This window comes from Dipodomys merriami, unplaced genomic scaffold (assembly GCF_024711535.1).
Source record: "Dipodomys merriami isolate MVZ:Mamm:240054 unplaced genomic scaffold, mDipMer1.0.p SCAF_311, whole genome shotgun sequence".
In the NCBI taxonomy this organism is placed as follows: Eukaryota; Metazoa; Chordata; class Mammalia; order Rodentia; family Heteromyidae; genus Dipodomys; species Dipodomys merriami.
In genome coordinates, this window is record NW_027204616.1 from 945,142 (window position 1) to 1,017,230 (window position 72,089).

Genomic DNA, 72,089 nt, shown 5'->3' on the forward strand with positions numbered 1-72,089 from the left:
TAGACACATGAAGAATTCCCCACCTCCCTAGCCATAAAAGAAATGCAAATCAAAACAACATTAAGATACCACCTAACACCAGTTAGAATGGCTAAAATCAGGAACTCTAATAACAACAGATCCTGGAGGGGAGGTGGACAGAAGGGAGCCTTACTACATTGTTGGTGGTAATGTAAACTTGTTCAACCACTTTGGAAAGTAGTGTGAAAGTTCCTGAAAAGACTCCACATAGATCTCCCCTATGTCCCTGCAATCCCACTTTTGGGCATTTACCCAAATAATCACAAACAAGACCACACTAAAGCTACCAGCACAACTATGTTTATTTCAGCATTATTTACTATAACTAAGATCTGGAACCAACCCAGATGCCCCTCAGTAGATAAATGGTAAAGAAAATGTGGTATATATACACAATGGAATTCTATGCCTCCATCAGAAAGAATGACATTGTCCCATTCGTTAGGAAATGGAAAGACTTGGAAAAAATATATTAAGTGAAGTAAACCAGGCCCAAAAATACATATGTCCCATGGTTTTCTTATTTACAACAACTAGTATATGTATGAGACAAACAGAAAAGGTCAGATAAGTTGTTGTTAAGTGAAATGACCCCAAAATAAGGATGCACATGTTTTTTTTTCTTTCTATTGTTTCTAACTTATTTATATGTTGATTTCTTTGTTGGTTTGTATGTCTTTCCCCCACGTTATAATCCTTGCTTTCACTGAATTTGATGTTGTTATAATTTGTGAAGGGGAAGGGAAAAACAAATTGTTTAAATTGGGATATGGGTGGACCCATTGCAACAATGAGATATACAAGTCATGTGGGATAATGAACTTTACAACTTTGGCGAGGGGGGCATGAGATGGGCGGGGGGTGTGAGATGGGAAGTGATGGGAAGTGGAAACAAAGGATGAGGCAACAATGCTTGATAAAAAATGTACTCACTACCTTTCCCATATAATTGTAACCCCTCTGTACAGTATTTTCACAATAAAACCAAAAAAGAAAGCAGAAATACTCACAAGGAGGTGGGGGGGAAGGTACCCTACACAATATTGGCAAATAAGTGAAACAGTGTAGCCCCAAAAGAAATCAGTGTGGAAGTTCCACACAAGAAATCCTACATATACTCCTGAAGAAATGTAAATCATCCCTACAGTAGAGCTATCTGCACACACATTTTTTTCAGCAGGATTCAAAATAATCACATTCCAGAATTGGCCACCACAGGCAGAATAGTGTGTAAAACTATTATCGCCAATTAACAATAAAAAAAATCTGGGACTATACCTGTGCACCAAGTGGCAGAGTACCAGACTTGATGAAAAAAAGCCAATCAAGTGATTAAGGCCCTAGGTTCAATTCTCAGAACTGGCAAATACACACACACACACACACACACACACACACACACACAAACACACACACAAAATCAATGCTTACTATATTTTTTAGCCAAGCTTCTTATTCACCTTATATCCATGTACCTATGACAGAGCTAAATATAATGGGAAAGCAATATTTATAATGATAAATTCTATTGAAGAACACCATTTCTTTTTCTTGTTTTGTTTTATTTATATGGTCACTGGGTTTGAACTCACAGCCTGAGTGCTGTCCCTGATCTTTTTAGCTCAAGGTTCGTGCTCTACAACTTAGCTACAGTGCCACTTCCAGTTTTGTGGTAGTTCATTGGAGATAAAGAATCTCAAGGAATCAGAAATCTACACACTGATTTCTAACTGCAATTCTCAGATTTCAACTTCCTGAATTGGTAGAATTAGAGGCCCAATCCACCAATGCCGGGCTAGAATCTGATTATTTTCACCACTGCTCATTGGAAAAGTTCAATTCTTTTTACTCCAGAACACTTGCCAAGCACAATTCTCTCTGGATGGCAATCGAGCAAATAGAGAGGCGCCAGTAGCTCACACCTGTAAATCCTAGCTATTGAAAAGTCTGAGACCTGAGGGTAGTGGTTCAAAGCCAGTCAGGGCAGGAAAATCTGGGGGACTTTTAGTCCCAATTAACACAAAAAATCCATATGTTCAGCTGTGATGCAAGCAGTAGAGCTCTACCTTGATCAAATAACTCAGGGATAGACCTCGGGCGCTTTCAAGCACAAGGATGTAGCAAACCCTGGGTCCCTCCAGATCAGGCAGGTAGCCAACCATGGCATGGGGTCCACATCATTTTCATCTCCAACTTGTTGGTCAGACTCCTGTGAGTCCCTTGTCCAAGGTGCTGGCTGTAGGATCTGGTCCCTGAGAGGCTTCCATTGAACTTCTCTATAGTTCATGGTCCACTTTACATAATGAAGACTGCTGCCAAATTGGTGTGTGTGTGTGTGTGTGTGTGTGTGTGTGTGTGTGTGTTTGTGTGTGTGTGTGAACAGCACATTATAATTAACATTATGTCATAATATTCTTATGAGAATTGTGTGCTTAACCCATGTGAAAAAAACTAACTAGTACCAAAATACCCAAAAAGGACCAGCTGATATTAGTACCAGTTATGGGTTAGTATTAACACTAGCATTAGTATAAATCAGAGCACATAGAAGGACCCATCTGATCTACCAGTTGAAAATTCAAGAATCATTTCCTCCTCTGCTGCATCTCAGGCAGTCAAAGACAAATCTTTTCAACAGACTTGGGGAAGAAGTAGTTAACTCCATCTGTAAGGCCCAAAAGAATCCCCATGCTGATATATGAGTACTATCACACACACACACACACACACACACACACACACACACACACACACACACACTTGTAGGTCCAGCAGTATTCCCAAGCATCTCCCCTGATCTGTGTACTCTATACAGCAAAGGCTAGAATTCGGTGGAAATAGGAGCAAAGCACCTTGTACACACTTCACCAGCTGTTAGACTGGTCTTCCACTGCCCAGTAATAGATGGATGTAATCTTTGTTGCTCTGCTCTGAACTGCAGGAAAAGTGTCTTGCCTTGGGAGGACAGTGAAGGGATTAGTGTATCTACACAGGTAATATGAGGAGTCCTGCATCAGGAAAATACCTCTTTTAAGTGCTAGTTTATTAGAAAGCTTTGAGCACACTTGGCCAGTACTAACATATATTCATGTATTCTCCTTATTTTATTTAAATAAAAATCAATATTTATGAACTCTCATTTCTCCTTGGTTCTTCTGGTATATTCCTGTCATGTCTAATGCTTCACTTTAAAGCTTCATTCCCCCTTCTCTCTGGTGAACTTTCGTGAGAGTTATCAAGTAATTTTCTTATTTAATGCAACCAAGACGATGCTGAGGAAGAAAACAGTGTTACCTTCAGGTTAGCTCAAATATCTGCTTTGATAAAGGAAGATAAGGGTCTTACAACCTTCATGCCAAAGGTACTGCCTCTGGAGATAGGGAATTGCATTTCCTCTGCCTTCCTAGCATCCAGGGTAACCTCTGGTCTCCCAGTAAAGGAATTCCTTTCTAAGAAAAAAAAAACATTCCAACAAATTGCAGAAGGCCAGCAATCCACATTATTTCTGCTTAAGAACACTTCTCCTACCATATACTGATGATTCACACCCATATCCCTAGCCATTCAAGAGTCTGAGAGCAGAGGATCTCGGTTCAAAGATTTCTGGGGCAAGAACAGTCCGTGAAACTTTTATCTCATTCACCACAAAGAGCCAGTAGGAGAGTGATGGGCCAAGCGGTACAGGACCACCCTTGAACAAGAGCTCATGGACAGTGCCCAGTCCTGGAGTTCAAGCATAATGCACACACAAACACACAAAGACACAGACACAGACACAGACACAGACACAGACACAGACACACAGACACACACACAGACACACACACACACACACACACACACACACACACACAAAAGCTCGAAGTGGAGATGAGGCTCAATACTATAAGTTTAGTCTCTTTTTTTGTATTTTTTATTTTAAAAATCCTTGTTAGAGGGGTTGGTTACAGTTACATGAGCAAGGAACTGATTACATTTCCTATTGAGCATTGTTGCCTCCTCCTTTGTTTTCCACCTACCATCCCTTCCCTCCCACATCCACAAATACCCTCCCCACCCCCCACCCCCACCAAACTTGTAAAGTTCATTTTCAACTAAGTGTTTTGAACATCTTATTGTTACACTGGGTCAACCCACATCTGCAAAAACACAAAGTTAATCTTACGTGAAATTTTTTACTAAGGGAAAATGTCAATGCCCAGATTTCAAGCCAGAATATCAATACACATTTTTTAAAAAGACTACTTTTGATAAGCTTACCAGACATAACTGATTCTCTTCTTTTTATGATACTGAGGTTTGAACTCAGGGCCTCATGTTTTCTAGATACACACTCTAATATTGAGCCACAGCTGTAATTTTTGCACTGTTTTTTAGACAGGGTCGCATTTCCTGCTCAGGTATTCAATTGGATTTCAGTCATCTTACTTTCCTCTGCAACTATTGCTGGGATGAGAGGTGCACACCAGTATGCACAGCTTCTTCTGTTCAGATAAGGTCTCACAGAATTCTGCCTGGGTTGACCTGAAAACATAATTTTTGCAGTCTCAGACTCCCAAAAAGCTAAGATTATAAGTGCAGATCACTAAGCTCACATTATTGAAGCCCTAGATTCAATCACCAATACAAAAATTGAAAATAAAAATAAATTCAAATGGAAAGACAGTATAGTAAGAGCAGGGAAAAGGGATGGAGTAATGATCCTGGGCAGCTCCTGACGTTCAATCTGATGGCTTTATTTACCAACATTGGAAAAGAAAATGAAACGATGTAACAAGAGAACCCTACATGCTTTTCCTTAGCAACCAGACAGTCCTGCCTGTCTTTTCTCATTTATGCCAGAGCCAAAGGGCTCAGTAGACCACGAGTAAGGAAGGAAGTTAGAGATGTGTAAGATGAAAAAGAACAAGCCCTGGACATGTTGGAAATCAAGACAGCCTCTGGAACCTTAGAACTGTTAAGTATTTCAGACACTAGTATCCCAAAGAAACCAAATGTTCAGAGAGAAGGCCAAGATATGCTCTGAGGTGTATAGATTTCCTTATTCAAAGAACACACAGACCTCCCAATGACACAATCCTCCCTGCCAACAGTAGTCTTTCACAGTGAGTCTCAGGGGGTAAACCAACTGCTCTTTTCTACCCACCAGACACCAGCCCACATCCTGAGAGCACTGACAGCAGGGAGAGAAGGTTCATCCCTATAGCAACCCAAGAATGAAGCTCAGAGGACCACACCTAATTACATAATGTACTCAGACCTCATAAAGTTCCAACAGCTGCCCGAAGGTGTCTTTAGCTCTTCAAAAGGATCATGCTGTGATGCCTAGCTTTACAGCCCAAACTTCCCACCCAGTATTAGCCCTGTTGAATGGCATACAAGCCAATTAGGGCTCTCTGATAAATTTCCTAAAATAATCAGGCTCAATGCCAGCATCCAGTCACTTGTTCTCTGGTGACAAAGCCTCAAGACCATTCAAGACAGAAGCAGCCATCACCTCAACTCCACCTGCCATGGGCAGTTCAGAAATCCTTACTCTGTTGCTCCCACAGGCTAGGTTTAATTTTGGGATAATCTCACCAACACTGTCTCCTAATATCACTGTCCCCAAGGGCTGACACCCCTATCCAAGCAAATAGTCAAACAAGCTGGAGGTGTCCTCTTTTGGGAGGACAGACCAGCCATTCATGAGCCCATTTCCAGGGGCTTCCCATCCCCCAGAAGCCTTGGATGGGTCATCTGCTCCCTCCAGCAGCAAGCCTACCACTCTTCCCAGACCCAAACTGACCACAGTATTCCTTTAATAAGCTGGAAACTCATCTCCAAGTTTGGAAAGCTGCTGTCCCCAAACTCTTTGGCTGAGATGGTAGGCAGCTTCTTGTGCATTCAGGTGGCCCAAGTTGAACCTGCAAAGCCATCCAGCAAGGTTTATCCTACCAGCCTCATCCCTTGTTCCCTTGCCAACCTGGACATCCCTGCTTCTTCCAGCTCCATTGCCCACCCTGTCTTTAGGGTGCCTCTGAGCGTAGTTTCTGCTTCCTGAACTTGCCCACATATTCTGAAAAGTGCACAGAGAAGCCTTAGGCATCTCTTGGGCTCCAGAAGTCAGATCACAGGGAGACTTCTGCATCTCCAAGTCTTGCTCCTAGCACAGTCACCAATGGAGCAGTGCCCCCATGATCCAATGCAGACCTCTTACTTGGGTAAAAAAAGACCCTGTGCTTGTATCGCCCACAGTCAGCAGTCAGCAGTCCTGGCACATGGGCATCTACTGAGGCCACCCCAGTAGCTATGGGGGCTCTGACATCAAGACAGAGGCAGGCACACCCAAGCAGGCTGACGTTGGAGCAGCTCCTCTTCCTGGTGCAGGCATGGTGGCCTTTGAAGAAGAACATGACAGTTCACACACTAGAAGATCACAGTACACACTCTAAAAACTTGGTAAGCAATGGCCCTGTGCTCAGAGACCTGACAGAGGCAGGAAATCAGAGAGAGATAGAGAGGGAGACAGACAGAGAGACAGAGAGACAGAGAGACAGAGAGACAGAGAGAGAGAGAGAGAGAGAGAGAGAGAGAGAGAGAGAGAGAGAGAGAGAGAGAGAGAGAGAGAGAGAGAGAGAGAGAGAGAGAGAGAGAGAGAGACTCTAGGCTATCTCTGATTTGGGTTTCAAAATCCTTGCCGAGAAATGCATATTTTCACCATGAAATAAAAAGGAAAACTGCTAACTCTAACTCTGACGGAGTAGCTGGGATCAATCTAGACTTCCTAACATAAACAATCACAGAAGTGGAAGTTATGTGAAAAATAAATATATGTATATATAAAATAAATATGTAGACATATATGTATATTCACATATATAATGTGAATATGTAATGTATGTATAATTTATTATGTATATATGTATAACGTACAGGGAGAAAAAAAGAAATACATAGTGTTTGACAGAATAATGACCAAAACGTTCCCAAATTTGATTGAAAGAATGAACCCTTCTATGCAGGAATCTAGCAGCTTAAAGAAGTCAATTAATGTAAGTACACAGGTCCACACTAAGCCATTCTAATTAAACAGTCAAAGACAGAATACCTCCCAAAGCACAGACACACAACTCATCACACACAAGTGATCTTCAACAATATTATGACAATTTCTTATCAGAAACTGGATTAACTATTAGCAAGGGCAACAAATTTAAGGTGCTAAGAGGACATATCTAATAGCCACCTTTCTTATTTTATTTTATTTTTTTAGTGTGAAAATACTGTACAGAGTGGTTCCAATTACATGGGCAAGATGAGTACATTTCTTATCAAGCATTGTAGCCTCCTCCTTTGTTTCCCCTTCCCATCCCTTCCCATCCTCCCCCTGCCCCCCACCCAATTCTCCCTGCTTACCCCCCACCCCGCACCAAAGTTTTAAAGTTCATTTTTGACATAATGACTTGTATATCTCATTGTTGCAATGGTTCCACCTATATCCCTATTAATCTTTCTAACAAATATATATCCTTTCTCCAAATGTGAGAGATGAGCTAAGTACCTAATGATGGTTCAGGAATATAATCTTAGCTACTCAGGAAGGTGAAGATTGTGGCTCAAAGCCAGCCTGGACCTTGTCCCCTCAAGAGCAAGTTGTAGGAAAGCTACCCTTGAGTTGGATGGAGTCCTTTTTGCTTTGTCATTGCTGGAACAAGATATAAGATAAGGTGACCATCAAGAATGGAGGCTATTGTCTAGTGTCTCCACGGATGCAATTTATGAGACTCAGGAGTTTTCCAGAAGGTCAGAGGATTTTGACCACTGATGTAGTGGTTTCAGGAATGGCATAATAGTGACCAGAGCAACCACAAGCCCACATGGAGTCTTAGCAACAGTCTTTGAAGACTATAAGCTAGAGTATCAATGCTGGCAAGCTATGATTGGTCCACTTTTTCTCTGACCTCACTGGCTCAGACTTTGATTGGTCCATTTCCTCTATGATGTCACTATGCCTGGCTGTGATAGCTCCATTTTGAGATGTCATGCAAGGTATATATGAAGCCAATGTGCTCCAACCTATGTCTTTTAACACCTCTAGGAGCTCTTGATTGGTGACCCGCTGGACTGACTCAAAGCTAAATTCGTGATTTTTTTAGTTGGGGAGGTGAGTTGTCGTTTGGATTTTGGTGTTTCTTTTTATTTTTTTCTGAGGTTTCCATTATTTTATTTAGTTAATTTTAGATAGACTTGCTACCTGCCATCATAGCAGAAGGATGGAAGAATACAAAGAATCCTCCTCCAGATCCTTGAAGAAGGATATCATCAAACAATAAAAGATGAAAGAGCTCATCAACCATGGTACCAATGGACAAGTGAGGCTATCCCATCCTTGCCTCACACACATGAAAGTGGCAGTTAAAATATTCCTGAAGGGAGAGTCCTCCAGTCATCAGTTAAAGAATGAGGTGGTCATTTTTAAGACGGTATGGCACAAACACATCAACAGGTTGTACCAGGTGATGGAGAAGGAAGAGTATGTGTATTTCATCATGGAATTGGCCAGTAGGGGATACCTCCTGGGGTGGATCTGAAGATCCTGCCACCTATATGAGGATGAAACCAAGAGGCTCTTCACACAAATTGAAAGTGCTGTTCACTGCCCATACCAGAACAGAATCACAAACTGAAACATTAAGTACAACAACATCCTGTTGGATACCAAAGGCAATATGAAGGTCAGTGGTTTGATCTGAGCATCTGGTTCACCCTGGGGCAGTTGCTATCGAATGTATTTGCTGCTGAGCTATTCTACCACTTAAATTTTCCTGGAAGAAAGAAATGATTGCTGGGTGTCGCTGGCTTACACTTGTAAGCCTAACTATTCAGGAGTCTGAGATCTGAGGATCATGGTTCAAAGCCAGCCGTGGCTGGCTTTACCCTCTGATCAAACTCATACTGATACCAAAGACTAATTTGAGGAGGAGATGGCAGTGGATAGAGGTGGCTAGCAAAATAGTTACCACTCTTGTCAGAACAAGCTGCTGAATGTGGACCCAGGAACAGAGCAGTTCAAGACAAAGGGGAGGAGAGGGCTGAGAGATATCAAAGATAACTTCACTTGAAAGCCAGAAAGCCTCTTATTGAGATGGGAGAGATTTGTAGGTGGTCTACTAAAAGAAAGAGTTGTAAATGGGATCCACAAATGGAAATGAAAACCCTATTTGCCCAGAAAACCCCAAGAAGACAGGTAAATCAACTGCCTTAGGTTTCCTCAGGAGGGATTCCAGCCAAGGGACATCTTGTACTGCAGTGTAAACTGAATGTTGTAGTTATCAAAGCATGTAATTTTTGTGGATTGTATCAATTCCTTCCATATACAAAACTACTTGAATTACTCTTGAACTACACCCTAGTCTTTAAAAATATAGTTTGTTGAATTTTATTCCGTTATTCTTTAAGATGCAGTCTCATCATGTAGCCAAGTCAACTTCATAATTCTGCTGCCTAGTCTCCCAAGTTTAGGGTTAACAGCTGTGTACCTCTATGTCATGCATCATCCTATTGTCTGTACATTTCCTTAAGTTTTAATACTTTATTTTATCCCTTGGCAGGACTACAGTTTTGATTGAGAGGCTGGTGCTGGGCAAGCAAGTGCTCTACCCCTTGACCCCTGCCCCCAGCCCTTGCTCTTCATTTTACTTTAAATAAGCTCTTATTGTACTATTTTGCTTGGGTCAGCATCAGACTGTGATTGTAAGATTTTTCCTGCTGGGAACCTTTTTTTGTGCTTTCATATATTTTGTAAATATAATTTTTCAGCCGAGGGCCAGTGGCTCACACCTATAATCCTAGCTAGTCAGGAGGCTGAGATCTGAGGATTGTGGTTCAAAGCCAGCCCACGGAGGAACATTCGTGAGACTCTTATCTCCAATAAACCACTAGAAAACAGGAAGTAGCACTGTGGCTCAAGCAGTATAGCACTCGCCTTGAGATGAAGAGCACAGGGACAGCGCACAAGCCCAGAGTTCAAGCCCCACGACCAACAAAAAATAAAATAAAATCAAAAATAACTTTTTATCTTATTAAAATGAAGCTACACATAGGTGTTACCTTTATATAAGTCATTTTAAAATTCAAAGCCTTATTTTAAAAGAGTAAAAATGCATAAAATCACTAAAAGTTATCTCTAGAAAAAAATGACTACCAGATTAAATGTTTTTGGAGGCTGGGTCAGTAGCATTTGGTATTGTTCTCACTTCAGCTCTAGACAATGCTACATAGTTCCAGGGCTGCATGGCCTAAATAAAAACAAGTAAAAAGTAAAAAAGAAAAATGATCCTTTAGGGCACAGTTGTGGAAGATTTGAAATACTTTTGTACATTTTATTGACCATTTGTACATTTCTGTGCTGATGAAAAGTGATGTAGAAATTTTGGTAGAATTTGACACATTCTTCTAACGTAACATAGAATTCCACATTACACAGCAATTCCATTTCTCATTGCATAACCAAAACAACAAAAGAAAAAAAAACTAATAGCTCATATACCAATGATAACAGCAAAGTTCAGAATAGTCAGAAGTTGGAAATACCTGGCATGTCTATAAGATGAACAAGTTTATAAAATATTAGGTATACATAAATGGATTATGACTTATCCACAAAAAGGCTGCAATTAATATATATCTGTCACAGATGGATACAAAAATAATCTACTATTTATGTGAAACATATTGATTAAACTATTTCATAAGAGAAAATGTAAGATTAAAATTTCTGGGACAGGACATTGGAATTATCATTACTCTATGATTGTGTGGATTCCATCAGTATCTAAAAGACAGTTCACAAATAGAGGTAATTGTTACAATGCAGTGTGGATATAATTAATCTCACTGAATTTTATACTTACCTATCAAGTATGAGGCCCTGTGTTCAACCTCCAACACATCCAAAAAATGCTAAATCTTCCTTCTGTTACCTACCTTCAGTGGTAGGTCCTTTTCTACTGTTTTGATTATATTCCTCTGAGGATCTCTCGTGGATCTCTGATGTTTAGTTATTCTTTACAGGAAATCCATTATTTGAATATTAATTTTGAGTTTTAAAGGAAACCTCGTATATTAAAATGAGGGAAATGCCTGCAGTTCTAACTCAAGAGGCTAAAGCAGGAAGATCCTTACACAGTCAAGGATGCATAGGTAGGTCATGTCTAAATCCCCATGGTAGATGCTGAAAGTGCAGGGACAATTATTTGTAAGCAATTACAAGTGAGAGATAAGTTTCTGATCACATTATAATATGGTCATGTCAGCTTGTAATTAATATTTACATGAACTTTAAAATTTTTCCTATTTCCTTTACTCAGTATGTCATTTTGAAACTTCGTACTTTCTCATTTGCCACATTTACAAAGAAACATAATTTTCCTTAGCATCATATTAAACATGGTTTTTGATTTTTTTTCTATATTACACCTACTACTATTTATTTTTAAAAGTTTTCTTTTTCTGCCTGTAAGGACTGGCCACTGTCTCAGAGGTTTTGCTTAGTTCTGCCAATTGAGCCACAGCTCAACTTCCAGCTTCATTCATTTGAAAAGTCTCATGCAATGCTCAGCACAACTAAGGAGGCTGAAATCTGAGGATCCTGGTTTGAAGCCAGTCTGAGCAACAAAGTCTGAGATTCTTATCTCCAATTAATCACCAAAAAACTGTGGGTAGTAGAACTATAGCCTTGAGTAAAACAGGGCAATTCAAGCTCTAGTACTGCTAATTACATGAACAAGTCTCATGGACTTTTTTCCTTGGGCTGGCTTTGCACTTCAGCCCTTAGATTTCAGTCTCCTGGGTAGTTAGGATTTACAGACACGAGCAACCAACCACTGACTTATTTTAATATTGCTGTTTTTGTTTTTCTTTTTGTTGTTCCTGGGGCTTAAGCTCTGGGCTTTGGGTGCTGTCCCTGTGCTCTTCAGCTCAAAGCAAGCACTCTACCACTGGAGCCACAGAACCACTTCCAGTTTTCTGGTGGTTTACTGGAGATAAGAGTCTCATGAACTTTCCTACTCCGGTTGACTTTGAACAATGATCTTCATATCTCAGCTTCCTGAGTAGCTAGGATTACAGGCTAGTGCCACCAGTGCCCTTCTGTTTCTTAGCTTTTTGACCCAAGGATGATGTTATACAACTTCAACCACAGCTCCACTTCTAGCTTAGTTTTGCTTATTGGACATAAACTTCTAATATATATTTCTGGGTAGAATGGCTTCAAACCATGATCCTCAAATTTCAGCTTTCTGAGGTGCTCCAATTATACACATTAACCACAAACCCATCGGTATTTGAAAATATTAATATGTTTTCCCCCTTTTGTCTTTTTAAATTTTTTCTTGTTTTTAATTTTTGTATATGTGCTAGCCCTGGGGCTACAAATCAGGGCCTGGATACAATGCAAGAGCTTTCTCTTCAAGACTAGTGGCTTACCACATGAGCCAAAGTGTACCATGTGGCTATACTTGTTTTGTCTTAGTGCTTGAACTAAAGCTCTGGGTGCTGTCCTAGAAAGTGATTTTCCAGTTTGCATTCGGGTCACAGCTCAATTCCAGGTTTTCTTCAATTCTTGATAGTTAATAGATGAGTCTTATGTAAAGCCCAGCACGAATTATTTGGCTAAAATCTGAGGGTCATGGTTCAAACCTACTAGGGCAGAAAAGCTCATGAGACTCTTAGCTCCAATCAATCACTGAAAAGCTGAGAGTAGTAGAGCTCTATCCTCGAACCAAACAGAATAAGTTCAAGCCTCAGGATGGTACACAGATGTGAAAACAAAGCCTCATGGACTTTCTTGCATGGGCTAGCGTTGAACAATGATTCTCATATTTCAATATCTCTTCATCCTCTTTCTGAAAATTTTATTGGTTCTGTGGTTTGACCTCTGATTCTGGGGCCTATATCTTACATTTTACACTCAAGGGTGGTGCTTTACCATCTCTGCAACAGCTCAAGGCTTTGTGCTGTGTAGCTGGAGATAAGAATCTCAAGCACATTCTTTCCCAGGCTGACTTGACACTGCAATCCTCAATTGTCAGCCTCTTGTGTAGTGAGGATTACACATATGACCAGCAACATTTGGGTCATTTTAAATCTTTAATATGTGCTTGCTTCCACCTTCTTTTCTTATTATTTTTTCATTTTTGCTTGTCCGGGGAGTAGAAATTGAAGCTCAGATTCTGTCTCACGACATACATGGGACCAACCATAACATTTTGCTTTTGGGGGGAGGTTAAATGGAGAGAAGAGAATCATGTAGAGCTAGGCCAGATTCAGGAGGCTGAAAATTGAGGAGAGTCCATGACACTCTTTTCTCCAATTAACCACTACAATCTGAGAGTAGTCTATAATGGAGCAAAATAGTGCAAGTTCAAGCACCAGGACTGGCACACACACACACACACACACACACACACACACACACACACACACACACACACACACACACACACATATCTTATGAACACCTATACCTGAACTGAGCTTTAAACAGTATCCTTAAATTTCAGCCTGAGTATGTACAATGAAAGATATGAGCCACCAATGATTGGCTGATTGACACCTCTGTTACTTGTTCTTTCTTCTCTTCTTCTATCCTTCTTTTCATTTATTTCATTATTTTTGTGTTTATTGGTCTTGGAGATCGAACTCATGCAAGGCCTGGCCTGATTCAGGAGGCTGAAATCTGGCCATCATGGTTTGAAAGCAGCCTGCACAGGAAAATCCATGAAACTCTTATTTCCAATCAACCAACAAAAACCTATACCCAGTATGGCGCCACACACAAAACAGTCTCCTGAAATTTCATGATTAGGTTTGCCTTTACACAGGATCTTAAATTTTAGCAACTTGCATTTCTAGAATTACAGACATGAGCCGACAGTCTTAAGTTCTCTACTTCCAACCAGTTAATTTTTTATTGTGATCCTGAGGCTTGATCTGTGATCCAGGGCACTGTTTCACAGGTTTTTCTCAAGGCTGGTGCTTTATAACTACAACCACAGCTTCATTTCTGCTGTTTGTTGCTGGCTATTTGGAGACTTAGGCACTTCCCTGTCCAGGCTGGCTGTAAACAACCACCTTCCTTCAGATTTCAGGCTTGTGAGTAACTAAGATTACACATATTGAGCAAAAACTCATGCATGGCTCATTTTGAAATTTTAATTGGATTTTCTCACACTGTTTTTTTCCTAGTCCTAGCCCAGGCCTTGGGCACTGTCCCTGAACTTCTGTTACTCCAGGTGAGAATTGTACTACTTGAGCCACAGTGCCACTTCCAGTCTTTTCTATTTATGAGGTACTGAGGAAACAAAGCCAGGTATTTAAGCATGCTAGGCAAGCACTGTATCACTAAGCCACATTCCCAGCAATTCTTACAACTTTTTATTTGTATTTTTGTTTCTATGTATGCTGGTCCTGGGTCTACAAATCAGCCCAGGTGCAGCCCCAGAGGTTTTAATTGAAGACTAGCACACCAAGACATGAGCTACAGCACAACTTGTGGCTATTTTGTTTTGTTTTGTTATAAGTAGCTACTTAGATTTGATTCCAGGAATTCTCCTACCTGGGCTGGCTTTCAAATGTGATCCTCAGATTTGAGTCTCCCAAGTGGATACCATCAAAGGTGTTTGCCACCTATGCTTAGCTCATTTTAAACTCTGAAATTGGCTCTTTCTTCTCCTATATTCTCTACATTTATTTATTTTATTCTTTGTGTGTGTGGGTCCTGAAGTTAATATCAAGGTCTGGGTGATATCCCATAAATTATTTTCTCATTTCTGCCATTGGAGCTACAGCTCAATCACCAGGTTATATTTTTCTTCCTTTTGATGGTTAATTGGAGATAAGAATCTCATGTAAAGCCCAGAAAGACATAGAAGGCTGAAACCTGAGGATTGAAGTTGAAGCCATCCTGGGCAGGAAAGTCCATGAGACTCTTTTCATCAACTACCAAGATGCTGGGAGTGGTAGAACTCCTACATGAATTCAAGCCACAGGTTGGCACACAAAGAAAAAAAGCCCCATGAACTTTCCTGATTGGGCTGGCCTTTAAGTGGTATCTTCAGACTTCAGCCTCTTGAATAGCTAAAATGATAAGCAGGAACCATCAGACCCAAGCTTATATTTAAATCTCAAATGGTCATTTCTGCTCTTCTTTCAGTTTTGTTTTTGGCCAACTTTGGGCTGAATTATATACCTGGGTACTGTTTCCCAGGTTTTTCATGGAATTTCAATAATTTACAACTACTATCACACCTTCATTTCCAGCTTTTGCTGGGTAGTTGGAGAAAAGAATTTCAGCATGTTCCTCCCCAAGCTGGCTTTGAGCTGTGATCCTCATTTTTCAACTTTCTGAGTAGCTAGGAATACACAAATAAACCAACAACCGTGGCTCATTTTGAAATTATTTTCACTTTCTCCCATCTTTTATAATTTGTGCTCTTTTTTTCTTTCTTTTTGTAGGTGTCTATGCTAGGGCTTCAGCACCAGGGCATGTGTGTTGTCCCAGAGCTTTCTGTTTAAGACTAGCATTCTACCACATGTGCCAGAGCACAGCTTGTGGCATATTTTTGGTGGCAAATGAGACATAAGAATATCATGGATTCTTCTACCTGGGCTGATCTTCAACTGTCCTAAGATTTCATCCTCCTGAGTAGCTGATAGAACATCAGTGTGCTACCAATGCTTGATTTATTTAAACCTCTGTCATTTGATCTTCCTTCTGCACTTCTACCCTCCTATTGTTTAATTATTCTGTGATTGTCCCGGGGCTTGAATTCATGACCTGGTTGCTATCCCAGAATGTGATTTCCCAATTCTGCCACTTGAGCCATAACTCAATTCCAAGGTTTTTTTCTTTTCTTTTTGACAATTAATTGGACATAATAGTCTGAGTCAAAGCCTATCATGAATCAAGCCAGCCTTGGAAAGAAAGTCCATGAGATTATGACCTCCAATTAACCACTGAAAAGCTGGGAGTGGTAGAGCTCTAGCCTTGACCAAACCAGCACAAGTTCAAGGATGGCACATACAAGCCACCGGATGGCACAGAGATGCACAAACACAGAGAATATCTTATGGATTTTCTTACTTGTGTTAGCTTTGTACTGTGATCCTCAGATTTCAGTCTCTCTTTTTCCACTCTCCTTTTTATTTATTGTGTTTTATTTGTAAATTTTAGTGGTCCTGCAGCTTGACCTCTGGCACTGGAGAATGTTTCTGAGCTTTTTAACTAAAGGCTGCTGCTTTACCACCTTGAGTCCAGCTCAGGGCTTTGTGCTAGATAGCTGGAATAAGCATCTCAAGCATGTTCATGCCCAGGCTTACTTGATACCACAATCCTCAGAGGACCAACAAACCTTGTGTCATTTTAAAATTTTAATATTTGCTTGCCTCTACCTGCTTTGCTTTATTCTTTTTTTTTGCATGTGTGTGCTGTTCCTGGTCTACAAATTGGGCTCTTATTCTGTCCCAGAAGTTTTTATTCAATGCTATCCTCTATTACATGAGTCACACCATAATTTTTGGCCCTTTTTTGGGAGGTGATTAATTACACACAATAGTTTCATGGACTCTCCTGCCTGGGCTGGCCTGAACCATCATCCTCAGAGTTCAGCCTCTTGAATAGCTAATAGAACATGTATGAACCACCAATGCTTGACCCATTTAAGCCTTTGTCACTCGCTCTTCCTTGGTTACTTCTACTCTTCTTTTTTCTTCTGTGCATGTTCTGGTGCTTGAATTCAGGATCTAGGTGCCGTCCCAGAAAATATTTCCCCAGTTCTGCAACTTAAGCCATAGCTCAACTTCCAGCTAAATCAGGTGGCTAAAATCTGAGGCCCATGTTTCAAAGCCAGCATGGGCAGGAAAGTCCATGACACTTTCATCTCCAAGTCAACACCCAAAATCTGGGAATGCTAGGGCATTAGGCAAAGGATTGTACAGAAACACACACATCACACATACAAACACACATACACACACACACACACACACACACACACACACACAAATATACACACCTATACACAAGCTTGCCGGGACTTTGCTTCTTGGCTGACCTTGAAACTTGATCCTCAGATTTCTGCCTCTTGAGAAGGAGTACAGCCATTATCACCAAGCACCAGGCTTATGTTTAAATATACAGTTGCCCTTTCTTCTCCTACAAATTTTTTAGCACTAGAAATTGATCTCTGGGACAACATACAGGTTAATTTTTAGCTTTTTCACCAAATACAATGCTTTACAACTACAATCATATCTACACTGGGTAGTTGGGAATGAGTTTCATGTACTTTTTTGGCCAGTCTTTCTTTGAACCTTGAATATCTAGGAATAAACATATGAACCAAAATGCATGCTCATCTTGAAACTTTACATTTCTCTTTACCCATCATTTTTAGTTTGTGCTTTTTTGTTTTTTTGAAATGTGTGTATAGGATTTCAACTTAGGGATTAGATACTGTTCCAAGCTTTCTGTTTTAAACTACCACTCAACTGCACGAGCCAAAGTACAAATTGTAGCTTATTTTTGGTGCAAATTAGATCTATGAGTCTCATGAACTCTCCTACGTGGGCTGGTCATGAAGCGTGATCCTTAGATTTCATGCTCCTGAGTACCTCTTATACCATGTGTGAGCAAACAATTTTAGATTCATTTCAACCACTGTCACTGACTTTTTTTTTGTACTTGTATCCTCCTTTTCTTTTATTTCTTCTCTGTTTGTCCTGCAGCTAGAACTCAGGGTCTGGGTGTTTTTTCCCAGTTCTGCCAGTTGAACTACAAGTAAATTCCAGGTTTTTATTTTTTTGTTTTTGTTTTTCATTAGAAATGAGTATCATGTAGAGCCAGAACAGATTCATGAGGCTACAAACAGGAGCAAAGTTTATACCAGTCTGGGCAGGAAAGTCCCTGATATCTCCAATTATAACCACTTAAAAGCTGAGATTAGTAGAGCCTTGAAAAAAAAAAGTACAAGTTCAAGCAGCAGGACTAACACACACACACACACACACACACACACACACACACACACACACACACACACACACACACACACGTCTTATGAACTTTCCTAGTTCGTTGGGCCTTTAAATATTATCCTCAGATTTTAGCTTCCTGAGTGACTAGAATTACAGTTATGAGCCACCAATGATTGGTTGATTGGCTAATTGAAGCCACGGTTATTGGTTCTTCTCTTCTTCTACCCTTCTTTACCTTTATTCATTTCATTGTTTTGTGTGTGCTGGTGTTGGAGCTAGAACTCATGCAAGGACTGTCCTGTTTCAGAAGGCTGAAGTCTGATCATCATGGTTCTAAGCCATCCTGAGATGGAAAGTCTAAGAGCCTTACCTCCAATTAAGTGCCAAAAACCTGGGCGTAGTATAGTTCTAGCACCAGGATGGCCCAGAAAAAACTGTTTGCTAGACTTTCCTGCTGGGGTTGGCCTTTGCACTGGATCCCCATATTTCAGCCTCCTGAGGTTCTAGAATTACAGGCATGGGTCACCAGCCCCAGATTCTCTGCTTATTACCATTTTTTGTGATCCTGAGGCTGGATCTCTGAGCCACGGCACTGTTTCATAGCTGTCTCACTCAAGGCTGGTGCTTTACAACTCCAATCACAGCTTCACTTCTGTTTTTTCTGTTTTTTTTTTTTTTGCTGGTGATTTGAAGATGAGACACCATAACCCTCAAATTTCATCTATCTTAGAATGTAGGATTACACACATGAAACAAAATCTCATGTCTCATTTTGAAAATTTAATTGGATTTTTCCGATATATTTTTAATTTCTATTTTTTATTTCCATAGGTATGCTCAGCTTGGGGCTATAAATCAGAGCCTAGGTATTGTCCCAGTAATTTTTTTCTCGTCTATCTTATTTTATTTTCTTCTTTTTATTTTGAAAATACGGTATGGAGGGCTTACAATTAATTACATAAGCAAGGTAATGAGTATATTCTTATCAAGCATTTTTGCCTCCTTTGTTTGCTCTTGCCATCCCTTTCCATCTCTCCAACCCACCGCTGTCCCCCTGACACCCTGCACCAAAGTGGTAAAATTTTTTTCAACATAATGTCTTATTCATCTCATTGATTGTTGCAATGGGTTCAGCTGTATCCTTATTTTTATATTTATTTATTTATTGCCAGTTGTGGGGCCTGAACTCTGGGCCTGGGAACTTTCCTTCAGCTCTTCAGCTTGAGGCTAAAGCCGTACCACTTGTGCTACAGTGCCACTTCCGGCTTTTCATGCTTATGTGGTGCTATGGAATTAAACCCAGGCCTCGTGCATGCAAGACAAGCACTCTCCCACTCAGTCACCTTCCCAGCCCCATCCAAGTACATTTTTACTACTAGCCCTCTAATGTGTAAGCCACAGCACAATTTGGAGCTTTTTAAATAAAACTGTAGTTGGCTAATTAGAGTTGAGTCCATGGGCTCCCCTGCCTTGGCTGGCCTTGAACACTGATCCTCAGATGTGAGACGCTTGTGTAAGTACAATAACAAGTGTAAGCTACCTCAGTTTTGTTCATTTTCAACTCTGCAATTGGCTCTCCCTTTTCTTCTTATACCTTTGTTTTCATTTATTTATTTTATTCTTGTGTGTGCTGGTTCTGGAGTTTGATCTCAAGGTGTGGGTGCTGTCCCAGAAATCATTGTCTCATTTCTGCCATTAGAGCCACAGCTCAACCTCCAGGATTTTTTCTCTACTTTTTGGTGGTTCATTGGAAATAAGAGTCTCATGCAAAGCACAGAATGTATCAGGAAGCTGAAATCTGTGGATCACAGTTTGAAGCCAGCCTACACAGATAATTCCATGAGACTCTTTACCTCCAATTAGCTGATAGTGATTCCACCAATAAGCTGAGATTGATAGAACTTCATCCTTGAGTAAAGTAAAACAAATTCAATCCTCATGACTGGCTCACACAAAAATGGCCAATGGACTATCCTTCTTGGGCTTGCCTTTAAAAGGTATTTTCTGACTTTAGCCTCCTATGTAGTTAATACAACATGTGTTAGCCACCAGTGATTGATTAATTTAAAACTGTCATTGTCTATTCCTTCTCTTCTTCTACACTTCTTTATATCTTTTGTGCTGGTACTGAGGCTTGAACTTGGGGCCTTGGTGTTCATCTTTTTATGTCCTTTTTATAACTTGTTTCAGTTTTGTTGTTCTAATGTTTCATTTGTTTATGTTCCTTTATATATCTCATATAAGTAAATTTTTATATCTCACAAAAATAACTTTATCTTTGTACTGGTGGCTCATACCTGTAATCTGACTCAGGAGGCTGACAGCAAGGATCACAGTTTGAAGCCAGCACAGGCAGAAAAGTCTAGGAAGTACTTATTTCCACTACATTACTAAATATAGTAGAAGTAGAGGTATGAATCAAGTAGTAAATTGCTTGCATTGAGCAAAAGAACTCAGAGCTCTGGCTTCAAGTTACATCCCCTGGACTGGCACAAAAAGAAAACTTTCATTAGCTTATATTATACTAGGATTACTGGTGTGAGAAGACCATCCTTGTTTTAAGAACCAAATTTTGCACAGCTGCCACTTTTGATCTTTTCCCTAGGAACTTTTATGCTTGTTTTTTCCTTGCCTTATATTTACATTCCACTAATGGCATTCTTATTTTTTGTTTGGAGACACAATTCAATAATTCAATGACATATCAGAAAAGGCATGTCTTGAATTTTTCTTTATTTTAAATAGGAAAGGGAAATGCTAAGTCTCAATCCAGCAGAGAGTGAATGAAAGTTTGATTATAGAGCTGTTAAATGTATTCCTGGACTGGGAAGCCTGCCATTTTAGGTGCTTTGGTGGATGGGTCTTCCTACAGCTTCACAATAAACTTCTATGATGTTACAGCCAACTTTGCCATCACAACGGATAGGTGTCAGCCACTGATCTCACCTTTATGTGGACTTAGATACACAAGGAGGAAAAAAATAATTAGAAAAATATTACTATTAACCACAAGACCACAGCTGGATGAGCTTTCCTAACTGAATTCTGAGATTACATGAGCAGAGCAGGTTCATCTCCTCACAAGGCTACTAAGCACAAAGGACCAGGCACTGTTGTAGGCAACTGGAGAAACAGATGAGAATACAGCTGCAAATGGCCTACTCCATGCAAATTTCATGCTGAAGGAGAAAACCAGAAATCACAATGATGATGTCAATGAATCAGAAGGATGGTGATGTGGGGAGACAGCTTCACATTGAGGATGGGAGGAAGAGACATATGATCTAACAGTAGGTAACATCCATGCAATTACTGCTTTTCCACTCTGTCTCCAATCTCAATCCCAGATCTCATTCTTCTGAGTAGCAAATTATAGGTATGAGGCACCTGCAGTCAGCTCTTTGATATAAATATCTATAATCAAAGTTTTCTAAGTTTCTTGGAAGATTTTTGAAAGGAAGGTTCAAAATTAAATATATTGTGTGTCCTAAACATTCTTTTCATTATCTTCTAATTATTTGAATATGAGCTGTCTTCCTCACTTTTGGGAAAAATCAAGACAGTTGTTTTCATTGTTCAAATCCTGGGGAGGGAAGGAAAATCACAGCTTCTTTGCCAAAGTAGAAATTAATAGTCATTTGAACTTACCAGTTTTGCCAAATGTCTTGTCCTTGATGGGTTTTTCATCTTCAACAATGTTAGATGAATGAAATTATAAATGGGAGAAAAGCAACCACGTAGTAGCAAGTTTATCAAAATGATATATATAAGCTGTTCACTTTCTACCCAATGAAATGCCACAAACATTAAAAAAAAGTTGAATAAAAACTTGGAGCTTCTTCCTCTTTAAACACATTTGGATTTTTGTTTTGTTTTGTTTTGTTTTTTGTTGGTTGTGGGGATTGAACTCTGGGCCTGAGGGCAGTCCCTCAGCTATTCAGCACAAGGAAACACTCTACACTTGAGCCACAGCACTACTTCTATTGTTCTGATGGCTATTTAGAGATAAGACTCACGGAGTTTGCTGCCCAGGCTGACTTTGAACTGCAGTCCTCAGATCTCAGCCTCCTGAGTAGCTAGAAATAGAGACATGAGCCACCAGCACCTGGCCAAAGTTGTATGTTTTTTCAGTTTTGCTAGCTTGAATGATTATCAAGGAAAAAATAAAAACTAAAATTGTTAGTGTGTGGTAAAAATTGCAATAGTTTTATCATGCAGGATAGTGAAATATTTAACATTACATATTTGAGAAATTGTAGCTGATTAGCTTTTACTGTTTTAAAATAATAAAATATATTAAATTTTTTGTAGACACTGAAGTCTGAGTTCAGAACTTATACTTGTTGGCAGGCACTCTCCTATGTGAGCCACATCCTTCTGATCATTTTTTAATCCATCATTAAATAATTTGAAGCTCACAAATTTTCTTTTATTAAGATTAAGTAAAATAAGCCTAAACTCTTGCCTTTTGAGTAACAGAAGAAATCTTAATATCTAGAATGTATAGACTAAAAAATGAAATACCCTATGAACAAATAATCTTATCAATAAATAGGCAAGTGAATTCACTAGATCGTTCCCAAAAACAGATAGGTGTCTATGTAATACATTTTACTAATCAAGGAAATGCAAATCAAATCTATGTTGAAGTTCCATGTCTGCATAATCAGAATGCTTATTAAAAAAGAAAACAGAAATACTTGCAAGGACGTAGGGAAAGATACCCTACACAATGTTGGCAATTAAGTGAATCAGTGCTGGCCCAACAGAAACCAGTGTGGAAGTTCCACCCAAGGAATCCTACATATATACCTGAAGAAATGTAAGTCAGCCTTATAGTAGAGCTATCTGCACATACATTTTTGATTTCATGATTCAAAATAATCACATTCCAGAATTGGCCTCCATAGGCAGAAAAGTATGCAAAACCCTTATCTCCAAATAACAATTAAAAAATCTGGGAGTAGAACTGTGGACCAAGTGGCAGAGTACCAGCCTTGATGGAAAAAATCCAATCAAGAGATTAAGGCCTTAGGTTCAAGCCTTCAGAAATGGCAAACACACGCACACACGCACCCGCACATGCACGCGCACGCGCGCGCGCACACACACACACACACACACACACACACACACACACACAAACAATGCTTCCTCTATTTTTAACCAAGTTTCTAAATACCCTAAGATTCATGTACCTATGACAGAGCTAAATATAATGGGAAAGCGGTATTTATAATGATAAACTTCTACTGATGAACCCAGGTCTTTTTTCTTGTTTTGTTTTGTTTTTGTGGTCATCGGACTTGAAGTCACAGCCTGAGTGCTGTACCTGAGCGTTTTTGCTCAAGTCTGGTGCTCTACCACTTATCTACTGTGCCACTTCTGGGTTTGTGGTAGTTCGTTAAAGATAGTCTCAAGGTCTCTGTCCTCCACACACTGATTGCTATTTGCAATTCTTATATTTCACCTTCCTGAATTGGTAGAATTAGATAAATGTTGGGCTAGAACCTGAATATTTTCACCACTGCTTATTGGAAGAGTTCAATTCTTTTTACTTCAGAACACTTGCCAAGCACAGTTCTCTCTGTACGGCAATCAAGTAAATATAGAGGCACCAGTAGCTCACACCTGTAAATCCTAACTACTGAGATTCGAGGCCAGTGTTCAAAGCCAGCCCAGACAGGAGAATCTGGGAGACATTTATCCCCAATTAGCCACAAGAAATGACATATGTTGAGCTGTGGCTCAAGCAGTAGAGCTCTACCTTGATCAAATAACTCAGCAATAAATATCAGACCCTGAGTTCAAGGCTCAAGACCAGTGCACATTCACACAAACACAATTTTATAACATAGTTCTAAAACCTAGCAAGGTGCCATCCTAATCCCTTAATGTCATGCTTTGCTATGAGAATTAGAAAAGTCTAGCCTCTGGCATGGGTTGCAGTCCATGCTGGTAAACAACATCTAGAGAGAGTAATTAGCTCAGAGCCCGTGGGACTGGCCCAGACCAGAAGAAGGAGTGAGGTGGTGCAGACACATGGCCCCTACTCCCCAACTCACCCAGACCGAAAGCAGCAGTGAGGTGACAGGCACGCAATTCCCACACACCTAGACCTGAAGCAGGATTGAGGAAATGTAGGCACATGGTTCCCACTCACACAGGCCAGAAGCGCGATTGAGGTGAGAAGGGCACTGGCCCGACTTATCCAGCCAGGAAGCAGTAATGATGTGGTGCAGGCACATGGCCCCTACCCACCTAGACCAGAATCAGCGGTGAGGTGACACACGCACCACAGCCCCTACTCCCCTACTCATGCAGACAAGAAGCAAGAGTGATGTCACACAGACACTGGGCCCTCACTCCCCCAGACTGGAAACAGGAGAGATGTAACACAGGCACAAAAACCCCCATCACCTAGACTGGAAGCAGGAGTGAGGTGACCTGAGCATGAAGCCCCCACTCACCCAGAACAGAAGCAGGAGTGAGTTAGTACAGGCACATGGCCCCTACCCACCAAGACTGGAAGCAGTAGTGTAGTGACACAAGTAGGCGGTTCCGACTAAGCCAGCCAGGATGCAGAAGTGAGGTGACGGTCTCATGCCACACCAGAGGTGCCTAGAATTCTATGCTGGCCCCATTTTCTCCCATCCTTTGTGAAGGGCTGCTGGGTTCCATGATGCACTCCGGAGGTCAAGGGGCTAGAGCCAAGGATGCTGCTGCCATCCCCCAACTGGTACTGCACCTGCTGCAGCGATGGTAGCAAACAATAAGTTCTAATTCACAGAATATATACTATGAACTATTAGTGTCTTCAGGTACTGTGCGCCAATTGCTAGTCAATTAATTTTATAGTTGCCAATGTCTAAGCATTCACTGACTTGTAAATACACTGGAATGGAAATCCTAATATCACTGATGTCTTTTAATTTCTAGGAATGATGATTTTGAACTGGCGCTTTCTGAAAAGAAGGTGAGGGAACATGGACCCAACTATTCAAGAGTGCCTCAGGGTGACACTATATTGGCCCAAGAATGAGTTGACACAGTTGGTATCCAGTTATTTTGGATAAGTCTTTTGGGTCATACGTTCTCTTTGGCCTTGAAGAGTCTTAGGCTTCTCTTTGTAGACACAGAAGATGAGAAAGTAATTGCCAAGGCTTATATAGTCAGGAGCTATTTACTTTCTGCTCTTCTGAGGTGGCATCTCACTACATAGCCAGGACAGCCTTGTACTTAATATGCTTCTGATTCAGCATGGCAAGTGATGGAATTACAGGTTTATCATACCATGCCCAGCTATCTCTCATGGCCCATTTGAAATAGAAAAACCATGACCTGTGTTCTGTATCTACTAACAAACTTGTGCAAAGATCAAATAACATACAACCCGTAGTTAAGAATATAGACTCAGGGAGGAGTTCCAGGAAGATGGTGGAGGAGAAGCTGGAGGCTAAAAAAGCATTCACATAGCAGTTTTAGAGTTCCAGTGAACAGTCCTAAGCCAGAGAATCACACCAAGTGTGCTATCACAGGACAGATAGTTAGGCCAGAGAGGGAAAATCCAGGCAAGGAGACAGATCTGAGCATTTGCCTTCAGCCACCACTGCAGTAGCAGTGGTGGCAGTGGCATCTGTACCCGCCATACCTGAAACACAGAGAGTCTGGGACAAAGGAGCCAGTCGCGGTGGTGAGTGGATTCTACTCAACACCAGCAAGAACCGACAGGAACAGACATCTTCATCCTGCAGTTCCCAGGTCAGAGACGACCCAGGAACCATGACTCGGGCGTGAGTAGAAGCCTAACGTCCTCACCCCTTCTCAGGGAACAGAGGAGGGATGCCACACCCCCCCCCCAGTACCGGAGATCTTCATCTTGGATACTGACAAAGCTCGGCGGAGCTGCTAGCTCTAACTGAGGCCTTGGAAGAAAACTAGAGTCATTTAGCAGGTCACAAGAACCTAATGTGACCTGCTAGACTCAGCTCCATCCAGGGAAAAGTCACCCAGCTCGGGCGCCAGCCCCAGGAGTGGCTTTCTTCACTGGGTAATGAGAACCAGAGGCTACCCCTCCCTTTAGCAGCCTTGACAATCCATTGAAATTCTGTAAACATATACCCTGAGAGCTCCAGGCTGGGCTCTGTGAGTTTCTCACAAACTAGCCCCCAGGAAAAGCTACTGTTTGCTGAAAGGCCTCAACTCTACCCAGAACCTAGCCTCAACACAGCATCTCCAAACTTGAGGAAAAAGCCATCTCTTTATTTAATGATACTCAAAGCAGATCTCCCTCCCATTGAAATAACCTAGGAGTAGGATCACAAAATCCTGGGTAAATCAAAGCATTTTTCTGCGTGTTCAAACAAACTGACTCAAGAAACCAACCAAGCCACAGGAAAATCAAATACCACAAGCTGACCAGAGACTCCAACAAGAGGCTGGCTATGGATACAAGGGAGATACAGGATTTCCCCCACCCCTCCCAAAAAAATCAAATAACTTTTTTTTCTTGTTTTTTTGTACCTTTTATAAAAAATGTTTTTCAAAACTTTTTTTAAATTTTTAATTTTTTGAAAAACATTGTTTTCTAGTAACTTTTTTTTCCTCTTATAATTTTTATTTTAGGGGTATTTGTGTGTGTACGTTTGTTTTTTTCTTTAAAATTTTTTTTTTGTTTACCTCTACTGAACTTCTGAACTTTTTTTCTTTCTTTCTTATCCTTTTCACCTTTTCTTCTCTTTCTTTCTTCTTTATGTGACTTAATTGTTGTTCTGCATATCCTCAGATAAACCGGTAGTTGATTATTAGACCTTATCCCCCATTGTGTACACACTTAATCTACAAATTTATTACTCAATTCGAAACATCTTAGACTTAAATTCTTTAATAGCAGTACTACCTCTTTATACCTATATAATATTTTAAGTATTTTTATTTTTAAGTTTTTCACATCTCCTTTATATCCCTCCCCTTCTCTCATTATATTCATGTTCTTCATTGAATATTTTGTTTTCCTATATGCATAATATTTTTAATTTTAACTTTTGTTTTTTTTCTGGTCTCTATTTTTTCCCTTTCTCTTTATTCTTTTTTCTCTCTCTCTACTGTCATCCTATCCAAACTATTTCCTGCTTTGAGATTAGGACTTAGTTAACTCTCCCTGTGCCTTCCCACATCATTCTATTCCTATTTTTTACCCACATCTCTCCCTAACCCTAATAATTTCTGGTTTACCAAATTCTTTGTTGATTGTAGCACATTAATATATCGTTGTTTGATGTTGAATGGATGTATCTGTTGAACTAGATTGTATCTGCAGAATATTGACTGTGCAAATACAGACTCTGGTTGATGTTTGCCTTAAGGTAGTGTTCTTTCACAAAACGTGATATTTTCATCCCAAATGGGCAGAGTAAGCCGGAAAAACACAAGAAAAATGGCAAGTCCTTGTATCTCAATTCCCACTCATGATAATCACGGAACAGAACAGATAATGAATAATCCAGAGGAGAATTCCCAAATAGCTCTACAAACACTGCTGGCAAACATGATAAATGAAAAGATCTTAAACATACAAAGGAATCTGTATGAGCGTGATAGGGAGAGGGAGGAGGCAAAAAAAAAGGTCAATGCAGGAAAAGATTGAAAACCTACAAAGGACTCTGTATGAGCGTGATAGGGAGAGAGAGGAGGCAATCCAAAGGTATATACAGGAATATCATGAGCGTGAGGAAACTACTCAAAAACTGATACAAGATTTTTGGAACAGTTTGAGAATACTCAAAGAGAAAAGGCAGGAATAGCATGAGCAGGCTGAAAACACTCAAGGAGAACTACAGGAATGGCATGAGCGTGAGGAAGCTAAGCAAAGACTAATACAGGAACTGAGAGAACAGGATGAGAATACACAAAGACCACTAAAGGCATTCATGTAATCCATTAACAAACAGCTGAAGGAAGTCAGGGAGATCAAAAAGGGAATGCTGAATGGAAACCAACAGAAGGAATGGGAGTCCAAGGAAACAAAAACCAATCAACTAAGAGATTTGAGAATAAACACAACACCAAATTAAGGAAGGAAAGAAGTTCATACAAGATCTAAAACAAAGGTTCAACAAAGAATTTGAAGCCATCAAAGCTGACAATTAGAAGGAAAAGAAATAAAAAAAGAAAGTTGAAACTCTTGACAGCAGGTTAGACCATGCAGAAGATCGAATCTTGGAATTGAATACAGCCTAATATTACAGAGAAAGAACATACAACCATCCAAGACAAGTCCAAGAAATATGATAGATCTATTCAACACTTGGAAAGCACCATCAGAAGGCCTAATGTGAGGATAATGTTTGTAGAGGAGCTCCTAGAAACAGAAGTTAATGGTCTAAGATATTTGTTTAACAGGATCCTAGCAGAGAACATCCCAAAAATGCAAAAAGATAGGCCTAACCAGATACAAGATGCCTTTAGAACTCCAAATAGACCAGACCAGAATAGGACATCCCACCATCACATTATAATCCACACAGGAGCAATTCAGAGGACGGAAAAGATCATTAAAGCTGTCAAGGAGAAAAGATCAATTGCCTATATAGGGAAAACAATTGGAATCACCACAGATTTTCAGCATAGACAAAGCAAGAAGAGCCTGGAATGATGTATGCCATGCCCTAAAAACAAACAACTATCAACCAAGAATACTGTACCCACCTAATCTCTCCTTCATAACTGAAGCTCAAATAAAAACCTTCCATAGCAAGGAAAAATTGAACAATGTATCTCCACCAAACCAACCCTCCAAAGATTCTTAAAGACGTCCTACACATAGAAAACCAACAAGACCACAATAAAGGCCAAGAAACTGCACCCAAACTGAGAATCAAAGAACCATAGGAAGAACCTAGTTTTCACAGCCCTGAAGAAGGTGGATAAGATGGCAGTAACTCCCAAATACCTCTCAGTCCTTTCTCTCAACATTAACGGACTTAACTCTCCAATTAAGCGACATAGACTGTCTAGTTGGATTAAAAAAGAAGATCCTTCTGTCTTCTGCCTTCAGGACTCACATCTTGCCCATAAAAACAAACACATTTACAATGTTAAAGGCTGGAACAAACTCTACCAAGCAAACGGCCCGCATAAACAGGCGGGAGATGCAATCCTAATATCAGATAAAATAGACTTCAAATTAAAATTCGTGAGAAGAGATAAAGAAGGTCGTTACATACTAATTAAGGGATCTCTCCTTCAGGAGGATATTACAATTCTAAATATCTATTCGCTAAGCAATGGAGCACCCAAATTTATCAAAGAAACTCTACTTTCCCTCAAATCCCATATAAATTCAAGACAGTAATTGTAGGGGATTTTAACACACCACTCTCACCACTAGATTAATCAACTAGATTGATCAATCAGAGCATTTTTCTGTCTGCTCAAACAAACTGACTTGACAAACCACTCAAGCCACAGGAAAAGCAAAAAGCACAAGTAGACCAAAGACTAAACCAAAAGACTGGTCATGGACACAGGGGAGATACAGGACCTTCCCACTCCCCCCCCCCAAAAAAAAATCAAAAAACTCTTTTTGTACCTTTTTTAATTTTTTAATTTAAAAAATTTTTTTTCTATGAATCTTTATTTCCCCCTCTAATTTTTATTTTAGGTGTATGTGTGTGTGTGTACATTTTTTTTACCCCTTTTGAACATTTGGTCCTTTTTATTCTTTTCAATTTTTTTCCTTCTTCTTTTTTTCGTGCGAACTAATTGCTGTTCTGCTCATCCCCAGATATATAACCATCGCTGATTATTAGACCATTTCTCCCATTGTGTACATACTTAATATATAAATTTATTACTCAATTCACAACCTCTTAGGCTTAACATTTTAACGGCAGTATTATATCTTTATAGCTATATAATTTTCAAGTAAATAATTTTAAGAATTTTTATTTTTAGTTTTTCATATCTCCTTTCTATCCCTCCATTCCTCTCATTCTAACCTTTTCTTCTCTCAATATAACTTCTTTTAACTTAAATAATTATTGTATTTCACTTTTTAAATTTAAATTTTTGTTTTTCCATTTTTTTCCTTTTTAAAAAACAATCTCTCTCCTATCATTCTGTCCAATCCATTTCCCTCTCTGAGATTAGGACTTGGTAAAATTCACTCTCTTTTTACCTTTCCACATCCCTCTAATACTATTTTTTCACATATTCTCCCTAAAACTAATAATTTCTGGTTTGCCAAATTCTTCTTTGCTGTTCTTATCTACTTAATTCATAGTTGTTTGATGTTGAATAGATTGTGTCTGTTGAACTAGAATGTATTTGCAGCCATGTTGACTGTGCAACTACAGGACTTTGGTTGATGCTTGCCTTAAAATAATGTTCTAGCACAAAATTGGTGTTACTTTCATACCAAGTGGGCAGAACAAGCTGGAAAAACACAAGAAAATGGCAATTCAATGTATCTTTACACCCTCTTATGACAATCAGGTGAGAATAGTGAATGTATAATACAGAGGAGGTTTCAAAGAAAGTTTTATGAACAATACTGGTAAACATGGTGAATTAAAAGACTGAAATCCTGAAAAGGACTCAGTTTGAGCGTGATAGGGAGAGAGAGAAGGGAAACCCATGATTAATACCGGAATCTCGACAGTGTGAGGAGGTTACTAAAAGATTGATACAGGAATTGTATGAGCAGGTTGAGAAGAGAAAAAGAGCAATAAAGGAATTGTGTGATCAGGCTGAGAACAGTCAAAGAGAAAAACACTAGATTTAACAAATATCTACAGAATATTTCACCAAACAGCACCAGAATACATGTTTTTCTCAGCAGCACATGGAACATTTTCAAAAATAGGTCACATTTTAGGTCACAAAGCAAACGTCAAAATTCAGAAACATTGAAGATATACCTTGCATTCTTTCAAACCACAAGGGAATAAAATTAGAACTCAACATGAAAAGCCACCAAAGAAAGTCCTGTAGCATATGGAGGCTGAACAACACACTGTTGAATCACCAGTTGTTCATGGAAGAGATTAGAAAGGAAATTTAAATGTTCATGGTAATCAAAACAAATTAACACACAAATTACCACCCCCTCTGGAACACAGCAATGGCAGTGCTCAGATGCAAGTTTACAGCGCTGATTTTCTAAATCAACAAATTGGAGACATCTGAAATCAACAACTTAATGAGACATCAGAACCTCCTTGAAAAAGATCAGCAATATAAACCTCAATCCAGAAGACGGAAAGAATTAATTTAAATAATAATTACAAGAATTATACTCCAAATAAACCAGAAAAAGAATAAAAAATAGTTGATTCTTTGAAAAAATTAATATGATTTACAGACCCTTAGCAAATCTTATCAGGAAAAGAAGAAAACACACCCAAATAAATAAACTCAGAGATGAGAATGGGAACATTACCACAGAAACACCAATATTCAGAACATTATAAAGGAATATATTTCAAACCTTTATGAAATAAGTTTGAGAACATGGCACAAATATTGAAATGCAAAAACTAAACCAAGATGAGGTAAACCATCTTAAGAGAACCATATCAAGCATTGAAATAGAAACAAAAATATTAGACCTCCCATTTAAGAAAAGCCCAGGACCAGATGAACTTACAGCAGAATTCTACAAGGCCATGAAAGCAGAGCTCACACTAATATTCCTCCAAATCTTCAATAAAATTGAAAGCCAAAGTTCACTACCGAACACATTCTATGAAGCCATCATAACCTACATCCCCAAACCAGGCAGGGACTCATCAAAGAAAGAGGATTATAGACCCATTTCTTTGATGAACATTGATGCAAAAATTCTCAACAAAATTTTTGACAATCAACTTCAACCATTAATCCAAAAAATCACACACCATGATCAAACAGGATTGATTTCAGGGATGCAAACCATGTTCAATATATGCAAATCAATATAAAGCTTCACATCAACAAAGAAAGGATAAGAGGCACATGGTTATCTCAATAGATGCAGAAAATAGCATTCGACAAGATCCAACACCCCTTTATGATGAGGGTTCTGGAAAACATAGGAATATAAGGAACATTCCTCAAAACAATAAAGGCAGTATATGACAAATCTACAGCCAGCATTATTCTTTCTTTTAATTTGTATTTTTTATTGTGAAAATACTGTACAGAGGGGTTACAATTACATGGGCAAGATAGTGAGTACATTTCTTATCAAGCATTGTAGCTTTCTACTTTGCTTACCCTTCCCATCTCTTCCCATCCTCCCTCCCTGCCCATCTAATCCTCCACCCCCCAAGTTGTAAAGTTCGTTTTCGACATGACAACTTGTACTTCTCATTATTGCAAAAGGTCCACCTATATCCTTATTTAAACGACTTGTTTTCCCCTTCCCCTCCACAAATTATACCGTCATCAAATACAGTGAAAGCAGGGGTTATACTGTGGGGGAGGGACATACAAAGCAAAAAAGAAATAATCTTATAATTGCGTTAGAAACAAATGCATGAAAGGAAAAAAATATTTAAAATACATATCTTAGGGTTCATTTTCCTAGCATCCCATTATCTGGCCTATTCTGCTTGACTCAGACATATACTAGATATTGAAAATAACGGAAATCATGGGACCTATGTTTCTTTGGGCTTGGCTTACTTCACTTAATATAATTTGTTCCAAGTCTTTCCATATCCTAAAAATGGGGCAATGTCATTCTTTCTGATGGAGGCATAGAATTCCTTTGTGTATATATACCACATTTTCTTGATCCATTCATCTACTGAGGGGCATCTGGGTTGGTTTCATAGCTTAGCTATAGTAAATAATGCTGCAATGAACATACTTGTGCTGGTAGCTTTAGTGTGGTCTTGTTTGTAAACATTTGGGTAAATGCCCAAAAGTGGGACTGCTGGATCATAGGGGAACCCTATGTAGAGTTTTTGAGGAAACTCCATACTAGTTTCCAAAGTGTTTGAACAAGTTTACACTCCCACCAACAACGAAGTAAGGTTTCCTACTGTCCACATCACTTCCAGCATCTGTTGTTATTAGAGTTCTAGATTTTTGCCATTCTAACTGGGGTGAGGTAGTATCTCAATGTTATTTTGATTTGCATTTCTTTTATGACTAGGGAGGTTGAGCATTTCTTCATGTGTATATTGGCCATTCTTCATTCTTCATCAGAGAAGTTTCTCTTTAAGTCATTAGCCGACTTATTTATTGGGCAGTTGTTTCTTTGAGCATTTGTTGTTGGGGGATTTAATTTTTTGAGTTCCAAATATATTTTAGATATGAGACCCTTGTCCATTGTATGGCTATTGAAGATCTAAACAACTGCATAAATCAACTAGATTTAACAGTCATCTACTGAATATTCACCCAGCAGCAGAATCCACATTTTTTCTCAGCAGCACATGGAACATTTTACAAAATAGACCCAGTTGTAGGCCACAAAGCCAACTTGTCCAAATTCAGAAACATTGAAGCTATACCTTGCATTCTTTCTGACCACAAGGGAATAAAATTAGATCTCAACTCCAAAAGCCACCAAAAAATGTCTGGTAACCCATGGAGGCTGAAAACACACTGCTGAATCACAAGTGGGTCCAGGAAGAGATTAGAAAGGAAATTCAAAAGTTCATGCTGTTCAACAAAAATGAGTTCTGAGTTCCTACAACAACAAATTGGAGAGAACTGAAACCAACAATTTAATGAGACATCTGAACCTCCTTGAACAAGAACAACAAGATAAACCCCAATCCAGTAGACGGAAAGAAATAATTAAAATTAAATCAAAATTAAGTGTATTAGAATCCAAAAAACGATAGAAAGAATCAATAAAACAAAGAGTTGGTTCTTCGAAAAATTAAAAAAATTGACAGGCCCTTAGCAAATGTTATCAGAAAAAGAAGAGAACACACCTAAATAAATAAACTCAAAGAGGAGAATGAAAACATCACCACGGAAACAACCAAGATTCAGAACATTTTAAGGAATAATTCTCAAAACTTTATGCTAATAAGTTTGAGAACTTGGCAGAAATGGACCTTTTCTTAGAAAATATTGACATGCCCAAACTAAACCAAGATGAGTCAAACCATCTTAACAGGCCCATATCAAGCATTGAAATAGAAACAGCAATAAGAGACCTCTCAGCTAAGAAAAGTCCAGGACCAGATGGTTCTAAAACGGAATTCTACAAGGCCTTCAAAGCTGAGCTCACACCAATACTCCTCCAAATCTTCAATGAAATTGTAAGAGAAAGTTCACTACCGAACACATTCTATGAAGCCATCATAACCCTCATCCCAAAACCAGGCAGGGACTCATCAAAGAAAGAGAACTATAGACCCATTTCTTTGATGAACATTGATACAAAACTTCTCAACAAAATTTTGGCCAATCAACTTCAACAATTTATCCAAAAAATCATACACCATGATCAAACAGGATTCATTTCAGGGATGCCAAGCTGGTTCAATATACGTAAATCAATTAATATTATTCATCTCATCAACAGGAGCAAGGATAAGAACCACATGGTTATCTCAATAGATGCAGAAAAAGCATTCGACAAGATCCAACACCCCTTCATGATGAAGGTTTTGGAAAAATTAGGAATCCATGGAACATTCCTCAATACAATAGTCTGTATATGACAAACCTACAGCCAGCATTATACTTAATGGTGAAAAACTAAACCATTTCCTCTTAACTCAGGTACAATACAAGCATGTCCACACTCTTCCCTTCTATTCAACCTTGCATTAGAATGCCTAGCTACAGCAATAAGACAAGTTGCAGACATAAATGGGTTCCAAATAGGGAAAAAAGAAATAAAACTCTCCCTCTTTGCAGATGACATGATCATGTACTTAAAGCATCCCATAGATTCCACTCCCAAATTACTCAAACCGATTCAAAACTTTGGCAAGTAGCAGGGTATAAAATTAACCCTCAAAAATCAATGACTTTTCTGTATGCCAACAATGAGAAAAGTGGGGCTGAAATTAGGAATGCAACTCCATTTGTAATAGCCCCACAAAAAATAAAATACCCAGCATTATTCTTAATGGAGAAAACCTCAAGCCATTTCCTCTTAACTCAGAAATGAGACAAGGATGTCCACCCTCTCCATATCTCTTCAATCTAATATTAGAATGCGTAGCTTCAGCAATAAAACAAGATGGAAACATAAAAGAGATCCCAATAGGGAAAGAAGAAGTAAAACTCTCCCTCTTTGCAGATGACATGTTCTTGTATTTAATGAATCCCACCGACTCCATTGTCAAATTACTCGAGCTGATTCAAAACTTTGGCAAAGTAACAGTGTATAATATTTACTCTCAAAAATCAATGGCTTTTCTGTATGCTAACCTTGAAAAAAGCGTGGCTGAAATCAGGAAAGAAACTCTGTTCATAATAGCTCCACAAATAATAAAATACCTAGAACTTAACTATAAACAAAGAACTGAAGGACCTCTATGATGAAAACTTTACAAACCTGTAGAAGGAAATCAACATAGAACTTAGAAAGTGATAAAAACTGCCATGCTCCTGGATTGGCAGAAGCAATATCGTGAAAATGGCAATATTTCCCAAGGCTATCTTCCAATTCAACAGGATTCCTATCAATATTCCAACCTAATTTCTCAAGGAAATAGAAAAGACAATCCAAAAATTCATACACAACAATAAAAGACCTCGAATAGCAAAAACGATCCTGAATAGTGTTGTAAGAATATCAATAACAAATTTGAAACTCTACTGCAAAGCCATAGTAATCAATACAGCTTGGTCCAGGCACAAGGAAAGACCTCAGGACCAATGGAATAGAAATGAGAACACAGAAGTGTTCTGACAGAACTATAGCCATCTAATCTTTAATGAGGGAGCTAAAAAATAGAATGGAAGAAAGCCAGCCTCTTTTGTAAATGGTGCCAGCAAAATTGGTTAATCATTTGTAGAAAATTAAAGCTAGATTCTTATATGTCACCCTGTACCAGAATCAACTCCAAATGGATCAAAGATCTCAGTATCAAAGCAAACAATGAAAACATTACAGTATGGAACAGGAGGAACTCTAGGTTTCCTTGGTGCAGGAAAATATTTTCTTAATAGAGACCCAGAAACAAAACAAATCAAAGAAAGGTTGGACAAATGGTATTGCATGAAATTGCAGAGCTTCTGCTTGGCAAAGGACTTAGCTAGCAAGATCAATAGAAGGCCCAAACTAGCCATACAACGGACAAGGATCTCCTATCTAAAATATACTTAGAACTCAAAAAATTAAATCCTCCAACAAATCCTCAAAGCATCAACTGCCCAATTAATAAGTGGACTAAAATCTTGAAGTGAGAACTTCTCTGAAGAAGAAAGAAGGATGGCCAGTAGACACATGAAGAATTGTTCACCTCCCTAGCCATAAAAGATATGCAAATCAAAAGAACATTGAGATACCACCTCACTCAAGTTAGAATGGCTATAATCAAGAACTCTAACAACAACAGATGCTGGAGGGGATGTGGACAGAAGGGAACCTTACTGCATTGTTGGTGGGAGTGTAAACTTGTTCAACCACTTTGGAAAGCAGTATGGAGGGTCTACAACAGACTCCACATAGAGCTTCCCCATGACCCAGCAATCCCACTTTTGGGCATTTACCCAAATGATCACAAACAAGACCACACTAAAGCTACCAGCACAACAATGTTTATTGCAGCATTCTTTACCATAGCTAAGAAGTATAACCAACCCTGATGCTCCTCACTAGATGAATGGAGCAAGAAAATGTGGTACATATACCACATTTCTTTGCTCTATCAAAAGAAGGATATTGCCCCATTTGCTAGGAAATTGAAAGTCTTGGAAAAAATTATATTAAGTGAAGTAAGCCAGGACCAAGGAAACACTGGTTCCAAGCTTCCCCTATTTGCAATAACTAGTATATATCTGAGACAAGCAGAAACAGATAAGTTGATATTAGATGAAATGAACCCCAAGATAAGGATTCAAATGTTTATTTTTTGTTTCTTGCGATTGTTCCTAACATATTCATAAGATTATTTCTTTGTTGCTTTGTATGTTCTTCCCTCACAGTATAACCCTTTTTTCACTGTATTTGATACTGGTATACTTAGTGGAGGGGAAGGGAAAAAACAAATTGTTTCAGTAGGGATCCAGGTGGACCCATTGCAATAATAAGATGTACAAGTCTTTATGTCAACAAACAAACTTTACAATTTTGGCAGTGGGCGAGGGGTGTATTGGGTTGGGGTGGATGGGAAGAGATGGTAAAGGGAAATAAAGGAGGATGCAAAAATAATTGATCAGAAATGTACTCATTACATTGCCCATGTAATTGTAAACTCTCTGTATTGTATTTTTACAATGAAAAAGAAACTAAAAATATAAAAAGAATCTCATGAACTTTCCTACCTGGGCTGGCTTTGAACTGCAATCCTCACATCTCAGTCTCATGAGTATTTAGGATTACATGTGTGAGCCACCTGTACCCAGCTTCCTCATTTATTTTATTTTTTTAATTTTTTATTGTGAAAATACTGTACAGAGGGGTTACAATTACATGGGCAAGATAATGAGTACATTTCTTATCAAGCATTGTAGCCTCATCCTTTGTTTCCCCTTCTCATGCCTTCCCATCCTCTCCCCCCCTCCCCCCCCCCCCGCACCAAAGTTGTAAAGTTGGTTTTCGACATGACGACTTTTACATCTCATTATTGCAATGGGTCCACCTATATCCCTATTTAATCGATTTGTTTTCCTATGGTGAATTCTAGCTGACTCCTTGTAGTTCCTAGCAAACTACAAAGTAGGGCTAGTTGTACCTCATCCATTACAGTAGTCCTTGGGTATAAATGACTGCTGAATGCAGGAAGGAGATGCGTCTAATATAAAATACACTGCTGTCTTGGTATTTAAAAAAAACTAACAAACAGCTGAGAGTAGTTCACATCTGTAATACTCAGAATGATGACATCTGATAATTATGCTGAATTTTGATTAAAGCTCTTTTGGTGGTTTTTATTATAGGTTTTATTTATTTTCCTATTTTACTGTTTCTTATGTGACTACTGAAAAACTGAATGAGTTCCATGGCTTCTGTTCCTGGATGACTTTGGAGGTGCTCTAGAAACTTCATCAGAGGCCAAACTTGTTCTACTCAGTTGAGTAGCCAGCCACAAACCTGTAAGTGACAACACTTAACGTAAGCAAAATTACATGTAATTAAAAATTCAGACAGTCAGTTTACCTAGCCATATTTTAAATAAAAATAGAATTCAAGTTTCAGTTAATGTTAGTAAAGTTTTAATATATTATTTCTATCTGTGTCCTCTGTCACACTGCCACAGCAGAATGTAAAACGTATGGGATATCATGTGGCTCCCAAGGCCTGGACATACTTACTTACTCTGTTTCTTTACAGAAAATGTTTGTATGACCATGTTCCCTAGTGAACATCATTTATTATGCAGAGCTACCCTCTTTTCCATATACAGTTATTCTCCCTCTTCTTTTCTCTCTCCTCTCTTCTCTCACCCAATCCCTTCCTTTTCTTGTGTTAAGGATCAAAACTCATGCATGCTAAGCTGCTAAGCTGAATTCCAGCTCTGTTTGATGACGGGTTAGATTTTCGGGGCTTGAATTTTGGTCCTGGACAATGTCTGTGAACTTTTGTGCTCAAGGCTAGTTCTCTGCCACTTGAGCCACAGCCCCACTTCTGTCTTTTTGGTGGTTAATTAGAGATAAGGTCTCATTAGCTTTCCTTCTTGGGCTGAATTAGAACCATGATCTCATCAGCTTATGATTACAGGAATGAGACATTGGCATCTACCTTACATTTTTTTAAGTTTTCAATTAGAACCTATATCCAAATGACATATATCTTCTTTAAATGTAAAAGAGAACAAGTGTGGGAACCTTTCAGAGAAGTAAACAACTGAAAACTGTATAGATTTAAATATCTCTGTATCATCACAAAATTGATAAGTATTTTTTTTTGTCGGTCGTAGGGCTTGAACTCTGGGCCTGGGCGCTATCCCTCAGCTTTTCAGCTCTAGGCGAGTGCTCTACCACTTGAGTAACAGCACCACTTCCGGTTTTCTGGTGGTTTATTGGAGATAGGAGTCTCACGGTCTCTCCTGCCCAGGCTGGATTTGAACCGCGATCGTCAGATCTCAGCCTCCTGAGTTTTTAGGATGACAGGCGTGAGCCACCAGTACCCGACAAGTATTTCTATTAATAAGATATTATAAGGTGAATTTTCAGGACTAACACTAACAAAGTATTTGGAGAAATGATATTGCTTTATTTTTAGGTATCCAAGTCATATACTTTATTCTATATCTTAGCTTGAGAAATCTGATACATTGTATAGAATAATTCCTATGAATTTCTGAGGTACATAAAAATAATGACAGACCTGGTTCAGTCATTGATTTTAGAGTTCTAAAACCATATTTACAAATTATTTTGTATTTTAAGCCATACAGTATAGCGATTTTATCTAAAGCATGCTTTACTGACACATATCACTAGAAAAATTTTCTTAAAAATATAGTGAATTTGGAAAATCAGTCTATAATCAAATCTTGTCAAATTAAGAATAGATTTGAATAGTGATGATACATGGCTAAGCAATAACTTGAAATAATTATCACTATCTATCTTGACAGGTAGGATTAGTAGCTTCTTCGATTTCTAGTTGTTATAATATTTATACTTAAGTAATGCTACAACAGTGTTAGAATCTTGACAATTTCGAAAGGACAGATAAGAAAAACAATGTCAAGCCAGCGCTAGTGGCTCTTGGTTGTAATTCTAACTCCTCAGGAGGCTGAGATCTGAGGATTGCAGTTAAAAGCTATCTCAGGCAGGAAAGTTCATGAGACTCTTATCTGCAATAAACCTGTAAGAAAACTGGAAGTGGTGCAGTGGCTTAAGTGGTAGAGCGCTAGCCTTGAGCTGAAAAGCTCAAATCAGACCCAGAATCCCGAGTCCCACAACTGACAAAAAAAAAAAATGTTCCTCACTGGACAGATGGATGCAAATTGAGTACATTTTCTCGATGAAGTATATTTAGGGCTAGTTTTTCTATATTTTGTCTTACCTCATACGTTGTGATTTTTTGCAATGAATTGAAGGTTCTTAATCTACTTTTTTCTATGAATAATTGAGTTTGTAATAAAGTAATTTTGTAAAAGATTGTCTATTTTCAATTATTCCTTTTTATCGTTTAAATCTTCCTCTTTGTTCTGCACCACCTTCCACTTCCACACGTTTCCAGAGTGTATCATATTATTCTGTGTACACATTATTCTGGGGTCCACCAGTGCCTCCCATGTCATTAGGTAAGGCTATGAACCACTCTTTAACAAATACCTGGGGATTTTCTTTCACTTTAATCCTAATGAATTAAAAATAGAAGGAGTTAGAAAAGTTCTAAGTCAGTGACTGCACTTGTGGTTTGCTGTGTACAAAAAGATCCATGAAAGCAGTAGTAGCAAATTATTTACCTATAAGCTCCCCTAACCTCTAAAACACTGAGAGAGCAAGTATTTTTCATTGTACACAGGTTTCTTGTTCAGTGTTCTGACCGTTGATTAATACATTCTGTTCCTTTTGCACTTCTAGCCAAAATCAACCTTGTCTTTGTTATTTTTTTTTAATTGTGAAAATGCCATACAGAGGGGTTGCATTTACATGGGCAAGGTAATGAGTATATTTCTTATCAGACATTTTTGCCTCCTCCTTTGTTTCCCGTCCCATCACCTCCCCCACCCCCGCCAAAGTTGTAAAGTTCGTTTATCGACGTAATGTCTTGTACATCTCATTGTTGCAATGGGTCCAGCTGTATCCCTATTTAAACCATTTGTTTCTTCCCTTCCCCTCCACAAACCTTGTCTTTGTTATTATTTTTTATTCATATATATATATATATATATATATATATATATATATTTGTTTTTTGTTTTTATTGTGAAAATACCATACAGAGGGGTTACAATTACATGGGCAAGATAACGAGTACATTCCTTATCAAGCATTGTTGCCTCGTTTTTTCCCTTCCCATCCCTTCCCATATTTCTCCCTTCCCCCTCGATCCTCTCCCTACTCTTTACCAAAGTTGATAAATTCGTTTTTCGACATAACAACTTGTACATCTCATTGTTGCAATGGGTCCACCTGTTATTCTTATCTCAAAGAAATGAATCAAACAGAGCACCGGAGCATGGTGTTCAAATATGTAACTGAGGTCTTTTTGCTGTGTCTCCCCATGAAGAATATTAGAAAGGCAAAAAAGCATGAATGAGAGACTGAGAGGGTAACACTATACTGACTTTGCAACAAGTTTATTTGCATAATGAACTCATCTGTATATGAGGGCAGAGTTCTCCTTCATGATCATGTCTTAAAGATTCTACCTCTTTTTTCTTTTCTTTTTTCTTATTTTTGCTAGATATATGGCTAGAACTCAGGGCCTGGATCCTGTACCTGAGGTCTTTTGCTCAAACCACTTCTGAGAATGCCTGAGCACCGATGGCTCACACCTGCCGTCCATGAGACACTTATCTCCTACTAATCACAGAAAAATCTGGAAGTGGCGTTGTGATTCAAGTGGTGGACCACTAACTTTGAATAAAAGCAGCTCAGAACCAAGTACCAGAAAAAAAAGAGAATACTAGACAGATACCTTGAAGGAAAGTATAGGAATCTCTAGAAATAAAGCAAGGCTTTCCAAAAGCAGTGATGATTAGTGTATGTTCTACTATATTAGATATGATTTATCTGTCTTAATACTGAATATCTCTAATATCCTAGTCCCTTTTCCCAAAATAAAAAAAATTGAAAACAAATGGCTTTAATTTTAAACCTATAAGAGTCTCATCCACCTACTGATAAATTTGAATGACCAAAAAAATAATTTTGGCGGTGGGGGTGTGGTACGAGTGAGAATTCTCAACTTTTGCCTCAGGAACATTTTCTTTTCAGATTACAGCTTTGATGATCCAGAAAAATGTTTAAAGTAATTGTGTTGTATCTTAGACATTATTATAGAATTAAGAATATCTCTTTTAATCTCACTCTAACTGTGTATAGGATGGAAAAATAGTTTATTCCAATGTATTAGAATACTTCAGATTTTTTTGATTCTCCTAATCTTATAGTCATACTCTGAAAACAAATCCTTAAGTTATTGAAAACTGATGAGGGGAAGGGATTGTCCTACAGCATCACCTTTGAAACCTTGGTGGTGAAACTTTTGACATAAACATTCTCATCAGGGACATCAATTAAACCAAAATGAGTTGCCATGGTCTGAAGTCTCCCCTCCGGTTGCTCTGTTCCCATCTTGCAAGTTACATTCCAAACTAGAGATGTCCACCATGCTAGGCAGACTGCTTAGTTTTTTTTGAAAGTCTATGAGTGAATGAAGGTATCTTACGGGACTTTATCATTGAGTGACATGCATGAAGAATTTACACATAATAGGAATCAGTTCTCAATTGTGGAGATTTGTGATGAGATTTCATATCTTATCCATTAATGTTCCATAGGCCAAGTACTTTAACTTGAATCAAAATGATGCCATGGCAAAATTAAAATATAATAGTGTTTTCAAATCCAACTGCAAAGTATTTCTGCTCATGAAAACATAAAATGAGCTATCCTCATTGCCCAATTTAGTACTTGTTTGACCATATGAAAATTCTTCATTGTGACTAAAATTTTTAATTTATTTTTAAAAATGAAAAATATTTTAAATTCCCATGTGCATATCCCATTAGGAAGTTGAGGTGATACCCAGAAGCTCTCAGAACTCTATTCCTGTCACTTAGATTTTCTTGTGTGTGCCAGTCCTCTTTTTGTTTGTTTTGATTTGTTTTTACATGAGGCTAGTGCTCTACCACTTGCCATAGCTCTACTTTCATCTTTGTTGGTTATTAATTAGAGCTTAGGGAATGCAAGTTCCTTCCTGCTCAGTCTGATTAGCCACAATTCTCAGATCTTAGCCTCTTTAGGATATGAATGAGCCACTGGTGCCCAGCTATGTTACTTGTATTTAAATCATGTAATCTTCTAAGGGTTCTCCCATCGTTTTTTGTAAAAATATGCCTCACCAAAATAAATAGTTAAAGAACAAAATAAAAGTTATTGTGATTCTCCGAAATAGACAAAAATACATAATATTCTAAATTTAAGTGATAAAGTATATTTTTTGGAGTTGTTGTTGAAAGACTGTATATATTTAGTAGCATTTTGGAAAGAAATGAATCAACTATTCAGAGATAGAGCATGAAGCAAGATATATTTTATGAGCAGTATTAATGTGTACAACATTTTTATGTCATTAATATAATACACTTCATGTAGTATCGAATTACAGGTGCTAAGATCTGCTATGCATATGGTCATTGCTTAATTCTAAAATTCTGTCTTCCTGAGCATTTTCAGTTTTTCCTCAGTAGCAGTCACATTGAACCATAAACTCATACAGGAGTCACCTTTAGGCATTTTACTCTTAAGAAACAATTTCTTATTTATTTTCCAAATTTGTTTATTTAAGATCCAACACTGGGACTCAAATTTAATATCTGACTGTTTTCCGCTAAGTTCTACCAAATGAGCCATGCCTTCAACACTAATTTCTGATTTTAAAGATTCATAAAAGATAATAGTGATAATTGTTCTCTGATTTTCTTCTCCCAGAAGCCCACATATAATTATGTTTCATTTAATAGTCTCTCAATATACTTATATGCTGTCTTTTTGGTTTTGTTTTTGTTTACTGGGCTTCAAATCAGTACCTTTCACTCTTACAGAAACTGGCATTTACGGTTCATGCCTATAATATTGGCTGCCTCAGAGACTGAGGTTGAGCATCAAGTTTCTAATCCAGCCCAGGCAAGAAAGTCTGTGAGACTCTTATCTATAATTAATCCCGTAAATGAGTAGGAAAGTGGAGCTGTGAAAAATAGTAGAGCCCAAGCCTTCAGCGCAAAGGTAGAATGAGAAGTAAGGTCCTGAGGTCAAGTAGCACACAAAAAGTTAATCTCCTTTCCTGTGAAGACTTAGGGTCTGTGTTGGAGGGATGAATGATGCAGGCTCCAGCCTCAGGATTATCTGAGGACTGTATTTGTGTATGTGCAAAGCTCTTGGCATGCAGGGCTAGAGAGGTTACATGTTCTCTCTCCCTATCTCAAAACACATGTCACAGATTCCTGGGAGCTGACGAAGTAGCTCTTCTGCTTACTTAAGCATAGACGAACATCTAGTCAATCATTTTCCTGAGTACTGGGAAGTGGTTTGAACTTGCTCTAAAATAGTTTAGATAAAAATATACAAAGGTATGTCTCATAGTTTGAGCAAAATTGTATCTGTTGAAATTCTTTGTGGGAAAGTCTTCTGACTAAATCTTGGCAAAGATAATGCTTGCTTGTCTTTAAATACCCACTAGCAATAAAGCAAAGCATGCAGTGGAAATTGCTGTTTGCACTCTCCATGCCCTGTGTCCTGGTGATTTCGTGACCTTTACCCAGGGACCCCAACCCCTTATACATTGACACTTTCACTTCAGCATTCTAATAAGTTAAAAGGATAAACATTGTATTAATTAATGGTTAACATTAATATAGCAATCATAAATTTACTTATTGGTGATATTCCTTTACTTTCCTAAAGTTATTTATATACTAATATCATAATATAAGGAAATAATTCCTGTTTAACAAGTTTTTAATGGCAGTTAAGCATCAGAAATGTATACAAAGAGATTTGATTGGAAATAGGCATTTTCAAGTTATTCATATACATATGTAATAGTTGAATAAGCTTGGCATGTACGAAGTAGGCTAAAGAAACCCAAAAGAATAGGGCCACACAGACTTGGGGAATAATAAAATATTAGCAAAGAGGTGATTCTGGAAAATAAAAACTCCGGAAGAATGGAAAAAAAGAAAAATGTGTACCTATTTTTAACGACCTTGAAATATATATGTTCTTATGGTAAGTGGGTATATATGTATGTATATATATATATATATATATATATATATATATATATATATATATATATGTTGTGTATATATATACATGGTCAGTCGAGTGGCCTGAACTCTTGGCCTGGGTTTCAGCTCTTCATCTCAAGGCTAGTGCCCTACTACTTGAGCCACATCGCCACATCTGGGATTTTCTGCTTATGTGTTGCTGAGGGATAGAAACCAGGGCCTCATGCCTACAAGGCAAGCAGTCTACCACTGAGAACTTCCCAGCTGCAAGTGGGCGTATTTTATTTTCTATTATAGAAAGTAGTGTATTTTGCAAAGTTAACCATGACTGATATTTAATACTAACTGGCCTCTGTCTCATTAAATAAATTATTCTTAGAATGTTTGTTTTATTAATTCAACTTGCAGACAAGAATGGCTGCCATGTAATTAGGATGAGTAATAGGGATTTTTTTTAAATTTGTGTTATCAGAATTAAGTTATAAGATGTATAGAGAAAAACATATTTATTGTCAAAATTAGTTTGCTTTGCTTTCTAGTTCAAATTGCGTGTACAGACAGATTAGCTGGAATGCAGATGACAAAATAATGGCTCTTGGCAATGAAGATGGGCTTGTTTGTAACCTTTAGAAAATAATAAAAAACTTATGAAATGGTAGCCTTTCTATACAACACCTTAATAACATCATAAAGGCATTATTATTGTTATCATTATTGTTATTATTATTATCATTATTATCATTATTATTTTGTCATGGGGCTTGAACTCTGGGCCGGGATGCTGTCGCAGCACTCTTCTGTAAAAGGCAAACACTCTACCAGTTGAGGCACAGTGCCGCTTCTGGTTTTCTGATGGTTAACTGGAGATAAGAATCTCATAGACTTTCCTGCTGGGGCTGGCTCTGAACCATGATCTTCAGATCTCAGTCTCCTGAGTGGCTGGGATTATAGCCCTGAGCCACCAGTGCTAGCCTAAAATTATTTTTTAAAAAACAAACTATCATTACCCTCTTTAAAATCACAATCTGGCAATTGCTATCTATAATGTTTGTTTAGGAGACTGATGGCCTCAGGTTCCAACAATATAGTTGTTTCTGTGCACAATCTAAAACCTGTATTTCATGCTGTGTTCAGCCACTTGCAATTCTGAGATTTGGTTTTTAGTTCTTTTAAGCATTATTTTTTCTCCGTTTTTCAAATAGAACACTTGTTTACCTTTAATATTCAAGTATTCTAAAATGGTTAATGTAGAAAATAGTCGCTAGTCACCAGTGGCTCTGTTTTTTAATCCTAGCTGCAGGGGAAGCTGAAATTTGTAGATCTTGATTTAAAGCCAGCAGAAAAAAATCTGAGACACACTTATCTCTGATTAAACAATCAAAATCCAGAAGAGGAAATGTGACTCAAGGGGTAGAGTAACAACATTGAGGAAAGACACTACAAATGACTGAGAGGTCTAGTTCAAACTCCATTACTCACTTGTGACACACACACACACACACACACACACACACACACACACACACACACAAACAAACACACACACACACTCGCCCTTACAGAAACACACAAAATACATTTCTCTTATAATCGCATCCTTTAGTAGTAATCAATGCTATAAACTCAGCACCTATTTTCTCCAAGTTTTGCAGGTATTAACCTAAATATATATATATATATATATATATATATATATATATATGATAATATGTAATTTTGCATTTCTGTGTAGTAATGTAAGAGAATAATCAGCTTCATTTGATGGAATATCACAGGAACTGTTTTGTCCTTAACCTGTCCTCAATCTTGAGGGTTCCTCCCTGTGCATTCAAAAACCTAAAATCTAAGGAGACATAAAATTCTGTCTTTTTTCTGGAAGTTATGGACATGTTCTTCATCCCCTGATGTCATCAGATGTGAGCTCTAGAAGCCATTTTGCTTATTCAAAACCCTTAGGGTAAGTCTGGATTTTAAACTTAGACAAGAAGAAATATAGTGATAACTAATACCCCTCTGTAAATCACCTTCACAATTAAATTTTTAAAGATTCCAGAGCTGGAATTTCAATAAAAATCTGATGACTGTGAGAGCTAAGAGGATAAACATTGTACTTCTTGGCTATTCAATGTGGATGCAGAGAACTTTTTTTTCATCTACAAAGAGATATAAATCAGTCTTTCAATATGGTGATAACATTATGTAATTTACACACCACTACCAGGTACAGATGCCTCAAATCACATGGATACATAAACTTTGTTTCTTTTTTAAATATTCTCATAAACAGAAATTCAATGATAAAACATTTTTACATATTTCATTCTTTCTTTTTTCTTTTTTGTCAGTCTTGGGGCTTGAACTCAGGGCCTGGGCACTGTCCCTCAGCTTCTTTTACTCGAAGCTAGCACTCTACAACAACAGCCCCAGAACAATTTCCAGTTTTTTCTGATTATGTGGTACTGAGGAATAGAATCCAGGGCTTCATACATGTTAAACATGCACTCTACCACTAATCCACAATCTTAGCGCTCATTCTGGGAGTGAGCTGGCCAGGATTCATGTGAACAGTTGTCTTTGTTTTTGTATTGCCTTGGTTTTAACTTTGCTTTTTGTGCCATTAGAAGAGCTTAAACTTATGAACTCATGCTCTAACTTGGCTTTTTCACAGAAGGCTGGCATTCACACTTTGGTGATTAATTGGAGATAAGTGTCTGACGGGCTTTTCTGCCCCAAATGGTTTGCAATATTGGTCTTCAGATCTCAGTCTCCTGAGTAGCTAGGATTATGGCATGAACCACATATACTGACACAAAGCACTTATCTTAACTTCAACTTAGAAATGTTGGTTGATTGCAAAAATTATTGTTTTTGTTTGGGGAGTTATGTTTTATTGTTGGTTCTTTTTTTTACATAACCTATTACTCTGTTCCTTAGGCTGGCATCAAACTATAGATCTTCCTGTTTTCATATTTCTGCATGCTTTGATTATGAGCATGTATTATTATGCCTGGCACAGAAACAAATGTTGTCTCAGCTATTTTTTTTATTTTTTCTGTCAGTCGTGGGTCTTGAATTGTGAACTTCCCCTGAGTTCTTCAGCTCAAGGATAGCATTTTACCAATTGATCCACAGCGCTACTTTCAGAAACATTTTTTAAATAATAAATTGGTAAATCAGAAACCTCCACTTTCTCAAAAATAAAAATGACATGCCAAGCTATGGCTGCCATGTAGAAGTTCTAGATGTCAGAGCCAGATTGTTTTTAGCAGATTAGGGAGTAGCATCTGTGGTGGATGTGTGGCTTGGTGTTGAATTTTAATTGAGATTTGTGCACAAATCTGGGCACCATGAAGAAATGCTGAATTCTCTGAAACCCTTCATACTGAAAGATAACACTTGTTATTGGGAGATAACAAGGATCTGAGTGGTGCACATTCATAATCCTTGATACTCAGGATGCTGAAATATGAGTATTGGGGGTCATATTCAGCCTGGGTAGGAAAATTGGAGAGACTCTTTCTTCCAGTTAACTAGTGAAAAGCTAGAAGTGAAGCTGTGTCTCAAGCAGTAGAGAACTAGTCATAAGGGAGAGTTAAGGGTCAGCAACCAAGCCCTGAGTTTAAGTCCCAGTCCTAGCACCAAAAAGGTGGGGGGACAAAGCAAGGGACATGGTAATTTTCCCAGGAACTCAAAAACAAGAGAATATTATTGGGTTATTAGACCTCTAGTTGCCTTTCGATATAATAGCACACATTAGTTGTACAACAGGGAGGTTTTGACCTTTCCAGAGGAGGATACAAATGGATCACAATCTCACATCCTCCATCCCCTCCTTTTCTTCCTACCCAGTTTTATCTCCATTAATCCAATAGAAGCCAGATTTGGAGGGGGAGCTCAAGTGGTAGATTGCCAGCCTTGGAAAAAATTAAAGTTTATTTCCCAGTCCCTTAATTGAAGCCCTAGTACAATCACTGCCCCCCCCCCCAACAGAAACTTGCTGTGGGAATGCCTGCCCATCTTGTAGCATATTGCAGTGTACAGGAAATAGTGATGTCTGGCACTTAGCTCCCCACAATGTGAAATAAGAAAATAAAGGTCCAGAGTTGTTTTGAATAGCATTTTATCCTCTGAGAATAACAGAGTAACTACACCTTGTCAATGGATATTCTGTCGCCTAGTATAAGATGCATGTGTAGGATAATATCTGGAAATAGCCTCTGTGCAACTCCTGAGTACATCGAGGTTGAGTGCTCTGTGTAGCAAGGCCCCCATTGGGTCTAGATTGCATCTACTTAGGAATAGATAAACTGTGTATGTACAAATGGCTGATGTCCAGGCAAGATCACTCCAGGCCTCCTCAAGGGTACTCAAAACATGGAGCCACTAAAATGTGTGCTGAATACCCTTTCTCTTGTTTTTATTAGGTAAGCAGAACAATGCAAGAAATGTTCACGCAGAGCCCCAGAAAGGGAGGCAGGTCTATAGGAAAACACTGCCTATCATCCAGAGATTGATTCCTACTTGTCATTCTTCACTGAAAAGATCCAGGGCTATTTTGGGAAATGACAGGATCAGGGATGTTTTGTTAAATCAGAAAGGAAAGACATCATCAAAGATCCAAGCAGAACTAAGGATACCGTAGCTAGCTGGAAGGGGCTGCTGCTACTGATGGATCTGGTACTATTTGGAGTTGAAAATAAGATATAGAAAAAACTTATTTCTGACTGCAGAACACTGATAGCTAACCTGAATACAGGCATAAATAACAGGAGATAATTGGAATATAATGAAAAACAACCAGAATCCAGACTTGGTGGCTCAATCTAGTAAAACCAATTACTCAGGCGACTGAGAACAGAGGATTGTGATTTGAAACTAACCCAGGCAGCAAAGACTGTGAGATATTTGTCCTCTCCTTGGTTATTGGTCTTGAACTCTGGGCCTTGGCACTGTTCCTAGACACATTTTCCCAATGTACACTGTACCTTTGAGCCACAGCTTCACTCCAATTTTTCTAGTGGTTAATTGGAAATAAGAATCTCATGGATTTCCTCCCCAGGCTGACGTTGAACCACAATCCTCAGATCTTAGCCTCCTGGGTATTTATGGCTACAGGAGTGAGCCACCAGTACAAGGCATTGTAACAATATTGTATATGTATTTATATTACATATTATAATATGTATTAAATTTTATATTTACGGTGTATTATTATAAATTATTATTATATGGTATATGATATATAATATAGTGTATAGTAAATATATCATATTATGTATTATGAGAAATATATTGTGTATACTACATATGGACCATATAGTGTCCACTTGTATAAAATGCATAATTATATAATATAAAATATATGATTTAAAATATAAAATATATTGTATATAATACATAATATATAATATATTATATGAACTATATACAATATACTATACATACTATACATACTATACACCATATATAATACATAACATAAATTGTATAAGCATATTATATAATGCCTATTATATCATATATTACTCATATGATATATTGTATAATTATATATTATATAACATGCAATATATTATATGTAATACATAATAACATAATATGCACTGTTATATGATATTCAATATATAACAGTGTACATAATGTTTTATAGTATGTATATATAGTATATGCAATGTATATATAATATGGTATAATATATAACAGTGCATATTTAGTATATACACTATAGTATATTTTATATATTGTATTACATAATATATATTATATAATAATATATTATATATTAATATGTGTTATACATATATAGATTGTGTGTGTGTGTGTGTGTGTTCGTGCATGCAAGTGTGTATGTAGGTACTCTAGTATGGTGCTTGTTTGAATGTATAGAACCAGAAATTAGATAAAGGAAAAAGACTATAGTCGAGCATGCCACATGTAAAAGTAAATATTAATAAACACAATAAAATTTTGTCTCAAAAAATAAACTGAACAGAAGAAGCCAGTCATAAAAATGACATATTACTTTATAATTCTTTTTACATGAAAGATTAATTGTAGTGATGGTCTATCAATCATACAACCTGTGACTCAGTATGGAGTTGAATTTTACTACAGAAAGACACGAGATCTTTTAGGGGGTCAAGGAAAACCTTTATACTTTATGGTGGCTGTGGATAAGTGTGAATTCATGAGAATATTGAAATGCTATATAGCTATAGCAGTAAGTCATAATTTACTAACGTGATTTAAAATTAGGCAAATGATAGGAACTTTAAAAGAACAATTAAGTTATTAAAAATAGTAAATAATTCAGATAGGAGTCCATGTATATACTGACAAGTAAGTGAATATTTAATAAATACGAAATGCTGTTCTTTCTCATGATAGAATGCTAACTGATCAATATAAATTGAATGAGAGAATTTAGTGTAGATGCCCCTTTCACATAATCTAATAGATATGTTGTACATCCCAGAGCACTCAAACCTCACACAGTACATAGTGATGTCTGAAATTGAATTTATGGGAAATATGTACAAGTCCTTATTTACAAGTCATAAGACTTATTTGTGTGTGTATGCCTTATTTGTGTGTGTATGCCAATCCTGGGGCTTGATCTGAGGGCTTAGGCACTGACCCTGAGCTCCTTTTTCTCAAACGTAGTGCTCTACTAATGGAGCCATAGAACAACTTCCGGCAATTCTTGAATAATTTTTGCAGATAAGTGTCACGGATTTCCATTCCCAGGCTGGCTTCAAAACAGCAATCCCCAGATCTCGGCCTTCCCAGTAGCTAGGATTATAAGTATGAGCCACCATTGCCAGCTTTCTCATTAATATTATTAGAGGAGAAACATCAGTACACACTGATACAATGAATGCAAATATTTCAGAATCTAATCAGGAATACATTTTCAGAGGTAACCTACAACAACTTCTTTTGAGTTTTTATTAGCATATATAGAGACATTTTCATGCAGAATAAAATGTACTCAAATCAAAAGTATTCATTTTTTTCTATCCCTTCTTAAGGCAATTTTAGTAAATTTTACTTGGTTTTATTTTTTTTTGCAGGTCCTGGATCTTGAAATCAGTGCCTGGGAACTATGCCTATGCTTCTTTTGCTCAAGCCTAGCTTGTGACCAAATAAGCCAAAGCTCCACTTCCTTTTTTAGTGGTAGTGTACTGGAGGTAAGACACTCGTGGACATTTTCTGCTCAAATTGCCTTGAAATAGGATCCTCAAATCTCAGCCTCCCACTTAACAAGAATTACACTTGTCATCCAATTTTTCCAGCTTCATTTTTTTGTCAGTCCTGAGGCTTGAGATATGGGCCTGGGCATTGTCCCTGATCTCTTCAGCCCAAGGCCAGTGCTCTATCGCTTGAGCCACTGTGCCACTTCCAGTTTTCTGGTGGTTAAAGGGAGAGAAATGTCTTATGGACTTTCCTGCCTTGACTGGCTTTGAATCATGATTCTTAGCTCTCAGCCTAGTGAGTAGCTAAGTTTATAAGCTTTGACCACCAAACCCTGTCTCATTGTTCATTTTTATATGTGCATATAAAGTACTTTGACCTATATTTAGCCTGTCTACTTGGCCTTCCCCTCTCTCTGCTACCCCCGATAGCCATATAATAGCTTTCTTAATCAAATGGTTAAAGTAAACCAATCAAAGGGAGAAATAAAAAGGTTGCTCTGACATGAGCACACTATCACTTCAAGTTAAAAATCGATAAACAGCAAATTAGGCAAAACATCTAAGAGATTCAAATTGAGGGATATTGAACAAAGTAAGTCCTCATCTTCATGTTTCAAGTCAAATTAATAGGAAAGCAGAAACTGCTGTAGGCAGTTCTAGGCAACCAGTGAGCCTGAATAGCCAGCCACAGTATGTGATACTGTAGTTTGAAGGAGATATGGATAGTAGTAATGTATTGCTTTGTAAAGTCCCTGACATCAGTTGTTGTGCTGTGATGGTGTTGAGAATGTCTTTGTTCATAAGATGTATGTTATGTCTTCAAGGGTATTGACACTGCCATGGCTTTGACTAAAACTTCATTGGGAAATCCTAGCTACTCAGAGGGTGAGATCTGAGGATCATGGTTCAATTGTCTCCATTTAACAACCAAAAAATCTACAGGAGGAGCTGTGGTTCAGGTGGTAAAGCATTAACTTTGAGAGGGGAAAAAGGAAACAGAGACAGATACCAAGCCCTGAGTTCAAATTTTTAAAAAAATGATTGGGGAAGAACGCAAAAGGATGTCAAAACAAAGAGTGAAATATGTTATCAGAGTTTGGAGATTACCATCTAGGATGCCTTTAACCAAGAATGCCTCTTTTAGATGACTTTTTCTTGTGATTTTTGTTTGTAGGCAAAAAGTATTGAATTACAGAATAAAAATATGTCTCTCTGAACCTAAAACAAAGTTCAAAAAGAAGAACAAGCCTACCTTGTGCATGCCTATAAACCGGTAGTCACTTGAAGGGATTGAAGAGAGCATAAATAACTTAGTACCCGCAGAGAATAGGGTGTCAGACCAGAAGAGCAAAGAAGTAGCCCAGGAACCATTGTCACTCTGTGGCCTCACTTCAGTGATTATGTGCAGAATCATGTGTCCACTCACTGAGTCTAAAGATTTTGTCATGGTTAGGAAACCAAGCTAAGTGCTTACTCAATCTTCTCAATCTTCCCTGTCTGATTTGACAACTTCTTAACTTAGCTTGTGTCTTTCATGCTTTTTGGAAATCATATTAATTTTTCTTAAAGCTTTATTTCTCTAAAATAAATACTCAGCGTGTTAAAGGAGATTTGGTGGATGGTTGAAATGGAAATAGTGATGTTCTGTTAAAACAACAAAAAAAGAGTTGGGAAGAGTAAGACCATGGGAAAAGGTGCAATAAAGATAGTGTCTACAGGGGGCTGGGAAGGTGGCTCAGTGGTAGAGCGCTTGCCTTGTATGCCTGAGGCCCTGGGTTTGATTCCTTAGCACCACATAAGCAAAAAGAAAAAAGCCGGAAGTGGCACTGTGGCTCAAGAGGTAGAGTGCTAGCCTTGAGCTGAAGAGTTGAGGGACAGCGACGAGGCCCAGAGTTCAGGCCCCACGACCGGACCCCCCCCAAAAAAAAATAGATAGTGTCTACATAATCTCTTCATGGGAATAGTCTTAGCTGTGTGACATCTTCAGCCCATCTATATGAAACCACTGTTCCTTATAAATGGTGGCCTTGGGAATTACCACTCCACAAGGAACTGACAAGTGTCACTGCTTTTTTTGTTTTGCCTTTTCTTCTCTTTTTCTTCTTTTATTGTGAAAATACCATACAGAAGAGTTACAATTACCTGGGCAAGGTAATGAATACATTTCTTATCAAGCATTGTTGCCTCCTCCTTTGTTTCACCTTCCCATACTTTCCCCTCTCCCTCCCTTCCCATCTCACTCCCCCAATGGCCAAAGTTGTAAAGTTTGTTTTTTGACATAATGTTTTGTTCATCTCACTGTCTTATAAAAAGCACATTCCTGGCTTTTGGTCTTCTTAGAGAGGAAAAAATTATGTGTGATTTTTATTGTTTTACATTCTTAAGCTGGGGTATAAAAGGTCTCAGGTTTCTCACAGAAGAGGACATGACTATTTTTCCATGATTAATTCCATTTCAAGAGGAAAAACTGTGATTGGGTAAAATGGCACTCATATATTTAAACTAACTATCTGGTGCTATTGATTACTGAAATGAATGAATAAATATATCAGACAATACAAAAAGAATGAGGATATAATTAGAGAAGCGGAGGGATATGAAGGAGACGTGAAAAACTTAACAATAAAAATAATTAAAATATTATATAGGTATAAAGAGTTAGTACTGCTATTAAAGAATGTAAGTCTAAGAGGTTTTGAATTGATTAATATATTTCTTGATTAATTGTGTACTCTGTGGGGGATAAGGTCTAATAATCGACTACGGGTAATCTGAGGATGTGCAGAACAGCAATTAAGTCTCACAAAGAAGAATGAAAGAGAAGAAAAGGTGAAAAGAATGAGGAAGAAAAAAAGATTAAAAGTTCAGTAGAGCTAAACAAAAAAAAATATTTTTTTTAAAAAGCAAAAAAAAGAAAGAAAACATGCACACACACATATACCCCTAAAATAAAAATTATAAGAGGGAGAAAAAAATGTTACTAGAAAACAATTTTTTAAAGGTAAAAATTAAAAGAAGTTTTAGAAAAAAAATTTATGAAAGGTAAAAAAAAAAAAAATTCTTTGATTTTTTGGGCAGGGTTAGGAAAGTCCTGTATTTCCCTTGTGTCCATTACTAGCCTCTTGTTGGAGTCTCTGGTCTACTTGTGGTGTTTGATTTTCCTGTGGCTTGGTTGGTTTCTTAAGTCAGTTTGTTTGAGAAGGCACAAAAATGCTCTGCTTTACCCAGGATTTTGTGATCCTCCTCCCAGTATAGTTCAATGGGAGGGAAATCTGTTTTGAGTATCACAAGAGGGAGATGGATGTTTCCTCTACTTTGGAGATGCTGTGATGAGGCTAGGTTCTGGGTAGAGTGGAGGCCTTTCAGTAAAAAGTAGATTTTCCCTGAAGGGTTAGCTCCTGAGACACTCACAGAGCCCAGCCTGGAGCCATTCTCAGGATTTATGTTTACTGAATTTCAATTGATTGTAGAGTCTGCTAAAGGGATGGACAGCCTGTCGCTCTGTTTCCTAGTGAAGAAAGCCACTCCTGGGTCTGACAGCCTGAGCTGGGTGACTTTTCCATGGGTTGAGCTGAGTCTGGCACATCAGGTTAGGTCCTTGTGAGCTCCTAAATGACTCTAGTTTTCTTCCAAGGCCTGAGTTGGAGCTAGCAGCTCAGCCAGGCCCTTGTCAGTATCAAAGATGGAGATCTCTGGTAGTGGGGGATGAGAGGTGTCTTCCCTCCTCTTCTCTCTGAGAAGGAGTGAGGACGTCTTGGTTCCTGGGTTGTCTCTGGTCTGCTAACTGCCGGATGAAGATGATTGCTCCTTGTCGGTTCTTGCTGGTGTTGAATAGAATTTGCTCACCTGCCGAATCTGGCTCTTTCGTCCCGGACTCTCTGTGTTGCAGGTATGGCGGCTACGGCTGCCACCGCTGTAGCCACAGCCACAGCCGCGATTACTGGCAAGTGCTCAGATCTGTCTCCTTGCCAGGATTTTCCCTCTCTGGTCTAACTCTCTGTACTGTGATGGCACACTTGTGATTCTCTGACTTAGGACTGTTCACTGGAACACTAAAACTGCTTTTTATGCGAGAGTTGTTTAACCTCCACTTTCTCCTCTGCTATCTTCCTGGAACTCCAAGAATTCTTCTTATAGCCCTCCGCTTTTTCATCCCTGCAGCCTTCTTTGATATTCTCACAAGCAGCAGAACAATAACTACTGCTGAGGGAATGAAAACAAGAATAGAAAGAAGGGCCACAGAGGACAGCATGGTACCAAAACCCCTTTCTGTGATTGTTAGTTCCGTCAGGGGGATGTCATGGTGCACATCTGGGAGATTCTTCACAGCACAGCTGAATGTCCTATTGTCCATCAGGTTAGGGTTGCTTATGCTTATGGATGCATCCCCTTTGTATGCATTTCCATCCCAGGAGATCTGATCCAGAAAAGTGCCTGCTGTGGTTGGGTAATGGAAAGACTGATAGTGAAAAATAGATTTTGTGCAACTGCTGCTGGGAGGACGGTACTTACAGTCTATGGTCAGTTTGTCAGTGACATATGAAGATGACTTGAAGGTACATCTCAACTTGACATTTTCTCCAACATAACCTCGTATGTCAGCAGCTGCACTAATCCTGCAAGAGTAGGATGCCTATCAGGGCAGAGAAGGTGCAGCCCTAGCCTCAAGCGGCTCTGATCAGCAGCATCCCGGCTGCTCCTCAGGTACCTGCCTAATTCTTTCTGATGGAGGCATAGAATTCCATTGTGTATATTTTCTTGATCCATTCATATACTGAGGGGCATCTGGTTGGTTCCATATCTTAGTTTTGCTAAATAATGCTGCAATAAACATGGTTTTGCTGCCTTCCAAAGTGGTTGAACAAGTTTACACTCCCCCCAACAATGCAGGACGTTCCCTTTAAGCACATCCCCTCCAGCATCAGTTATTATTAAATTTGTTGATTATAGCCATTCAAACTTGGGTGAGGTGGAATCTCAACGTTGTCTTGATTTTCATTTCTTTTATGGTTAAAGAATTTGATCATTTCTTCATGTATCTATTGGCCATTCCTATTTCCTCTTCAGACCTTTTTCTTTAAGTCTTTAGCCCACTTATTTATCGGGCAGTTTTTCTTTGAAGATTTGTTTTTGGAGGGTTTAATTATTTGAGGTCTAATTATATGTTAGATATGAGATCCTTGTCCATTGTAAGCCTACTGAAGATCTTCTCCAAATCCTTGGGCTTTCTCTTGATCTTGATAGCTATGTCCTTTGTCGTGCAGACGGTCTGCAGTTTCATGCAATCTCATTTGTCCAACCTTTCTTTGATTTTATGTGTGTCTGGGTCTTTATTAAGAAACTTTTGGCAAGTGCCAAGGAGCCCTGGAGTTTCTCCTTTTCCTTCCTGTAATGTTTTCAGGGTATCTGCTTTGGCTCTAAGGTCTTTGATCCCTTTGGAGTTGATTCTTGTTCAGTGTGCTTTATAAGGGTCTAGTTTTAATTTTCTACAGGTGTGAAACAATATATGTTTTATAAGTCTTTGTCCATCTCTGTAGAGCCCTCCACAAGTTTATATGTATTTGTAGCTTGGAAAAGGAAATAAGAGTTAAATCAGGACAGTTGGAGGCTATGGTTTATAGGGCTCATTTGAGACCCTTTTAGACGGAATGTTAACTTTTTCCATCTGATGTACTACAGATGGCAGTCTTGGTACAGGAATTGAGTAGACTGCTATTGGATAGGAAGCTTGTACTGATTCCTCCTGACTTTCCCCTGAAGACAAGGAGGGTGAAGTAGCCATGGGCATGAATCCGTGTGGGATTTGCAATAAATATCTATTGACTGTGTATTTCTAATTTCTGTTGCCACAGGCAAATGAATGAACGGATTTTTCCTTTCGTACTTTAGCTGTAACTAAATATTTTTCATTTTCTAAATCTTATTTTATTGTGAAGATTCTATAGAAATGCTACAGATACATGAATAAGGCAATGAGTACATTTCTAGTCAAGCATTGTTACCCCTTCCCTTGTTTTTTTCTACTATCCCTTACCTTCCCCTCCACCCTTCCCTACCCAATGTTGTAAAGTTCATTTCTAACATACTGTCCTATGGATATCATTGTTGCAATGGGTCATCCTGTGTCCTTGTTTCAGCAATTTGTTATTTTGGTTCCCCTCCCCAAATTAGAAAAATGTATATACAAGGTGCACGGTATCAAAGTCAATTCAAAGTCAAATGGGGATATATCATAGGGGGAAGAATATACATAATATATTTAAAACAACAACAACAAATGAGCCCAAAATATAGTAACTTGTTTATATACAACATTTAGTCTAAAACTCCTTAGACATCTTAAGTTTGGACTATTTCTTTTATTTTCTGCCAGTCCTGTGGTTTGAATTTGGGCACTCTACTGCTTAAGCCTCAGAGTGCCACTTTGAGCTTTTTCTGAGTAGTATATCTTATATAGAGTGTGATTACTTTTCAGCCTGGTCAGGTTTCAAATAATGATCCTTAGATCTCAGCCTCTTGAATATCTACGAGTACAAGCATGAGCCACCAGCACCTTGCTTGAATGATCCCACAGTTTTAACTACAGATTTTTCATATCCCCTACCAACTATGCTTCCTGATCCTTTTTTAAAGTTATCTCTAAATAGCTTATGGAGGATTTTGAGCATTGCTTAATCATTTTTTCACTTTTATTAGTATATACTAGTTGCACACTCAGAGGTTTGATGGAGTTACTTCCACACACGCATATGATGTACTTGCTCATATTCACACTACCTTCCCAGTGTCCAGCCCCTTAATTCAAGGCCCAGAACCACTGTACACATGCAAACATTCACTGACACTCTCAAACACACACACACACACACACACATACACACACACACACACACACACACACACACACACACAGCAGAGCAATTAGCAAAGGATATAATGTGGACCAGGAACTGCAAGGAAACATGGGAGGGTAGATTGTCTTTTCCCAGTTCCTCTGCCTTCCTCCATTCTCTGCTTTTCCTTAGAACAATTCAAGCCTTACACAACTCACATCTGTCTGTTGTGAACAACCTGAGCCTGGATTCCAGTTTGCCATTCATAGGAAGCTGCCGTTGCTTGGATAGCTGGCCCTCAGAGTAAGCAGAGGCTCTCAGGTCATGTTTTATTTTTCCATGTGTAGTGTGAATGCAGGCCTTGAGACCGTAAGCAGTATCTTGAAGTGTATTGACATCTGTGTTGAGCTACAAGACTCACCTCAAAAAACAAGCAGAGGAAGTGGGATGCAAAGTACAAATCCTAAACCAATGGACCTATAGGTGACTGAGAGTCAATTTCCACATTACTGGAGTAAATACAAGGGCAAGTCCATTTGAAGAGGGGTCTCCAACCATTTCATGGGCCCACATGACATGTCTGGCAGAAAGCCACTTGTGTGTGTGTGTGTGTGTGTGTTTGTGTGTGTGTGTGTTTGTGTGTGTGTGTGTGTGTGTGTGTGTGTGTGTGTGTGTGTGCCTGAAGGCGGGTCTGGGGCTCAGGATCAGGCTGGGTGCTGCCTATCCTTATGCGTTTTTTGCTCCAGCCGAGTGTTCTACCACCTCAGCCACAGCTCCACTTCTGGCTTTTTTGGTAGTTGATTAGAGATGAGAATCTGATGGACTTTCCCACCCAGGCAGGCTTCAACTGTGACCTTCAGATCCCAGCCTCCTGAGAAGCTAGTATTAAAGGAGGGAGGCACTGGCACCTGTAAAGAAGCCTCTTTTTTGGGGGGGGGTTGTCCGTTCGTGGGGCCTGAACTCTGGGCCTGGATGCTGTCCCTCAGCTCTTCAGCTCAAGGCTAGCACTATACCACTTGAACCATAGTGCCACTTCTGGCATTTTTTCTGCTTATGTGGTGCTGAGGAATCGAACCCAGGGCCTCAAGCATGCAAGGCAATTGCTCCACCACTGAGCCACCTACCCAGCCCAAGGAAGCCTCTTAAATAACAGATCTATTCATAGGGAGACAGTAAATGCCTCAGTCCAAGAGATGGTGTTGAGTTTTCATGTTTTAAAAGAATAATTACACTCAATAGCAAAGTATGAAGTAATATTGAAGGAAAGAAGACAACGAACTTTCATAAATCTGGGGTTGTGAAAGCCCATCGAACATGAGACTTTCATATAGGAATAACATCTATGTAGCAACACTGAGGCTCACCCATGTGGTCACATGTACTGTTTGAAGCCCTGTTCTCACATGATATGTTTCCAGAAATCTGGGATTCTGCTCTGTAGAAGATGTTTCCCAGTCACACTGGTAATTCTTAGTTCTGTTTTTCACACTTCTCATCCTTCATTCTTAGTATTATCCAAGTATCTTTTCCAATGCTGCTCCAGAAGATGCTTTCAATGTTACTGTAAGGATTCATTTAATAAGAGAAATATGTTTGAAGAACTTTAATACTTACATTAATAATATCATTACTAATAAAGACTAATATTCAAGAACTACTTTAAGATCAATAAGACATGATTTGGAACAGCTATGTGGCTTTGATATTAAAGCTGATAGCAGACATGTATTCCTAGACCATGATGAATCTGTATTTATTGCAATCTTACAATAGAAAAGTTCTTAAGAAAGAAAATGTCTTGATAATATAAGCAACCCAATAGTTGTTGAATAAGACATATATAGTGAGGACGTCTGTTGAGCTGGTACAAACTGGTTCTTGCTCTAAAAGCATCACCTATCTGTTCGGAGGGACAATCAGGGTTAAGAAGGGACACATGCTTCCAGATGACTGATCTGCCTAGCATTAACTGCATAAGTCCATTCAGGCCCACAGCCCTATAACCAATATAGGACAATCTTCAGAACAGTCATCTTGTCTTTCGGATTCAAGCCTGTAATCCTAACTCATCAGCAGACTGATACCTGAGGATCACGGTTCAAAATCACCCTAGGCAGCAAAGTCTGCAAGATTCTTATCTCCAGTTAACCACAAAAAAGCCACAGTGAGAGGTATAAATTGAGAAAAAGGAAAGGGGTGTAATTGTCCCCCAAAAATGGATTCTTTACCTGACAACTGTTTAACTGACTTAACTGTTATCCCTCTGAACATCATCTTCCTAATAATATTTTTTTAAAGAAAAGGAAAGATGGGGCTGGGAAGGTGGCTCAGTGGTAGAGTGTTTGCCTTGCATGCATGAGGCCCTGGATTCAATTGCTCATTACTACTTAAGCAGAAACAATACTGGAAATCACGCTGTGGCTCAAGTGGTTGAGACTAGCCTTCAGCTGAAGAGATGAGGGACAGTGCCCAAGCCTAGAATTCAGGCCCATAACTGGAAAAAAGGAACAAAGGAAAAGAACTAAAAAGGAAGAGAGTTGCTACCATGCTCAATGGCCAATCTTCTAATCCTAGCTATTCATGAGGTTGAGGATAAGTGATTGAAGCCAACTTGGGCAGGAAAGCCTGTACGAATTCTATTTCCAATTATGTCCAAAAAACTAGAAGTAGAATTGTGGTTCCAGTGGTGAAGTAGTAGCCTTGAGGGGAAAAAATAAACTTCAGGGATAGTGTCCATTTCCTGAGTGCAAGCCCCAGAATGGCACAGAAGAAAAGAAGAAAAGACATTATGAACTTGGTTTATCTGTAACTGTGATGCCTTTGTTACAGACCATTATGGACTGAAACTCTGAACACGGCATACTAGGTCTGGAATTTTTGTGCACAAAATGTGTGCATAACCATCTTAACTCCTTCGCTATCCTATAGTTGCAGGTTTCATTATCTTCTCACCATGAAAGAGGCTTCAGTATTTACTTTCTCTAGAATACCTGCTTCCTTGTCCTCTGCTCTTTACTCACTGACAGCATTATTTTACCTGAGAACACAAGGAGGAGAATTGGCAAGACCATGAAAGAAGGGAAGTTGCTAGAAGTGGGTGAGATGCTTGAGATAATGCCCAGGACCAGGTCAGAATTTTTTTGTGACGACTTGCCATGGTGTGTCAATCTTTATCAATATGCTGAGGGTACTTGGACATGAAGAGGAGGCCTCAATGCCTACTGGTGTCATTCAAACTACACAGATATAAGCCAGCTAATAATGCTCTCACTTTCCCAACATGGAGTTTTGGTCCCTGCGTGTCAAGGGAACTCAGGATCAAGCATGGACAGCTATCCACATATCAAGTTGTGACCTCTACATTGTTACAGCATTGAAAGCAGTTCAGCATGAATCACATGGAGCTTGTCAAAATCATTGAAGGGATGGGAAAGTGCTTCTATGTTGTATGGACCAAAGCAGACAGATCACCATACAAGTTTCCTTTCAGAGACCCCACTTCTGTTCAATGGCCAAGAGAACATACATGAAAAACTCCAGAATGAGGAGGTATGTATACCCCTATGTTTCTAAACTGGACCCTTCACTGCATGATTTCCCAGAGCTTATGGAAACAATGAAACTAAATCTCTCGAAGATCTGGCACTGAAGTCCCGCAGAGACCATTGCTTACATCTGTGAGGAGAGCATAGGAGTTAAAATGGCCTGTCAGAGAGGGGAATACCCACAGAGTGTCTTCACGACATCTCAGGCATCCAGGATTCAGATAATTTTGGGGAGGTAATGAAAGCCTCTTTGGTGTGGATGGTGAAACATTGAAGCAGTTGGGACAGAGGATGGGAAAGCCAGTTGAAGAGTACATGGGTCCCATCAAGTCCCAAGATGGGCAGATCTACTATCAAGACAGCTGGACATTGTGATGGATATGTTACATAACTGCTTTTGCTCATGGACAAGTCTTAGACACATGTTATACTGCAGCGACTCTGTTGTCTACTACCACAAATGCATGGAAGAGAGATAGAAACTTGATACAGTTGCTGACATCATCAAGATCATCCTAAGGAAGAACTTGATAGACATTATCATCTGATTGTGTGTCTGGGTGATGGATGGGGAGATGTGTATGTGTGGAAACTAGGGCTTAAACTTTGGGCCCTGAGCTTCTTTGGCTCAAGACTTGCACTATAGCTCTTAAGCCATAGCTCCACTTCCAACTATTGTGATATTTTATTGGAGTTTCACAAGTACGTACTTACAAGATAAACTTTAATTATGAGGTGATATGATTTTAAAGATGATATACTATACTACTATGCAAATGTAACAAATAAAAATGGGAGTCAAAAAGACACTCTAAGGACTATGTAGGAGGTTTTATGAAAGCCGTGAAGTTATATCTAAAAAAGTGTTATTAGAGACTTAAACAACAGTGCTAAATTTCTTGTACCGGATAAAAGAATGCAGTCAGTTATTTCTGTTTAAATGTCTAATATTATTTTTCTCTTTTTACTGTGTTTGTAATACATGCTATTAATATTAATAGGTGTATTGGACTCAAGCTGAGCTGTTGAATCTAGAAAAGTTTTGAGAGGTTGAACATCACCTCAATAGTACTCTGAAAGGTGACAGCTGGCCATGGAAGGGTTAAAACACAGCTCTGGAGAGGGTTAAACTATTGCCCCTTCCATAGTGCTTTAAAGGCCTTGAAACCTGGGGGATAAAAGAGAAGTCTCCTTTCTCAAAACCATAAGGGAAACAGTGTTACTCACTGTGGTGGCTCTGATTGTAATATTGATGCTTCATTTTTGCATGTATCCATGGTAACCTTCCCAGTGTGAATTCAAATAAATATGATTGCTTGTGTGACCTGGAGCCCAGGTGCCATTGAGCCTTGGTACCCCGGGTCCTCATTGATTTTGTTCTTTTTGTCTACACTTGTCTGTGTATTTTCTAATATTCTTCAGCTTGGTATCCAATTGCACTGCCTTGGGTTACAATTAGCGTCAAATAAGAATATTCTTGAACTGTAAAACATAAAAAGCTTGCAAACTTTCTTATCCCAAATGGCTTCAAACCACAATCCTCAGATCTAAGCCTTCTGAGTAGCTAGGATTACAGGCATGGGCCCCTGGCAACCAGCATGCATCAGAACACTTGATATCAGTGAGATCATTCTTGGGGAATGTCTGCACATCTCAGTCCTCCTCAGATGTTCTTTCCTGTTGCTCAAGCAGAGTCAAAAACTTTCACTCTTTATGTTCAAAATCCTTGAGGTTATTGAACTGACTTGCCCACCATGTACCTCCTTTCCGTAAATCAATATAAGGTTTTACTCCTTACCATCGATTAATTTTATTAACTAAATTAACTGGGATCCACACAGAGGTGACATGTCCTTTTCTGGATTGCATACTGTACACCTATGTTTTACTTTATCTAATACAGTTAACATTACTTACCTTGTTTGATGCTTCTTACTTTTCCCATATTTAATCCTTCTCATCTCTCTTTCCCTTGCACAGAGGGAAGAACCATTTGGAATGGTGAAGAGTGTGTTTTTAGTCATTCTCTGAAAAGCTTTACCAATGGATCCTGATTTCCAAGTCCTGTGTAACTGGCCTGTAAAATCTTGTTCTTTAATCTCTCCTCAGCTTACACAAATGACCAATTTTATCTAAAAAAGGCTATAGGAGATGAGTTTAGGAATTCGTTTCTGGTTATCAGTCAGGAATCCTTATTACCTGGTCACTGTGCATGAGTTGTTTCTGTTTCGTTTTTATTTGAATAGAACAAGCAGTGTGTACGATTAGTAGCAGAATTAGACTTACAAGTATTTTTTTTTTTAATTCAGGGATAGCAGGCTCTCTTATTTGAACCACAGATCAACTTCTGCCCCACTTTCTTTTCTTTTGGTGGTAAATAGGACAGTGTCCCACAGGAAGCCAAGGGAACTACACAGTATCCTTAAATCTGAGGACTGCAGTTCACAGTCAGCCTGGGCAGGAAAATTTATGAGCGTCTTATCTCCAACTAATCAGCAAAAAGTCAGAAGTGGAGCTGTGGCTGAAGTGGTACAGCAGCAACCTTGAGCATAAAAAAAGCTAAGTGAAAAACAGATCTAGCACTAAGAAAACCACAAAATAAATTTTTAAAAAAGTGGAAGAGAGCACAAAGAGTCTATTAAAAATGATAAAATGACCAAGAAACTGGTGGATCACACTTGTAATTCTACCTACTCAAAACACTGAAATTGAGGATCACCATTCCAAGCCAGCCAGGACAGGAAAGACCATTGTGTGTGTGTGTGTGTGTGTGTGTGTGTGTGTGTGTGTGTGTGTGTGTGTGTGTGTGTGTGTGTGTGTGTGTGTGTGTGTGTGCATGAGTGTATCTGTGCCTTTCTGGGATATGAACTAAAAGTATTTGTTTGACCATGTCTGATCTTTTGGAGGTTAATTTGAGATAACAGACTCATGCACTTTCCTTGCTCCTGACGTTGAATCACAATCCGCACAATTCAGGACCCTATGTTAATCTCTATACTTACTTCCAGCTAAACACCAAAACCAAAAACTCAACCAAAGTGCAACTGTTTTCGAGCATGCTATCCTTCAGCAAGATTGGTGAGGCCCTCAAAACAAGCCAGAGAACCAACAAATAAACAAGTGAATGTATGTGAAGAAGAAAAGAGTCAATGAGTTTTTAAAATATAGATGCATACCTTTAATCCAATCTGAAATCTAAAGATCACAGTTCGAAGCCAGCCTGGGCAGGAAAGCCCAACTAACTTGAGTGTGCTAGGCATGGGCTAGAACTTGAGGGTTTTTGCTCAAGTTTAAAACTACTACTTACCGTCACATGTGGTTAAGTTGAGATGAGACTGATGGGCTTTCAAAGCCCAGACTGGCTTTAAACTGTAATCCTTAGATTTTAGGATACTGTGTAGTGCTATTGGTTTCCATGGGACTTTTATTGCCTATTAACCACCAAAAAAAAAAAAAAAAGATTGAAATTAAGCTAAGGCTCAAGTAGTAGAGCCCGCTAGCTTTGAAATGAAAAACAAAATACCCAAAACAAAACAATCCTCAGCGAGAGTAACTAGGCCTTGAATTCAAGCCTCCAGCCCCACCCAGCCCCTCCCCCCAAAAAAAACCCTCAGGAGTAGAGTTTTTGTTCGTGCTAGCTTTGAGCAAAAACTAAAAGGATTCAAATGGTTTTTCTTTCTTGCTATTTTTCTTAACATATTTATAAGATGATTTCTTTGTTGCTTTGCATGTCCCTTCCCCATGATATAACCCTGTTTCACTGTATGTGATGTTGTTATAATTTGTGGAGGGGAAGGGAAAAAATTGTTTAAATAGGGATACAGGTGGACCCATTGCAACAATGAGATGTACAAGATGTTATGTCAAAAAACGAACTTTACAACTTTCGCATGGGGCAGGGGTGTGGGGGGATGGGAAAAGATGGGAAGGGGAAAGAGAGGAGGCAACAATGCTTGATAAGAAATGTACTCATGACCTTGCTCAAGTAATTGTAACCCTTCTGTACAGTATTTTCACAATTAAAAAAAAAGCCAAAACTCTCATGGACAGTGAAGTCAGTGAAGTAGTGTGGCCTAAATGTAGAGCTTGTTAGTTTTGATCTAAAAAACAAGCCAGGTGCCTCTGGCTCATGTCTATAATCCTCGCTACTCAGGAAGCTTAGATCTGAGGATGACAATTGGAAGCCAGCCTAGGTTGAAAAGTCCCCTGGTGACTGTTTTGTCCAACTAAGTAGAAGTGGCACTGTGGCTGAAAGTGGTAGTGTGCCTGCTTTGTCCCTGAAGGCCGGTGCGTAGACACTGAGTTCAAGCCCTACAACTGACAAAATCAATCAATCGATAAATTAATTAATTACTGAGCGTAAATGGGTATGCCCTAATAATAAAAGACATGAACTTTCAAAAAGGGGGAAGAGACAATCAAATAAATGAAAAGGTGCAAAACGGAGTATATTGAAGCTTTCTAAATAAAAATTGTAATCCTACCTGTTCAGAATGCTTATATCTGAGGACTGTGGTTCAAAGCCAGCCTGGGCAGGAGACATTTTACTGTGTTCAGTACTGAGGCTTGAACTTGCTATGCTTTGCTCATGGCTAGAGGTCTACTTCTTCCTACGTGTTGGGGCTTATTAGATATAATTGTCTCATTGACTTTGTTGCCCAAGACTGGCTTTGAACCATGATTCTCAAATTTCAGTCCTCTCTGTAATGCTCGTGGCTTGCTATTGATATTCTAATCTCCTATTAACCACAAAAGATGCGGAAGTTGAGCTATGGCTCAAGTAGGGAAACCAACTACCATTAAGGTAAACGTAAATAAAACCTCAGGGAGAGTCATCATGACTTAATTTCAAGACTTAACAACCACCACTCACTTAAACAAACAAACAAACAAAAAGAACCTCAGTCACAGTTACCTGAGTTTGAGCCCTAGAAGAAGAGCTACAAAAAAGAGAAACAGCCTGTAGTTTACCTGTGGTCAAAGTTGTAGAGCATGGTAGTTTCAAGAGGAAAGGCAAAACGGAGCATGAGAGCTAGTGTATAAGAACAAATGACAAAAAAAAAAGAAATAATAAATAACTGAAAAGGTGAAAGAAGAGGTAATTAAAGATTTCTAAATGTTGACTCACACTTATAATCCTGAAGGCTAAGGTCGCTGAAATCTGTAGATCATGGTTCAAAGCCATCTTGGGCAGGAAAGTCCATGAAATTTCCTTCACTGTGTTCAGTTGAGGGACTAAAAGTTGAAGTGTTTTGTTCATGGCTACAGGTCTACTATCTTCTGCCTATTAGTGTTTGACTGGAGATAAGAGTCTCATGGACTTTCTTTCCAAGGCTGACTTTGATCTATAATGCTCCAATTTCAAGCCTCTCTTTACTGTCCTTGACTACCCATGGGACTCTTGCCTCATATTAACCACTTAAAAAAGGCAAAAGTTGAGCTGTGGCTCAAGTAGTATAGCCTTCAATTAAATAAGTAAATCAATAAAACCTCAGAAAGAAATGGGAGGGATGAGGGCGAAAGGCAGAACATCTTACAATAAGCAAAAGGAAAGAAATGTAAATATCACCTGGAAGAAATAATTGTATTGTCAAAGCTTATGGAATTGTATTGTCAAAGATTACAGAATTCACAAAATTTAGACCATGATAATGACAATTTACCTTCTGAAGGTTAAAATACATTTGTGATTTCAACTAAATATTACTTTTCCACAATACTCTGCAATAAGAGAAATTTATGTAATCACCTAGTCACAATAATAATATAAACCTCAGAAAGAGTCACTAGGAATTACTTTCAACCCCCAACTCAACAACCTTTCCCAACAAGGGCCACAAACAAAAATATACTATGAGCAGGAGCTGAGTTTTCACGCTCTGAGCAAAAGCCAAATGAAGCAAAAGGTAGACAGTGGTAGACCTAAGGCGCAAGTAATAAAGCAAGCTACTTTTTAATTTTAATTTTTATATTTTGTGAACATACTGTACAGAGGGGTTACAATTACATGGGCAAGATAATGAGTACATTTCTTACCAAGAATTTCAGCCTCCTCCTTTGTTTACTCTTCACATCCCTTCCCAGCCTCCCCCCTTCCCTCCCACCGAATACTCCCCCCCCCCAGGACCAAAGTTGTAAAGTTCGTTTTCAACATGAAAACTTGTAATTCTCATTGTTGCAACAGGTCCACCTCTATCCTTAAACAACTTGTTTTTCCCCATCTCCTCCACAAATTATATCAGCATCAAATATAGTGAAAGCAGGGGTTATACTGTGGGGGAGGGACATACAAAGCAACAAAGAAATAATCTGATAAATGCATTAGAAACAAATGAATGAAAGAAAAAAAATTAAAATACATATCTAAGGGTTCATTTTCCTCACATTACATTATCTGACCTTTTCGGCTTGACTCATACATACACTTGATATTACAAATAAGGGAAACCAGGGGACCTATGTTTCTTTGGGCTTGGCTACTTCACTTAATATAATTTTTTCCAAGTCTTTCCATTTTCTAATAAATGAGGCAATGTCATTCTTTCTGATGGAGGCATAGAATTCCAATGTGTATATATACCACATTTTCTTGATCCATTCATTTACTGACGGTCATCTGGGTTGGTTCCATATCTTAGCTATGGTAAATAATGCTGCAATAAACATAGTTGTGCTGGTAGCTTTAGTGTGGTCTTGTTTGTAAACATTTGGGTAAATGCCCAAAAGTGGGATTGCTGGATCATAGGGTAGGTCTATGTGAAGTCTTTTGAGGAAACTCCATACTGCTTTCCAAAGTGGTTGAAAAAGTTTACACTCCCACCAACAATGCAGTAAGGTTCCGTTCTGTCCACATCCCCTCCAAAATCTGTTGTTGTTAGAGTTCTTGACTTTTGCCATTCTAATTGGAGTGAGGTGGTATCTCAGTGTTGTTTTGATTTGCATTTCTTTTATGGCTAGGGAGGTGGAACATTTCTTCATATGTCTATTGGCCCTCCTTTCTTCTTCAGAGAAGTTTCTCTTTAAGTCTATAGCCCACTTATTTATTGGGCAGTTGTTTCTTTGAGGATTTGTTGTTGGGGGATTTAATTTTTTGAGTTCCAAGTATATTTTAGATATGAGACCCTTGTCTGTTTTATGGCTAGTGAAGATCTTCTCCCAATCCGTGGGCTTTCTATTTATCTTGCTAGGTATGTCCTTTTCCAATGCAGAATCTCTGCAACTTCATGTAATCCCATTTGTCCTACCTTTTTTTGATTTGTTGTGTTTCTGGGTCTCTATTAAGAAAATTTCAGCCTGTGCCAAGGAGACCTAGGGTTTCTCTTATTCTGTCCTGTAATGTTTCCAGAGTGTCTGCTTTGACACTGAGGTCTTTGATCCATTTGGAGTTGATTCTGGTGCAGGGTGATATATAAGTATCTAGCTTTAGTTTTCTACAAGTAGTTATCCAATTTTACCAGCGCTATTTACTGAAGAGGCTGACTTTCTTCCATTCTATTTTTTTAGCTCCATTATCGAACATTAGATGGCTATAGGTCTTTAGGTTCATTTCTGGGTTTTCAATTCTATTCCATTGGTCCTGAGGTCTGTTCTTATGCCAGTACCAAGCTGTTTTGATTATTATGCCTTTAGAGTAGAGTTTGAAATTTGGTATTGATATTCTTCCAGCAGTTTTCTTTCCGTTGAGGAGCGTTTTTGCTATTGGGGTCTTTTAATGTTCCATATAAATTTTTGGATTGCCTCTTCTATTTCCTTGAAGAATGAGGTTGGAATTTTGATAGGTATCGCGTTGAATTTTTAGATAGCCTGGAAAATATTGCCATTTTCACGATGTTAATCTTTCCAATCCAGAAGCATGCGAGGTTTTGCCATTTTCTAAGTTCTGTTTTGATTTCCTTTTTCAAGATTTTAAAGTTTTCATCATAGAGGTCCTTCACAACTTTGGTTAAGTTAATTCCTAGGTATTTAATTTTGGGGGTCTATTACAAATGGAGTTGCTTTCCTAATTTCAGCCACACTTTTCTCGTTGTTGGCATAAAGAAAGGCCATTGATTTTTGGGAGTTAATTTTATACCCTGCTACTTTGCCAAAGTTTTGAATCAGCTAAAGCAAGCTACTTTCAAGAGAAAAGAAAAAGAAAACCTGAGTATGAAGGCAAGGCCCTAATCCCCTGACTTCCCAGAATGGAAAGTGGATCAGTCACGGAATACAACAGTTTGTGCTTATTCTTTGTATCACAGCTGAAAAATGCCCCTTCAGTTCTAGGCCCTCCAATCAGAAACGGAAGTTAGGCTTGTTCTTTGCTTCTGGCACACAAGTACGTTGTGTAGAAGAAACCTATCCTCTTGCTTCCTAGATTCCAGGGTTCAGCCTCTCTTGGGAATCACGGTGGGAGGTGGATGGCAGTGTGACAAGAGGTTCCAAATAGAGTGGCAACAATGCTAATGAACTTGCAGCTGGCAGCTGGATGCCAGGGCTAGGTGGCAACTTGTAGTGCCCTCTGATTACGCAGCAGTAGGGAGACTGACTTGGAGCACCTTCTGGCTCTGCCTATCAAGTCTACCCCACCACCAGAGGTATAAATGGGGATCTGAGTTGGCTGTGTCAGATTCCTGCTCCCCAATGCTACCCGTTTTCCTCTGTGCATACCACTGCTGAGGACACACATCCAAATTCTCTATAGCCTTGCACAATGAGGGAGATTGTGTACATACAGGCAGGCCAGAGTGGCATCCAGATTGGCGCAAAGATGAACATGGCATTGGACTAGGATCCTAGTCTCAAATATAGGGGGAGGAGGAGGAAGAGGACAGGGTTGGAGGGTGGTCTTGGCTAGTCTGAGGTAGATGGGGCTCCATAGTAGTCCGTAACCTTCTGCAAATAAAGTCCCCTAGATAGCTTCCCCAATTTCCCTAATTCGTGTGGCCCAGGTGGGTGTGGTTTTTAAGTAAGGCTGGGGTAGTTTCAAATCCCTTGCATGACTTAGTCTTACCTGAGACTCAAGTCACTGTACTTAGTTTCCTGGGAAGAGAATAATCCATTTGGGGTCTGGTTTGAATGAAAGGAATTCAGTGTCTTTGAGCTGACAGATACAGAGGATTCCCTTTCTGCTAACTGATGAGTGTCAGATAATTGAGAACAGTTCTTCCACCTTAATGGAAATTTCTCTGAGTTCTCATGCCTCATTTCAGCTCCCTTAAGTTGGTTGATCTCTAAATCAGTAATTGTTGGTGTATGCTCTTAGGACCCTTGGAGTTCTGGAGACACCTCTAGCTGAGTCTTCAAGATACTGCTTTGGCGGATGGCCAATAGACACATGAAGAAATGCTCAACCTCCCTAGCCATAAAAGAAATGCAAATCAAAACAACATTGAGGTACCACCTCACTACAGTTAGAATGGCAAAAATCAAGAACTCTAACAACAACAGATTCTGGAG